General features: G+C 49.4%; 4 protein-coding genes and 1 long non-coding RNA gene across 11 annotated transcripts in view; 3 read left to right on the forward strand and 2 right to left on the reverse strand.

The window, feature by feature from the left end:
* The first annotated feature begins 7,888 nt into the window (after nt 1-7,888).
* Nucleotides 7,889-30,450, forward strand: SIRT3 (sirtuin 3). 2 transcript variants are annotated; one of them, XM_032949193.2, is made up of 8 exons: nt 7,889-8,159; nt 15,867-16,143; nt 18,966-19,151; nt 22,139-22,371; nt 23,159-23,259; nt 24,496-24,657; nt 25,495-25,707; nt 27,693-30,450. In XM_032949193.2, the coding sequence occupies exons 1-8, from the start codon at nt 8,114-8,116 to the stop codon at nt 27,996-27,998; spliced, it is 1,524 nt and encodes a 507-aa protein (XP_032805084.2). In that variant the 5' UTR covers nt 7,889-8,113; the 3' UTR covers nt 27,999-30,450. The 2 variants fall into 2 exon arrangements, with proteins under 2 accessions (XP_032805084.2, XP_032805085.2); XM_032949194.2 differs by having other exon boundaries at nt 7,890-8,159; nt 18,969-19,151.
* LOC142924029 (uncharacterized) lies at nt 9,680-12,258 on the reverse strand. Of its 2 annotated transcripts, none has more exons than XR_012941173.1 (2): nt 11,997-12,258; nt 9,680-10,679 (listed from the first exon to the last, which is right to left on the reverse strand). It is a non-coding gene; the product is annotated as an uncharacterized LOC142924029 (long non-coding RNA). The 2 variants fall into 2 exon arrangements; XR_012941172.1 differs by having other exon boundaries at nt 11,939-12,258.
* Nucleotides 30,451-39,160: 8,710 nt separating the features above from the next.
* Nucleotides 39,161-54,805, forward strand: LOC116940005 (zona pellucida sperm-binding protein 4-like). 3 transcript variants are annotated; one of them, XM_032949195.2, is made up of 14 exons: nt 39,161-39,382; nt 40,333-40,397; nt 41,237-41,326; nt 43,151-43,275; nt 44,144-44,252; nt 46,983-47,129; nt 48,096-48,271; nt 49,616-49,719; nt 50,306-50,433; nt 50,814-50,997; nt 52,149-52,296; nt 52,879-52,960; nt 53,633-53,758; nt 54,510-54,805. In XM_032949195.2, the coding sequence occupies exons 1-14, from the start codon at nt 39,330-39,332 to the stop codon at nt 54,692-54,694; spliced, it is 1,722 nt and encodes a 573-aa protein (XP_032805086.2). In that variant the 5' UTR covers nt 39,161-39,329; the 3' UTR covers nt 54,695-54,805. The 3 variants fall into 3 exon arrangements, with proteins under 3 accessions (XP_032805086.2, XP_075921527.1, XP_075921526.1); XM_076065412.1 differs by having other exon boundaries at nt 39,337-39,402; XM_076065411.1 differs by lacking the exon at nt 39,161-39,382 and adding an exon at nt 39,882-39,922.
* Nucleotides 54,806-58,219: 3,414 nt separating this feature from the next.
* On the forward strand, nt 58,220-65,128 carry BET1L (Bet1 golgi vesicular membrane trafficking protein like). The gene is made up of 4 exons (XM_032949200.2): nt 58,220-58,327; nt 60,306-60,394; nt 61,559-61,615; nt 62,869-65,128. The coding sequence occupies exons 1-4, from the start codon at nt 58,309-58,311 to the stop codon at nt 63,034-63,036; spliced, it is 333 nt and encodes a 110-aa protein (XP_032805091.1). The 5' UTR covers nt 58,220-58,308; the 3' UTR covers nt 63,037-65,128.
* Nucleotides 65,129-66,841: 1,713 nt separating this feature from the next.
* Nucleotides 66,842-70,629, reverse strand: part of RFX4 (regulatory factor X4) — an 86,539-nt gene continuing 82,751 nt past the window's right edge. For all 3 annotated transcript variants that reach the window (XM_076065414.1, XM_032949201.2, XM_076065413.1), the window contains one exon: nt 66,842-67,578. In XM_076065414.1, the coding sequence (XP_075921529.1) occupies nt 67,141-67,578 (438 nt within the window). In that variant the 3' untranslated portion in view covers nt 66,842-67,140. The remainder of the gene's footprint in view (nt 67,579-70,629) is intronic.

Below are 70,629 nucleotides of genomic sequence, written 5' to 3' on the forward strand. Positions count from 1 at the left end.
AGAGGTAGTGATTGGGGTAGTGATAGGGGCTGGGGTAGCGATAGAGGTAGTGATAGGGGTAGTGATAGGGGTTGGGGTAGGCCTGGTCATACCTGGGGGGGCAGGGAGTAGCAGTAGAGGTAATGACAGGGGTTGGGGTAGGCCTGGTCATACCTGGGTGGGCAGAGAGTAGCAGTAGAGGTAATGGTAGGGGTTGGGGTAGGCCTGGTCATACCTGGGGGGGCAGGGAGTAGCAGTAGAGGTAATGTTAGGGGTTGGGGTATGGGTAGTGACTGGAATAGGGGCGGTGGTGGAAATGGGCCGGAATGCCGTGGTGGGAGTGAACATTTTAAAGGAATTAAGGATTCGTCTTTTTAAAATGTATATGGGGGAGCATGGGCTGAGTCAACCCACCAACCAGGATTTGAACTCACAACCTTTCCGCTTGCGAGCCGCTGAGGAATTTCATTCCGCAATAGCGGTGGCTATTAAAGCCACTGGTTGCGGAGGAGTGACGGAGTCTCGTGCCGGCGATGTGACACTTGTAAACAAAACAAAATAAATCTCTGATGGGAGGCACCATTCATTTCGAATAACTCGGGTTCACAAGGTGTTATCGGCGCCGCAATGAAAACACACGTGCTGTAGGAAATACTCGTGTCGTGTTTGACTTGGGTAAGGGCTAACTTTCGACTATGGGTAAGTAGGTGTCACAGTGGTGAGATGTTAACTACCTCGCCTGGTATGCAGGAGGTTGTGGGTTCGATCCTGACCCTGACGCCTGCTGTATATTTGGAGTTTGCGTGTCTCTTTCCCCATGGTCGCGTGGATTTTTCTCCGGGTCATCCGGGTTTTTACTCCACATTTAGAAAAGCGCGTTTAGAGTATTTGGCTGCTATACATTTCCACGAGATGGGCCAATTCGTTGAGCTATCGTTTGTGGCCAGGTCGCTTCTGAAAAAAAGCTACGTAGCGCAGCGGGCCTTACCTGGTAAAAATTAAAAAAGTATGAAAATAAAAATAGAATTGAAAGAATAGAAGATCATGCCCAGTGGTTAATTTCAACTGGAACAGTCAGGAATGTTGGCACGCCACGTCAATATCGTCCTATTGTTGTTCCTCGTGATACTACAGTGGGTATGCAGGAATTTATGGGACAATAATATAGGATGATTATAATGAATAGGCGTACCTTGTGCTCCAGTGGTAGTGCCTTATGCGAATAATATCTATTCCAAGCCAAGCCCGGCACTATTCTGGGAGACATCAAGTGCAAAATGTATCTCTCGTTGGGCCAAAGCCAAATAGTTTTCTAAATTTACCAATGACTCAATTATAACTTTTATGTATTTTGCTATTCACTGATTTGCATTATTCCGTAGTGAGATGTTGAGAGCATGGGCTTCTGGTATTACGGTATTTACTCCGAGTTTGACAACACTGTCGGTCTAGTAGAGGGTTCGGCAACCATAATAATAACAATAAAAGAGCTTCTTCTTTGGTTCTTTCGGTAAAGTCACGTAGAATGAGAATAAAATAATAAATTGATAAAATAAAATAACAATAATATTCTCACGACGTTTCGGCCACAACACAAGCGGCCTTCATCAGGTGAAGGGAGCGAGACTGTCTGGTAGGACAGCGCTGGAGTGAGAGAGCCACGTTCAGATCACGGCTTTTAAGCTGTGTGAGAGGAACAAAGAGCCCTCCTCTCACACAAAGAGCCCTCCTCTCACACAGCTTAAAAGCCGTGATCTGAACGTGGCTCTCTCACTCCAGCGCTGTCCTACCAGACAGTCTCGCTCCCTTCACCTGATGAAGGCCGCTTGTGTTGTGGCCGAAACGTCGTGAGAATATTATTGTTATTTTATTTTATCAATTTATTATTTTATTCTCATTCTACGTGACTTTACCGAAAGAACCAAAGAAGAAGAATCATTCCAGTCACGAAAGCTTTAAATCGAAATAAAAGAGCTGTTTTTAAAAAAATACGTCGGTAAAAAAACCTCAATATTTAAAGATCCGCAATGCATGTGGTGAATACGAAACGACGGGTCCTTCATAAATAACCTCACGAAGCAATCCTTCTTAAAGAGGCGCACGTTGCCTTTCGGAGCCCCAGGGGGTCGCCGGGGTCATTGGTGGCTTTGACCTCTTTTGCCTTAAATTCTTGGTTCTTTCGGTAAAGTCACATCGAAGGGAAACACGGGCGCGTGTGGGGTTATGTCACTCACGCGTGTACACACGAGCACGTGGACCCGTTTTGAGTTTGCCGAACTTCATATGCGCTGTCTTGATTTGAAGCTTTCGTGACTGCAGGAATCCATACTCTCTGGTTCTTTTGGGTAAAGTCACGTAGATAGAAAAAAAATAACGAAAGAAAACACGACGTTTCGGTCGCAACACAAGCGTCCTTCTTCAGATGAGAAAATTATCTGCTGTTGTGGCTTTATATAGACAGATCATTTTCTCACCTGAAGACGGACGCTTGTGTTGCGACCGAAACGTGTTTTCTCTTGTTATTTTTTTCTGTTTACATGCGCTGTACGTGCCAGTTGCAGGCAGATGTTAACGAACACAAGGGGCAGGATCGTGTCGCCCCAGGTCTTTTACACGTGCCGCCCTTTTTGTGAATCCGCACTGTGCGGGTTCGTCGGGGGTCATTTGACCTTACTTCGTCATGAGGGTCAGTGTGGCTTTGGCGAAGGCAGGCACAGAGCCGCATCATCCTAGGAGTAAAAGTAGCTACAAATGCTACGGGCCCCGCACATTCAAGGGCCCCGCGCTAAACGCTTTCAAGCTATCAATTCCGGTTCAGTGATTCTGCACTTGCTCTATTACTATAGCACTATACTGCCTCCAACGTTTATGAACGACTGGGTGTTTAAGGTTAGCGATTTGTCGTATTATCTGACTGTATAGCAAATGAAAAAATTCAATCACTTTACTTTGCAAGTTAATAATATGTGTTTTAATGTATTTTTTTTAATTTAGGGCCCCTTTTTAAGATATGCTACAGGCCCCGCGCTAGCTTCATCCGGCACTGGGCAGGCAGCATAAGTGAACGTGGAAGTATGGGATCAGGGTGCGATGTAACAGCGGATGAATGATCGGAACTGCTCTCTGCTCTCAGCTAACCACGTGTACTCCCTGCAGCCTTTAACAAACTGCGATGCGGGGTGGACACCCGCGCAAGTGCTCTTCGGGTTCAAAATCCTGTGTCTGCTCTCTAACATCTCACGAGATCGGGCGCATTTCAGGGCGGTTTTGTCACAGGCGATGACTGACATACCTAAGGCATAAAGGTAGATGATGTGTTTTCGTTATGCGCAGCCACTGGGCATTCGTTTCACGAGGGGTATTCATTCTTATTTAACAAAAAAATCTCAAGTTGACAGCAGAACAATAAAAAAAGCATCGTACTTGTTTTTCCAGAGTTAAAAATACATTTCAGCTTGATACCATCTGACAAACACCCTCCTTTTTTTGTTTTCCCCGCCGCCAAGGCTTTCACATCCACTCCACCACCCCCACAACGGTTGCGCAAGAGAGATGACATATAGGTGAGTCTCTGCCGTGTCACAAACAAGCATGACTGATCCAGCCGGGGGTCATTTGATTCCACACGCCGCCTTTATATACATATACATTTCAGGCTTATATCGCCGACAACCCTTTCCTGCAGGTGGCAATGTGGTTGTGTACATTTTTATATAGACATTGCCAGGTGGAAGTCCTTCACGAAAGCCTACGGATGTGATATTGGCGGCCAGTGAACAACACGTGGTTTAACCTACTTCATTAATTACAGCCCTTGGTTCAGCCACTGCTGGATGAAGGCCACCCCCCACCTCCATCCCCACGCCGTATGGGTGCTGTTTGACCAAACTTCACGAAGCTGGTCAGCGTGGGTTGGTGAAGGGCAGAGGGCAGGCCCGGTTTGGATATCACTCGCAAACTTGATCGGAGCCTTCGCCATGGTCAGGAATTGGCATGGCCGGGATTCGAGCTCGAGTGACCTCTGGGGGGGGGGGGGGGGGGGGGCACAGCGCAGCGCTCCATCACCACCAGCATCGCCGCTGAGAGTGACATCTCCAGCACGAAGTGACACCTGGTGGCGAGAATTCTTAATTCTCAAACAACATCGCGGTTTAAAAAGATTGATTCTATGCAGCGCCGAAATGTAATTGCCTCTCGGGACACTGCGTTCGGTCATGATTTGGTGAAATGTGTTATAATCCGAGGCATTATTGACAACTCCTCGATCCACAATCTCGGTGGCAGGTATCATCGGTGTACAAGGGAATCACAATTGCTGTACCGTTTCTCGTGTTAATATACTGTTTATGATACCGTATTCGTTAAAACATTCCTCAAGTGCGCGTAAGGACATGTTTGGCATATGTCAAGTGGTACACGCGACCCGTATTGAGACTAACCAGTACGTTCCAGCCGTTTTCAAGCCCCGATTGTGACAAAACCTCCATGCTGATATCTACCGCAGGTTTTAAGCGGACTGGTTGGCATTGCAGTCGTCTGGTGTGATCTGTCGCTGTTATGGCCTTCGCCGCACACACACACACACACACGCGCACACCTGCAAACTCGCTCTAAGACAGCACCTGTGTAACTTTCTCCACATCTCCGTGGTTATCGTGGAGACTGATGAGTCTAAAACGACTCTTGAGGTTGTAAGATCATCATCATTGGCCGTCGTCTTGTCAGCACCACCCCTCAATGCAGCTCGTAGAGCGATCGTATCGCTCGATCTCCGTGGTGGTCGTGTTCTTGGGTGCGTTCCGTCCTTTGGCTGCCGTTCTGTCTCAAGTCTCGTCCATTGGCCCTCATCCCTTCTAGCCCTGGCGTCTCCTCCCCAAGCACGTCCCTGATTTGTCTTCGCACACTGATCCACGTGTGTCTTTTTCATCTCTGCTTAAGTATTTTCGGATAGCATTTTTTTTAAATGTCTTTCAATACTGTATTAAACATGGTCCGTATTGTACAAGGCTTTATCGGTTTGGTGTTTTTGGCCATTGTTCATTTAGTTCATCCAGCCAGAATCAACACAGACCTATCATCATTGCTCTCATCATCAATTAATCTCAGCATCATCCACTCTGGGATCAGTAAGCTAATTAAAAACTACAAACTTTTAATTTTACCAGGTAAGACCCACTGAGCTATACAGCTCTTTTTCAGAAGCGACGTGGCCACAAATGATAGCTCAACGAAGGTGCTCATCATGTGGACATTTAAAGCAGCCAAACATTCTGAACGCATGTTTCTAAATTTGGACGGAAAAACCGGAGGACCCAGAGAAAAATCCACACGACCACGGGGGGAGAACATGCAAACTCAAATATAAAGACGTCGGGGTGGGCATCGAACCCATGCCTTCTTGTATACCAAGCGAGGTATTAACATCTCGCCGCCCAAACCCATCAACACCTCGCAAGACCGCAACACTTGGTGGAAATTCATCGGAAAATGTTTACGATAAAATCAGTCTGCACCAAATCTTGTTGGATCACGGCGGGTAAGCTGGGTTGAGCCTGGTTCGTTCTCGGTTTGGGATACTGCCTCGGAATACCCAGCGTTGTAAGGCTTAAGATTGCAAGGAGATGATGAATGTGTCAGCACAGCCATGGATTCTTGTTTCCATCTGTGCAGAGCTGTGTTACCCACTGATGTGTTTGTGCGTGTTGTCTCTGAGTAAAAGAGTTTTACTACCATACGAAGCCAAGCGCTTATTCATGGATTTCAGCAAACGTCCTATGACAACAGAACCTTCCTGAAATCTTTTGTTTATAATTATTTTGGAAAACTCACCTGGTTAAATAGACTGTTGGTATTATGCTGACATTAAAAAAAACACACACACACAGACTGGTCTCCACCATGGCAATGTGCAATTTTTGTTTAAGGAATAGGAGCACAAACTCTTTTGATCACCGGGTGAAGTGTGACCCCGAGACGTTGGCTTATCTTGAAGGGCATTGTGGAATGTGAAAGTGCTCTGATACACCCTTCACAACAAGAACCGCCACTTCCCACTAAGCGGCGGTGACGTCCCCACGGCGCTTGTGCCAGGCTAGTTGCATGTTGACGTGCCTTTACAACAGGAGCACACACACACATACACACGCGTGCACGCGTTACGTGTGTGTGTGTGCACGGTCCATATGGATGGGAGCGGTGGCGCAGTGCTTAGCGCGCCGCACTCCGAACTTGGCGACGATTATCTTAACCGGTCCTGGGCTTTCTCCTAAGTCGACTCAGCCTCAAATGAATACGAGGGGCCGGGCGGGGTGCTGGCCACCCACGGTTCCCCGTCGTAGGTGCTACTCGCTCACAGCAATTTGCACCACAAATGTTGTTGAGGCTACACGGGAGGTGGGGGTGGTCTAAGTCTAGGTGAGTGGAGCCACCTCCTGGCGGAGCGAGCTCTGTTCAGTTCAGTTTACTTTGGTATAGCCCTGTGAGCCATCCGGCTCTTGAATCGGGTGCAACCACAACAAAAAAAACAAAAACACGAACAAGAAAAACATCTTAAAGTGAACGCGACACCGTCGCCAGCTTCGTCTTCCTCTCCAATCGTTTGCGGTCACGTTGAGAATCAGAATATTTATTCATACTGGAGGAATCCGATGAGCTGTGAAGCTCTACAATTTTTTTGCCGTAATGTTCAGCAGAGATCGTGCTGCTCGCTGCAGACAATCGCGGCTATCGCGATTTTCACCTGAAGACGGGCGCTAGTGTTGCGTTCGAAACGTCGTGATTTATGTTGTTTTATTTTCTTCCTACCTACGTGACTTTAACAAAAGAACCAAAGAGTATGGATTCCTGCAGTCACGAAAGCTTCGAATCAAGTTCAGAAAAAAAACATCTTCCGGAAGAAATCTTCCAGAAGTTATCTTCCGGAAGTTTTCGTCCAGAAGTTATCTTCCAGAAGTTATCTTCCAGAATTTATCTTCCAGAAGAAGACTTCCGCGAGTTATCTTCCAGAAGTTGTGTTTCCCAGAAGTTATCTTCCGGAAGTTATCTTCCAGAATTTATCTTCCAGAAGAAGACTTCCTCGAGTTATCTTCCAGAAGTTGTGTTTCCCAGAAGTTATCTTCCAGAAGTTGTGTTTCCCAGAAGATATCTTCCAGAAGTTATCTTCCAGAAGTTATCTTCCAGAAGTAGTCTTCAAGAATAAGTGTTCCAGAAGTTATCTTCCAGAAGAAGACTTCCGCGAGTTATCTTCCAGAATAAAAATTTTTCCAGAAGTTATCTTCCAGAAGAAATCTTCCAGAAGTTATCTTCCAGAAGTAGTCTTCCAGCATAAGTGTTCCAGAAGTTATCTTCCAGAAGAAGACTTCCGCGAGTTATCTTCCAGAATTAAGTTTTTCCAGAAGTTATCTTCCAGAAGTTATCTTCCAGAATATGTCATCCAGAAGTTATCTTCCAGAAGAAGACATACGCGCGTTATCTTCCAGAATTCGGTTTTCCAGAAGTTATATTCCAGAAGAAATCTTCCAGAAGTTATCTTCCAGAAGTTATCTTCCAGCATTATTCTTCCAGAAGAAGACTTCCGCGAGTTATCTTCCAGAATTAAGTTTTTCCAGAAGTTATCTTCCAGAAGTTATCTTCCAGAATATGTCATCCAGAAGTTATCTTCCAGAAGAAGACATACGCGCGTTATCTTCCAGAATTCGGTTTTCCAGAAGTTATCTTCCAGAAGAAATCTTCCAGAAGTTATCTTCCAGAAGTTATCTTCCAGCAATATTCTTCCAGAATATGTCATCCAGAAGTTTTCTTCCAGAAGTTATCTTCCAGAAGTAATCTTCCAGCAGTATCCTTCCAGTATATCTCATCCAGAAGTTATCTTCCAGAAGATCTCTTCCAGAAGATGTCTTCCTTGGCGTTCATAAACCCCCACCATCTTCCGGTGGCGGTGGAGCGGGGAGGTCCGCGCGGTGCATTGATGTTGTTAGGGTCAGGTGCTGCCACTCTTGCTGGTGGCGGGGGTCGACAGTGCACACAGCTCTGACTCCCGTAGCATTTAACAGTTTTAACTTAAACCTTTTAACGTCTTACCAAGTTTAATTAATACACCCGTCGCACCTTCCCCCCACCCCTCTCACAGCCGCCGATGAAGATCTTTGCAGTAGCACTCATGTCTTCGTTGCGTCAACACGGTACGCTGAGTCAACAACAACAATAACAACATCGTCATCATCGCAGTATATTTGTTGTTTCCTGTGTTATTATGAGTGGTCGTCGACGTCTGTCGCGGATAATTTGAATACGCATTTTAAGTCGTGGCAGCGAGCGCGCGGTTATGGCTGTTGTGTTTTACAGTACATCGGTCAATCGTTGTGAAACTCCACATTCCGATGGCGGGAGAGTCCTGTCACCTTGACTCCATCATCGTCATTGACGTCGTCGTGCCGTTACTTCATGCAGCGTCTGCGTCGCTTGTTCCACTGTGTGCTTCAATCACACGTTATTGAGTCGGCGTGCAGTGTGTTACATTGAACATATGAATGGAACGCGAGGTGACAGGTGGCGGCCGCCGTCTTGTAGTTAGACTGCGAGAAAGCAGCGCGTGCGTTGGATTTACACGCGCAGGCTAAGCATTACGTTTGGAGCGGACACTGTCGCCTCTCAAGGGCTTTTGATGGTCCATGGCCGGGACTAACAGCAGAGCGGGAGCCAAAGGAGGAGGAGGGAGGGAACGCGCCCAAGAGGACGTCGACCCGCGGAGATGGAGCAAACGAACGGGATGTTGATGGGCTTCGTGTGCGTTAGGAGCCAGATTTTAATTCGTTCCGTCCCGAGCCCCGTTGATCAAAGGAGCGGTGCAGCGCCGTCTCTCGAGCAGCAGTGAAATGTGCGAAGCGTGCCCAGGAGGTGGCGGTAGTAGTCCAGGAGGAGAAGGATGTCTATCGGGTGTGTGTGGAATTGCGTCTTAAAAGTTACCGGCGAGACGATAAACCCTCACTTTAAACAAATATATATAACCATACAACCACGGTATGTCCACCTACGACCGTACGAGCTATTCAACGAGGCGGTAAACCTACATCACCATCTTCATACCTGTCAACCCCTTATATCAGTGCTGCCTACATTTTTTTACAGACCAATTCAGACCTTGTTGGTTCACCCCGTGCCCCCTTTTAATTCACAACGTTCATCCTACGAAGTCCCATCACAAGGGAGAAACACAAACAAATAGACACAAACACATTTTGCCCGTATTGAAACGGCTGTACACCGTATGGACCTGAAAACTCAATTTCCCTGCACAAGAATACGGGGTTATACCGTATGGGTTGACACGGTACGCATTCTACTCGACTAACGCCACTTAAACCCAATGCAGGAGGGAGGCTCTCCCAAGCATCGGGTCGGTATCAGATGTAGATTTCGCACAGTGCCCCAATATGTTTAGGCCACCTTAAAAAAAACAATAGTATGCTGTATCGGATACGGGTTGTTGTTTGACCATACTTCACCACGCTGGTAAGTGCAGAATATTAAACTAGGGTCGCTGGGTTCATGAGGGCAATGAACCAGAATCAGAATCTATATCCTGGAGAAATCCGATGAGCTGTGAAGCTCTTTTGTTCACAGATGTCTAGGGAGGAGCGGGTCAGAAAGTTACAAAGACAAATAAAGTTCCAACAACGAACACAAACCTCAACCCCCTGTAGACCACAAACACAACGTTTATTAAACCTGCTTACAGAATGCTTATTAATGCTTAGTATACGTTACTATAATAATTAGATACACCAACTTATAAACCATGACAATTCAAAGAGATGATAACATTGTTTAATTAGGCCACGTTTCTACAGCAATGACGGGCGTAAAAGCGCGTTTATGAACCTGCTTGCCCGTGAACACAAATAAATCGCGCACTCTATATAAAACGCCATGTGTGAAACGTTGACTTAGGTTGCCATTCTAAATAGCAATCGGTAAAACAAGGAGAATCAATCGCTGGTGCTTTAGCCACGCGATTAAGGGCCACTATTAAACCATGCGATCCATGCAAAAAGACAATAAAACACAACTGTTCTTAACAACCCCGCGTATATATTCCAAAAGTATTATGGTTAGCGGTGGTAAAATTGTACCATATAAACCGACGTGCTTTTGAGGTTTGCCTCATCTGTGAAACTGCCCTGGCTCCGGGTGTGTCGTTGCGGGTGCCCGTATTGTGACCAGGGCCGCAAGTCATCACGTAACTTTGTCGCAAAAGAGTCAAATGAAGGTTGTGACAACCTGTATGATCTACCGGACGGGTGAGACCGTGTTTGTAAGGCTGCACTGTCAAATGCTGGTAGCGCATCTCAGAAACTGTACCACCTGGCTGCAACTTTTAAGAGGACACGCTAAGGTCGAGGTCATTCGTGAACTCTGCTTTCGGGTACCAGAAGCATTAACAGCATTTAAATTTTGACAAGATAGATCTTAGTGGCCGCAATTGCGCGCAACTAAAAATATTTTTCAGTGACATTTCAATCACAATCGTCATCATAAGCCGTGATCATTCCACTTGTGGATGCGGATGAAAGTCTTCCCAAGCTGTTGCCATCTCTCACGGTCTTTGCGATGCAACCAGCCATGCAGGGCCAGCACTTGAGTTGATTTCACTGCTCCATGTCCATGGGGGTTCGTCCTCTTGACAGTCTGTGTTCCCTAACCTTGAAAACACCGATAGTTCAAATCATATCCCCAACATTTTGGGTCAATAGAAGCGCGAATAAAATAGTGTCTCCCAGCGATTTTGATTACATTTTAGAAAAATAATTTGCTTAAAGAAAACAACATCACAAAAGCTGGAAAGTGCACAAAGAAGTGTGTGTGTGTGCAGAGATTCATGCTTTGAATTACATTACGGCGACGGAAACATTAACACACTGATTAGAGAACCTACTGAAGCATATGGCATCAAACAATTAAGAAAAGTCAGCGGGCAATGTGCCTTGCGCACAATAAACTACTTTGAATGAAATGAACGGAGGAGTGAATGCATACATTTACAAACAGCTATTAAAATCAAAACGCCTCCCAGCAACTTCGCCTTACATCGACACACAGCTTCATGACGACGAAGGCCTTAATGTCAATGACGATGATTATGACGGCGATGATGCAAACGATGTTGGTGTTGATTTTTGAAATTGTTCGGTTTGATGATGATGGTGGCGCGGATGGAAATGATGACGCAAATGAATTTGGTGATGATGGGTTGTGATGGATGTAAACTATTTTGATGGTGATGATGCAAACTCTGATAGTGTTGATTATGCAAATGATGCAGATGATGATAACGACAAGGATGAAGGCACAGGTGCATGGCAGTGCAAGGCAATGATGTAGGGTGGAGGAGGGAGACCGTCGTGGGGGGGGGGGGTCTGCACAGCTGTGAGTGGGGCGCAGTCTCTGGGGGACTGTTTTGATTCGGCATTAGCTCCGTGGGGGGTCTCAGGGGGGCTTTCGAATAAAGAGTTGAAAGCCTTCACATCCGGCCATTACCATAATCTGAGGTTATTGGGGGGGTGGGCGGTGGTGTTGGGGGGGGTGGTGGTTTCATCAGAAAACTAAAGGACTTTCGCCACCACGTTTTGGCGGTGTATCTGTCCCACGGATTGTAATTTTTATTTGTCCCTTTCGGCGAAAACCAAAATGCGAAAGTGTTTTGCAAAACGAGATTAAATATTGAGGCTGAATAAATTTAACACATCTTAAGCCAACTCCGTTGCGCATCAAGCCCAGTTTTGTCCTTCGGATTGTAAATCAGAAATTTAATATTTAATGATTCCAAACTTTGGAAGCTCGAAAGGGTTATTGGTGCCGTAAACTTTGGGTCCCATCCCTATGTGGGTGCGTGTGCGCGCACGAATTCGTGCCAGTGCGCGTGATTGTGTGTGTGTGCGCGCGCGCGCGTGCATGCATATACTTGTGTGTTTGTATGTGGAAGTGGCCGGTTGCCCGGCAACGTTGTTAGCTGGACAAACCAACTTGTTGAGCACGCTGCGAAAACTTGTTCCGAACGATTTGTCGATTATGCGCAACTCCATTCGCCGCTGCTTCCTCGCACCCGCCGCCATTGTCCGCCGCCACGCCTCGTGCGTCGCCATGGCAGCCGGCGGCCCAACGCTGCCGCCGTGGCAACCGCGCAGCCCGGGCAAGGGATTGTGGGGGTTGAACTCTGACCTTAGGACCTTGTGGTTTCATCCAGTGACGTTTCTGCCACCCCCCCCACACACACACCCTGCACACCTGGCAAGGCAGTGCAGTGCTATCAAATATGGTGGGGATCTCGATGAACTCCTTTAAATATAATTGAGAATTGCTACCGTGTCTTGCGAGAAATGTTGTTCAGCGGCTGCTGCAGCGGCAGCATATGCGTGCAATTGTTTACTGTCGAACTTTAGTGCACTTGGTTTTTCCGCAATTTTATTGTTACTAGGTCATATCTGGTGATTTGGCTAATTTGCAGTGGTGCCCAATTGCAAATATCAAACAAAACATATTTACGTATGTGGTGAGTGTTATTGTTATTTATTAGGTGTTTTCGTGTGTGAAAGTATTGCAAGCTACGTTGGCAAACTTTATCGCAACTTTGATGGTATAAGGTAACCTGTAAATTTGATGAAATATCAGCCGGAAAACATTTTATTTGGGCCTTCGATGAAATAATCGAAATTACAGTTTGGCACAATGTCCCTTTGATGGCAGATACGTCGACGCAATGTGCAAGTCTCTAAACTCACGATTAAATAAAGCAGTCACCCGTTAAATTTTGATTTAAAGCTTTCGTGACTGCAGGGATTCATATTCTTGGTTCTTTACCGAGAGAACCAAGAATGTCAGTCACCCTTTGTGAGACTTAACCTTAATAATCAGTGACTAAGTTTATTGCTTAATAACCATTAATCATCTGGGGCTACACTGCGCCGGTCTTGCCTTCTGTAGTCGCACCAGTTGTGGGAATCGCGCAATTAACTTTCCTCACATTGTCAACCGCGAGTTGACGTGCCATCACCGCTTTAGCCAACAAACCACAACTCGGGCCCAAGTTTTAAGCGCCGTCATTTAGCCCAGCTGAGACCCCATCATCGTCGTAGGTGCACGATAAGACGATTGCCGGGTTGGTTCGTTGGTCGGTTTGCTCGAGCTGACCAAGGTGCGACTCGTGAGAGTTCCACAACCGTGTAGCGACGGCCAGGTTGGGGGAAGGGCAGAGCAGGGCCCGGTCGCGTCCCCCATTACATGCCGGGCACATCCCCAGCTCCTGCCGCCGCCCGTTGTCCTCGAGTCCTTGATTGATGCTCCGAGTGTCAAACAGCAGCTCTGGGAATAAATAAAAAGAAAGCCGGGGTCGTGGAGACAATGAGCTGAGCGGCATTTGAACTTCAAACATTTACCCCCTCGCACGCCACCCCCCACAACATCTACACACCCACCCAGCCCGACCCATCGACCGACTGACCCACCCATCCACCCACCCACACACGCATCGACCGACTGACCCACCCACCCGCCCACCCCTTCCTCGTACCCATGGACAGCAAAAAGGGTTTGAAAGGCATTTGTCCAAAGAATTTGCCATCTTTGAAGAAGCACATCTGATTTTGCGATTGGTGGTGCGTATCCTCCTGACTTATTCTGAAAGCCGTTTGTGTGGGAATATTCATTCACTTTTAAATGTTGCGGCCGTGGTATTTTTCGTACATGCTTGTCGCGTTCTGTTATAAACATCGGCGCTATCTCAATATATGCGCGCAGCTGCCCTGGAGCTTTGTTGTTTGTGAGTAGCTTAACATAATGAGAATTGATGTTCCCATGTTTCCACGCTATTTTCAAATTACATTGTGGCAGGTGAATTCGGGTTTCTCACAAAGAGCAATTGAATGTATTCTGGCTTCGCTGCACTTTTTTTGTGGTACACCAACCTGAACTGCAGGTGGTGGGCCCAAAATTGTGTTTAAGTTTGGCTTTGAAATTCAATTCACGAAACGCTCTGCGCCGCAGCATCGACAGAAACACTCAAATTTTGATTTAAAGCTTTCGTGACTGCAGGGATTCATATTCTTGGTTCTTTCGGTAAAGTCACGTAGAAGGGAAACAATTCTAGATTTGAAGCTTTCGTGACTGCAAGGATCCATACTCTTTGGTTCTATTCGGTAAAGTCACGTAGGTAAAAAAAATAACAAAAATCGCGACTTTTGATTTAAAGCTTTCGTGACTGCAGTAATTCATATAAAAATCACGACGTTTCGGCCACAACACAAGTGGCCTTCATCACCTGATGATGTGGCCGAAACGTCGTGATTTTTGTTGTTTTATTTTTTTACCTACGTGACTTTACCGAAGAGAACCAAAGAGTAGGGAAACAATTGTTTTATTGTTTTATATTTTTATTATTTTATTGTTTCCCTTCTACGTGTCTTTACCGAAAGAGCCAAGAATATTAACACTCAAGTTAAACGTAAGCGCCATGTTGGCACTTGCGTACAAAAAAGATCCAGTACACCTCACCACAGCTGTCGTTAACATCTTTTTTATTGGAAGAAGTGTTGCACAACTTGTTAGCCTACTGTATGGTTTCTGTTATACAGCAGTGTTAATGTGGGCGTTGATGAGTTATTTTTGGTTTCATGAACCATGATAAATCCGCTGCTGAATCAAGGTCTCGCCAAGGAATTTCCTTCTCTCGTAGTCCTGTGATGCAACTTTTTTGGGGTGCCACGGTGGCGAGGCATTAACTACCTCGCCTGGTATGCAGGAGTTCGTGGGTTCGATCCCGACCCTGACGCCTGTATATTCGGAGTTTGCATGTCTCCCCGTGGTCGCGTGGATTTGTCTCAGGGTCCTCCGGTTTTTCCTCCACATTTAGAAACATGCATTTCGAGTATTTGGCTACAATATATTCCTACTTGATAAGCCATTTTGTTGAGTGATAATTAGTGGCCAGGTCACTTCTGAAAAAGAGCTATATAGCCGAGTGGGCCTTACCTGGTAAAATAAAAATAGTTTAGCTTCATAGTTGAGTTAATTTGTAAGTCTCATTATTTGCGCTTAACAAAGGGAAACTTTAGCAGACAAATTGAGAGTCCTATGGAGATTGACTCTTCCCAAAATAACATGAAGAAATTGGCACACTAGCTCCAGTTAAGTGTACACCTGGAGCCCTTCTCCAAAGGCACTGCTGGATGAGGGCCTCACCACACCGTGCAGATCATGGGGCTAATTTAACCTTACTTCACCACTCTGGTTAGTGTGGGCTGGGGAAGGTGGGGAGCATAAACATTGGAGCATAGAAGTGCATACAGCGAGCAATGGATTTGGCTACACTGCCCTCTGTTGACAACGTAACTAGTTACATACCAAGACCGCATTATTGCAATGGAGACCAATTGCAGTGCATTTGCAAGTTGCAATGTTACGTGGATTGCTCGTTATGTTATGAACACTTTAAAACATAAAGGGACCGAAAACACTGCACTGACACCACCGAAAATCGCAAGCCAATTCTTCAATGCACAATCCAGCATAAGTTGCCGTATAGTACAGTACTAAACTAGGACTGCCATTCGCGTAACGTTTCTGTGCAGCTTGGAGACACCGCTAACAACAAGTCCGCATTGCCATTACTTTGCACACTGATAATTTTTTTTAACTTTGGGAGTGCAGATTTTCTTTCCTTTTTCCCTTAAATTTTTAAGCCACCTAAAATAAATGTACCATCGTAAGCATTGCACAGGTGTCACCGGCTTTGACTGTGCGTGTGTATTTACGTCGAACTTCTTTCGCACCGTACGTAGCCAACCGTGCTAATCGGAGGTGCCGTGTGTGTGTGTGCGCACCACGTGTCCATGCAGGTGGTGTGGCGGTGCGTCAGGCCACGCGCAAGCTGTCTGCGCGGCCCACGCTTGGCAAGGCAGAGCAGCCGAGCCCCATGAAGAAGCCGCAGGCATTGCCCGAGAGGAACGCGGCGGTGGTGGCGGCGGCTGCGGCAGCGAAGGTATCGGCGCCGGCGAGGACAGAGGTCAGGGGCGGCCCCCGGCCCGCTGGTGGCACGGCTGGGACGCGCTCGGAGAGCTCGCTGAGCCGTGTGCTGGGCCGACTTGCCATCACCAAGACCACGCAGCCGACGCGGTATGATTCCCGGCCACGGCTAATGCCGGTGTCGAGCGGTATCTGAACCAGTCCAGGGCTCACCCCCCCATTCACCGACCCGCATTGGTCCCGTGCCTCCAATTACCACGGTTTGCTATGTGTGGTGCGAGAGAAGTTCAACGTGCATACACACATGACCAGTGTGGTGCAGTATAGTCAAACATCCCCCATGTCCGATGTACTCTTGTTTTTTGGGAGGTATAGCAGACACATGGGAGGTATAGCAGACACATGAGGGATCTCCATGTAAGTTCTGGTGGATGACTTTTGGCACGTAGTTCCCCGATTCAGATGTCGGTGAACGTTCACTTTTGGTAAAGATGTGCCCATGTCTCCATCACCAGCAAATGTGGCAATTCACCGCGGCGCGCTGTTTCGATTGTGAACTCGAGGTACGAATCCAACCCACATTCTCGTCATCTCCGTAACTCAACACAAGCTATTGGGCAGCGCTCACCTCTGTGTGCGATCCTCAGGTCGTAATGGGAAATTCCACATTCCCCATGGCACTGGGATGGCAATTTGTAGCCAAGTCGACTCACCACAAAATGGCACTTGTTTTGTTGATCCTGGATAGATTATGAGCGAGGCCACCCTCCCAACGGGGATTTGAACTCCTGACCTTTAGGTTTCGAGTATGTCGCTCAACCACAGCGCCGTCTGGCCAGCATGCACACGCCACGGACTATTTTAATACCTCTGACCGGCCAGTTTGGTAAACTTGAGTTTAAGTCACCTATTAGTGTGAGCAAGTAACGTAAGTGCCGTGTGTGCTGACCCGCCTAAACAAAAAAGCATGTAAAATCCTCCTGAAAGCGATTTAGTATTCCAGTGGTAGCTCTTTCAGATGCACTTTTTACAGTCGATTATTTCGGTGCCAGCTCTAAATCTTTTGCTCCGATTGCTGGGCGCTGTCCACTTCGTCCAGCGGTAGTCGTAGTTTAGTGTGCGACGCGCAGAGCGTTTACCGCAAATGCGCGCATGTGTGTGTGTGAGTGAGTGCGTGAGAGTGGGGAGTGGAAATGTGGTGGCGGTTAGCGTGCCGCACTTCGAACCCGGCGACCCGAGTTCCATTCCCGCTCACGGCCAACACCAGTGACGATTCTCAGAAACGGTCCTGGGCCTCCCCTAGGTCGGCTCAGCCTAAAATGAGTACCCGGTGCAGTGTGTAAACATCGCCACAGGGGAGACAAAGGCGGCCGGGCGTGGTGCTGGCAACCCACCCCGTCCTGTGGCCTGCTGGCCTAACAGCACTTGCCCCAACAGTCCGTTCAGACGATACGGAGGATCTTTGTCTTTCTGCGTGAGAGGGAGAGTGAGAGCAAGAGTGAGTGTGTGCGTGCGCGCGCAAAAAAAGGGGAGGTAAAATTCCTCATTTCCTAGTGTCTGGCCTCCCCGGTGGTCAGTTTAATAAACCGAGGCATTGTTGTGGCGCCTGATGAATGGATTACTTACAGAAGCCCTGTCAGCCTGCGACAGTGTAGGGATGAATGTGAAGATATATCGGGGAGGAGCCTGGGGGGGGGGGGTGTGTGAGCCGCACGGGGGGGGGGTGGGGGGGTGGTGGAGGAGCCAAGGCATTGTTAGGCCACTGTAGAAAATCTGTGCTGTGGGAGCTGTGGAGGTGGTGGGAGAGGTGGGGAGGGGGGGGGATGAAGAAGAGGGGGGTGGATGCTTGATGAACATCATGTCGAGATGCCAGCGGAAAGTCCTGCAACTGTGGCATCTTCATGCGCTCGTTGTTTTGTTGACGCGCGCCGACCGCGACTGAAGGTTTTCCCTTGCGGTGCAGAATAATGATTTTACTCTTTTTAACGGTGTCCTGCCCCCAGTGATCCGACGAATTTTTGACGATTCGGGAATCACGATTCGATAAAAAATGTACATCTTAGCAATATTGTTTTTGGTGAACCTGCTGCTGCATTTGGCAGTGGTGCACAAGCGCAAATAAAATAACTAAACACGAGTCAAATAAAACTGTCTTAAAAGTTTATTATTGCAGAGGTTTTGGGCAGTGAGCCCTTCTTCACAGCACTTAGGGAGGCCTCTCCCGTGCGATGCTTTGGCGTTGACTTGTTTTGTTCTGCCTCGTGTTGTGCAGTTTTGTTCTCAGTGTAACATTCGGTGGACTGTTTTGCATACAGTTTGCATGAATCACAAATGATAGGTTCTCAAACGACTCGTTTGCATAATCGATTCACACACACAGTTACGAACCGATGTAGGCGTCAGTGCATAAAAAGATTTTAATCGGTGCAATAATTTCGTCGTTCCATGCCTTGTACAACTTCCTAATATAAAATGGATGTTTAAAAGTATGAAACTAACATTTGATACAAAAAAAATAAACAAATTACTTTTACAACAACAGTAATAATTTAATTTTAAAAAAATAATGCACAATATACAACAAAGACGGTCACTGCATTGCTCGCTTTCAAAATGCGCTTCTGCGGCCGTCTGGAATGCTCTTTCTTCCGATATTAGGAAGCTGCTGGAGCTATGCACTTTAAAATCTAGATTCAAAACTAATTTCTTTAGAACTGCTTTTAATGTTTAGTTTGTTGTCCTTCCCCCGCACCTCCAATTAAGCACAGTTGGCTATGTACGCTGCGAAAGAAGTTCAGCATGCATGCAACAACGTTAAATTCAATCAAATTTACTGTGACATACATTTGCTCGGTCAAATAACTTTTTTTTTTTCACTTAATGCGCTATTTCACCTGACCCACTGACCGTGCCGTTCAGCGCCGTGACCCACCGCCCGATTGACTGTACCGTGATCGCCATGTGGCCGTCAGCAGCACCAGGCCCTTCTCCACGTCGTCGGATCGGCGCGACGGTGCCGCTGGGGGCGGGGTGGGTGGCGGCGGGAAGATCGAGACGCTGGAGGACGTGGCGCGCCTCATCCGAGACGGGCACTGCAAGAACATTGTGCTCATGGCCGGCGCCGGCATGAGTACGGCCAGCGGAATCCCCGACTTCCGGTGAGCGGGGAAGGCTCGTCGTATTGCCGTGTCGCGGTTTTCTTTCATGGATCGTGACGGTTCTGGATGGGGGAAATTATTTTTGAGTATCGATTCGTCTGTGCGATTTGTTTGATCGTATACTTACTTCGCGGTTGATTTTTATTTTGCATTGTTTGTACACATTTTTTTAAAAATTCCGTTAGCTTTAACGTACGATTAGCGTATGAGTTACATTCTGAATAAGCAATTCTCAAAAACACCATGTATCCTTGAGTGTAAAAAAACTATTTTATTTCGTTTAAATTTTTTTTTTAGTTCTTATATTCAATGCTACTTCATTGAAAGAATAGCTTTACATGCATAACTTTGTGTTAATCGTGTGTTTTGGCCAAACACAATTGGTCGTGTTATTCGCCGCGCGCTTACTCTCCACTAAATCCCACATGTACAGTGCCCGGACAGAGGCTATTCACCTCGCCACGCCACGCGCAACACTGGCTTTACACTTCTTCTGGCTAAGTCGCAATCACCGGCCATGACGGGGAAAGTTTTTCATTTTATTATTTAGCCTTCCACCGTTTCTCCCTTTAACCACCACCCCTGCCCCCAACCACCGCACACACATCACTCCTTCTCGTCCCTTCATATGCAGATGCAGCTCGCCCACCGTTCTGAATGCAAAATGCGCCAGGGCAAGCCGTTTAACGGATTATTTAATTAGGCCCCAAACGCAGGGGATTTTTGGGCCGGTGTCTAAATAGCCGGGCGTTGCACAAAGGCCCGGCGGGGGCAGGCAGCGAGGGTGTTTATTACCGGAGTGTTTGCGCTGGTGCCGTTTGTCATTGGGCTGCTGCAAAAGGGGTTCGCCGGGGGCCATCGTGTTGGGGGGGGGGGGTAGAGCGAGGATCGGGGTTGGAGCCGGGGCACCCCCTTTCACTTTTCCCTTGCACACACCGCACCCCCCCCCCCCACTCCTCCCGTGTGCCGCCTTTTCTTTGGGCCGCTTTTTTTTTGCTCGCTCGCTCCGGCTCTAAGGGAGAGTACGCGGCCCGTCGCGGCTTGGGCAAATAGCAACAGCTTCGCGACAGAGTATCCGACGAGCGATGGAGCCGGCCGTGTGTGTGCGTGGGGGTCCTGTTAAGTGAGCAGTAATTTTCGTTTGTGCGTGCGTGCGCGCTTTTGCGGGGTCGTGTGAATCTCGAGACGGATACATTTGCGGCGGCTTAAAATATTTAAGCAACCCCTCCTCTGCCCTTCCCACCCCCCACTGCCCCCCCACCCCCCCGCTGCCCCCCCCCCACTCATGAACTCCCATCTCCTTGGACAGGTCCTCACCAACTTAAAGGCTCGCGAAGGGGCCAGATGATAAGTGGCCGTGTTACAATGTGCCGTGTGCCACTTTTGCAGCGACCCAGCCGCAGTCACTTAATTTTTACATCATTTGAGTTTCCAATTAATAGGTGCTACATCACGGTATAGTTAAATAAAATTATACAATCCAAGAAACGCTCTCATAAGTCTCAGTAGTTTTTTTCAGGATATCCCTATGTTGAGATGTACGGCCTTGTTGGTTAATGAAGTAGTATGTACCTGGGCAAAACCCACACTTAATAATAATGCCCAATCCAGGAAAGCCTTGAGGTTTTTTTTACTTACAGGAGGATCCTGCAGTGGAATATTTGGCCAATGGGATATGTTTGGCATGTGGAAGGAAGCTGGAGAATGCAGAATAAAAGCCCATGTGTATGCGAGGAAAACGCTCGCACAGATAAGTTTAATCCACAGATGGAACCAGCACATTGAATTATCTGTGGACTCAACTTCATTGCTGTACTGCCATCTCTTGGCCACCTCACAACCCACGTCTCATACAAAGTGGCAATTCGCCGATTGTCTATGCCCTACACAAACACAGACAACTTACAATGTAATTGGTCCATAATAGAGGTTTTTTTTTTTTTTGGGTTAGATTGCATAAATATAAATGTGTAGCTAAACCCGTCAACACCCGACACAGCCAATTATTAAGGTTACGCATATAGAATAAGTCAATTTGTTACTTAGTACAGCACATCGGTGTGTTGGAGAGTAAACCCACCACATTTACAATTCGAGAACGACGTTTCGCCAGTAATTACAACGAGCATCACCAGGCGACAGTCCGATTTATATTAACGTGATCTAACCCAAAAAAAACCCCTTCCATTATGGATAATATTGATCGCGAAAGCCTACGTGTTAAACAAATGTAACTGGTACTCTTTGGTTTTATTCGGTATAGTCACGTAGATAAAATAAAACAAAATAAAATAATTAAATCACGACGTTTCGGAAGCTTGTGTTGCCTCCGAAACGTCGTGATTTAATTATTTTCTTTTATTTTGTTTTATCTACGTGACTTTACCGAATAAAACCAAAGAGTATGAATCCTTGCAGTCACGAAAGCTTCAAATCTAGAAAAAATGTAACTGGTATTGCCACAATATCCCAATGCTGGAAAAGTACCTGCACAGCACTCAGTTGGGATCACACATAACAGCAACATCACCCCTTCCTCCCCCCACTACAGCAACTTGGCAGGGGGGGACCCCCTTCTGAAAATGTTTCTCGAGACTCGGTGAAGCTTTTCCTGGTAAACAAATTAATGGAAGGAATAATAGAAAACAATGTTATCCCCCTCCCCCTCTCTCCCCACGTCTATTAAAACTTTTTATTTTGGCAGGTAAGGCCCACTCACCTATGTAACTCTTTTTCAGAAGCAACCTGGCCACAAATGATAGCTCAATGAAGTGGCTTATCAAGAGGGAATTTATTGCAGCTAAATACTCGAAAACACACGTTTCTAAATGTGGCGGGAAAAACCGGAGGACACGGAGAAAAATCCACGTGACTACGGGGAGAACATGCAAAACTCCAAATAAGCAGGCGTCAGGGTCGGGATCGAACCCACGACCTCCTGCACACCAGGCGAGGTAATTAACATCCCGCCGCCCGTTTGTGCGTAGGACGCCAGGCACGGGGCTGTACGACAATCTGCAGCGCTACCACCTGCCCTTCCCCGAGGCCGTGTTTGACCTCGACTTCTTTGCGGTCGACCCGAAGCCCTTCTTCACTCTGGCGCAGGAGCTGTACCCCGGCAACTGCCGCCCCAACGACGCGCACTACTTTGCGCGCCTGTTGCACGAGCGCCGGCTGCTCCTGCGCCTCTACACGCAGAACATCGACGGCCTGGAGAGTTGTGAGGGAGCCGCGGTTTAATTGGGGGGGTGCTCGATGGGCATGCAACGATGCGTCGATCCGTCGATTTTTAGGTCTGATCGCCCCGATATCCCGATTGTGCCAGCGGTTGTCATGTCCTGTCATCTTGGCCACTGTTAAGAAAACCCAGTAGGCTTGGGTAGAACAATTTGCAAGAAGGCACGTTGGCCGAAGGTTGATACTGGTGATAGCGGCATCTAAAATGAGGGAATGCGCCTGCCAGCACGTCAACTGTGGAGATTGAGCGATGAATTCAGCTCGTGTGCACTGCTAGATCGATCGCTGCATCGCGAGACAGTGAGGGACGGCAGCGATTTGTGGCAAGGCCTTCATGCCGCAGTGGATAAGACCATGGCCGACGATAATGACGGCATCTCTCTGTATTTCCACACAAACTCCTTTCATCCTCACAGCAGCTTTTGGCTAGGCCATCAAATAAAGACAGTCACCGCATCGCGTGCTTTCAGATGCGCTTCTGCGGTCGTCTGGGAGACTCTACCTTCCGATATTAGGAAGCCACTGGAGCTGTGTACTTTTAAATCTAGATTGAAAACTAATTTCTTTAGAACTGCTTTTAGTGTTTTGTTTGTCGTCCTTCCCCCGCACCTCCGATTAGCACGGTTGGCTACGTACGTACGTATGTTGAACGTCTTTCACACCGTACATAGCCAACCCTGCTAATCGGAGGTGAGAAAGAAGTTTAACATACATGCGTAAGGTTCGAAAGAAGTTCAACAAACATACATACGTGTGCTGTGGTGCGATAGTGGCGGGACTGCCACCGGACATGCTGGTGGAGGCGCACGGGACATTCGCCAGCGCCACCTGCACGCAGTGCCGCAAGCCACAGCCGGGAGACCAAGTGCGGGTAGGAACTCTGTCGCGCGGTTGTCGCTCGCAACAACCGCTCTCATCGCCTCCGACGTGTGTCCGTTTACATATAAGGGAAATAGGCACCTTATTTCTGTTTGATGTTTCCGTAACTTAATTGTAATTGCACAACAAGCGGTCTAAAAATAATCTTCCAGAGTCGATGCGTTCTACGGGATAATCCTACAAATTACTGCCATTGATTCATGTACATGGATGATCAAATTGTGCATATGAGAATCGATTAATTTTTAATATATGCAAATAATAAGCAAACCGCACCTGCGATTACCATGGTTGGCTATGTATGGTGCGAAAGAAATTCAGCATACAGACAGACATACAAATCGTATGCCTAACTGTACTTCATAAAACAAGGCAACAACAAATACATGGGAAACGACACAAAAGACACGGCAAGAAATGAATTGAATTGTGACCCCGAACAAGCGGTATTAATCGATATCGCCGAGAGAGTTACTCGTAACATGCCGAGTAGCAAGCAAATCTACGATCGCAAGAATGTGCTCTAATTCACTGCTCAATAGATGGCATTCTTATTATCATCTTGAACAAATAGAGCGCCGTGAAGCTGGTGCAAGACAGGAGCAGGTGGAGAGGTCTCATTCAGAGCGGTGAGGCATTGGGGAGCGCACTGCGCTTGTGGACTCCGCAAACCATCTTTGATTCTTGGCCATGGCTAAAAACAGTGGCAAGCGATACCTGAACCGGTCCTGGGGAATCACCTTCACCAGCGTGGTGAAGTATGGACAAAACAATCCCACGACCCACACGGCATGGGGAGGCTTTCATCCACCAGCAGATTGACGACGGCTGTATATATATAAAAAATTGCCCAGATCTTAACTCGCTCGCTTGGTGTACAGGAGGTCGTGGGTTCAATCTCGACCCTGACGCCTGTATATTTGGAGTTTGCATGCCTCCCCGTGGTCCCGTGGATTTGTCTCCGGGTCCTCCGTTTTTCCAACACGTTTAGAAACATGCTTTTAGAGTGTTTGGCTTCTATAAATGTCCACGTGATAGGCCACTTTGCTGAGCTATCATTTATGGCTATGTCGCTTCTGAAAAGAGCTACATATCTCAGTGGTCCCTATTTGATAAAATAAAGACGTAGTTTAGTTTATACATTTCTCTTTGATGTGCACTGCTTATATTTGACCGTGCATCCACGCGATATTATTTGACTTAAATATTGTTTCTCTTTCCCTCCCAGCGCACCGTCATGAGCGGCAAGATCCCCCACTGCGGCGCGTGTTCCGCCGTCGTTAAGCCCGACATCGTGTTTTTTGGCGAGGACCTTCCCAGGCGCTTCTACGCCTACGACCAGGACTTCTCCATGGCCGACCTGCTCATCGTCATCGGCACCTCGCTGGAGGTGAGGTCTTGGGCGGTCGCGGTCGTTGACCCGCTTCACACCGATCCCGCCGAGTCGTCGTGTCGCTCGCGAACGACTTCACGCTTGCACGGCACAGTTCGTCGGCGCAGCGTTACCAAAGTGAGCCATTTGTCACGCAGCAAACTTGGAGAGAGGAGAGGGCCCTGTGACGTGCGTAGCCAACCGTGCACATCGGATGTGGGCTGTAAGATTTGGGAGGGCCATTGCTCACTTTGCACACTTGTCATTGTGCTAATGAGCAAGGCGAGGGTGCGTGCTAAGAATTCCACCAAGAGGTAGGAAGAAGAACACATGGATGAGAGAGGGACCTCTGGTTAAAGAGCTTCGTTTGAGGGCCTTTACGCGGAGGGGTCGTTGAGTTTGGCTGTCGAGACTTGGGAATGGGAAAGGATTTTGCTTTAGGGTGCTGCCAGGAGGCACCCTTTAGGAAGCGAGCTCACATGGGGGCATGGGGGCCAGGAGAAGACCCCTAGGCGTTGGCAGCAAAGGGGTGCAACGCTGCCATGTGCCATCTTGGTGTGTGCTGCTCCTCGCCTGACTTCCTGTTGGTGGTAGTGGTCGTGTAAGCATTTCGCTCATTGCGCTACGAACCTGGCAACCCGAGTTCGATTCCTGCTCATGGCCAATACCAGTGAGTGAATATTTGAGCAGTCCAGGGCTTCCCCTAGGTCGACTCAACCTAAATTGAGTACCCAGTGCGATGGCGTAAAAACATTGCCATTCCGGCCTTCATAGGCACCCGCTAACAGCACTGGCTTCAACCGTCCGTTTAGGCTATACGGGGGGATCTTTGCCTTTTGGTGGCGGCGTGCGCAGGTGATGCCGTTCGCGGGTCTGGTCAGCGCGGTGCGGCCCGGTGTGCCGCGGCTGCTGCTGAACCGCGAGGCGGTGGGCCTCTTCCGCCGCGCCGCCTCTTCCCCGACGGACGTGGCGCACTTGGACGACGTGGTGGCTGGCGTGCGGCGACTCACAAACCTCGTGGGCTGGGACGCCGAGCTGGATCGTCTCATCGCCACCGAGAACAAGCGCGTGAGTTTGCAACGACGGCAACAGCAATGATGATGTCGTGGTCGAAGGTGAAGGCGCAGCCCCGCAATTTGTTGCTCATGGCCACTGCCAGCAGAAAAGTCTCCACGACAGGGAGATCTCTGGAGGGCCCCTTGATAAGGTTAGTTAAGCCTACTCTTTTAAGATAGCCACACATTCCCAGACTCGCTTTCAGGAACGTCCGAAACAATTATAGTTTTTTTGGCCAGTTGACTTTGAATGAGTGTTTTGCTTTGTTCAGAATAAAACCTTAGAACCCAGATAAGCCAACAGAGCATACGTGGGCATAACACTCAAAGGTCCACATAGACACGTTCATGAACCCACTTGCTGTACTGCAATGGCCACCTCGCGTGAAACCTAGCAGAATTTTGAAGTATCGCAAATCTGTGATCCACCAACCCTTGCCTCCAAAGTCATGGTTCATAGTTGTATGCCACCATGGCCAGCTAACATGCTAGAGATTGGTCGTCGATGCCATTGTGTTCGAATGGGTCTTTCGGGATTTAACAGTAGCCACGAGGTTTATACTCCAAGACCCATGGGCCGTCTCTGACCTATTTCATTTTGTATTTGGCCCAAAATCCGTTAAAAAAAAAAGTTAGAAAAGTTACCGTTGCCTTCCCGCAGGTTACGCACGGACAAAGCGAGAGCACAAACGCCCCTCCGATTAGCACGGTTGGCAACGTACGGTGGTGAAAGAAGTTAAACGTGCATGCATACAAACGTCTTTCCGTACGGATGGAATTCCCCAAAAAAAACCCCTTTCGCAGTCGGTGCCCCCGCAAAAATCATCCATCCTCCGAGCCTTTCATTCAGCTCCCTTTATGTTTCTGCAGTGGAGCAACGTCCGAATACAGCGTCTTTCCGCCGGCTGTCCACTGACACCGAAACGCGTGGGGTTTTTTGTGCGCAAGCACGGCGAGGCTTATCAACGATGCTTAAAATATATTTCACGTGCAAGTGTGTGTGTCTTTGAAATGGTGGGGGGTGGCGGTGTAGTGGTCAGTGCGCTGCGCTATGAACCCGGCGACTCGAGTTCGATCGCCGCTCACGGCCAACACCGGTTATGACTATCTGAACCTGGTTATGGGGCCTCCCCTAGGTCGACTCAGCCTCAAATGAGTACCTGGTGTGGTGTGTAAATATCACCACTAGGGAGACGAAGGCGGCCAGGCGTGGTGTTGGCCACCCACCCCCTCATGTGCCGTGCCGGTCTTCATAGGTGTTCGCCAACAGCACTTGCCCCAACAATCTGGTCAGGCTATATGGGGGTCTTTGCTTCTTTGAAATGCAACGCCGTTTTTCATTAGTATCGTCAAGAATCTGACATATGATCGTTCGCTGTAAAACATAATAACAATGCTCGCCTTTATGAAAGCTAGACGTGGGACAATTCGTCGATTGTTTAACTTAAGGTACGCGCACTGAGTTGGCCATGTAAGCGCTGTGTTTTGAATTTATATTAATTGCATACCCCAATCCGATGACCAAATCGTCAGATCTCAAAAATTGAGCATGGGTTGAGCTTGGATGGGCAACCACCATGCATGCCAGGTTGTCAACACCATCTGCGAGATTTTGCTACAATGCGGGCAGCAGAGGGCAGTGCACCAAATGCATTGCTATATTTGCTTCTATACTGTTACCATCAATGGTACCATGCCTTCATCAACCCGCACCGACCAGCGTGGTGAAGAATGGTTAAATTTGAACCCCCATGACCCGCACAGCATGGGGGGGTGGGGGGGGGGGTGCTTTATCCAGCAATGGATTGACAAAGGGCTGTACGTGTACTTGAAGAAGTGATACGATCAGCTCCGCAGAATTGAAGGGGCGTGAGTTGACCCCAATAGGTATTAGAAACTCGCTGCTTTCGTGAGCCACGTGTTGCCAACCTCTGCGCCACGTGGGACAAAATGTTATGGATTCACGCCAAACCTCACGCTTGTGTTTTATCTCCCAAGTTGGACAAGGAGCTGGCCAAGGAGGACGACGGTCCAGCCGACAACGGGAAAGCGGGCACCAAGAACGGGCCCGGCAAGAGGCCCTCCGGCGACGGCGCGGCGGGCAGAAGGGGCCTCCACACGGCGAGCCGCGTGGCCCCCGCGACCACGGCGCCGGCGAAACCGTGGGCTGGCGTGATGGCGGCGCGCGCAAACGCACGCCGGCAGAACGCGCCGCCTCGCGCCATCGACGCGGCGTCTTCGGAGAGCGACAGCGATAGCAGCGGCGACGCCTCTTCCGATTCGTCGTCCGGAGCCAGCCTCTGAATGGTGGACGCGATCCGATTTAATTTTAAGTGGCATGGCGCTAAGCGGCATGTGACCCTCCCACCAACAACAAGTAACCATCGCTGAAGCACTACCGGGTACTCGCCAAAGAAAGGGTGTCAAAGATTGGGTGCCACTTGGTGTCTAGAAATCATCTTGCGTTTGCATTAGTGTTGCTCATGCTTGTTTTCCAGCCTTCGTGCACTTTTCTCTGTGATTAATTTCTAACCATTAGAACCGCTTTATTGTGGGACACTGATTTGTGAAACATCGCACTTATCTATTTAAAAGCACAGTTGTGCCATTATTAAAGTTGTTGCTGCTGCAGCAGCAATCTTATTCAATCATTGACGGTTTAAGCAAATGTAAAAATTATGAAAATTGCAAATTGGAATAATTAATGGGTTCTTTTGTTTTACTTTAACGTTGTTGTGAATTTAAATTCCGATAGCAGGGTTCTGCACTGTACAAATTCACTTATGCAAAATGTATAGCATGACATTTGTGGGTTACCACAGTGAATGGAGTTTTAGGACGAGTCTTGAAAAACAACTTGAAGATTTATTTTTATTATGACAGTAAAAATCTTTACCGAGCAGATGCCCATCGGAATCACACGACCGTATCTTCATTTCGATTCTGCTTGGCTTGCGTAACAGGGCTGCCATGATGGTGAGATGTTAACTACCTCGCCTGATATACAGGAGGTCGATGGGTTTGATCCCGACCCTGATGCCTGTATATTTGGAGCTTGCATGTTCTCCCCGTAGTCACGTGGATTTTTCTCGCGGACCTCTGGTTTTTCCCTCCACATTTAGAAACATGCATTCAGAGCAGGGGCAGAGCCAGAGGGGGGGGCTGGGAGGGGGGGCTTAGTCCCCCCTGAAATTTTGGGAAAGTCGGTAATCGGGATAACCGGATATCCGGCTGCTGCAAAATGCTGCTGGCTGCCACCTTGTGCTGCCCTGCAGGCTGCCACCTTGTGCTGCCCTGCAGGCTGCCACCTTGTGCTGCCCTGCGGGCTGCCACCTTGTGCTGCCCTGCAGGCTGCCACCTTGTGCTGCCCTTCAGGCTGCCACCTTGTGTGCTGCCCTGCAGGCTGCCACCTCGTGCTGCCCTGCAGGCTGCCACCTTGTACTGCCCTGCAGGCTGCTTGAGCAGCAGCCTTTCGAACTTATTAGCCACATCAGCGGCTCCGACCTATTAATAAAATCCGCGTTCAAATCCAATAAAATTTGTTTTATACATTTGTGGCGCCCATTGGAAAACATTACACTGGATATTTCAGAATATTGAAGTCAGCCCCCCCAAAGTCAAAATCCTGGCTCTGCCCCTGGTTCAGAGTATTTGGGCAGCTAGAAATATCCAAACGATAAGCCACTTGATTGAGTTATCATTTGTGGCCAGGTCACTTCTGACAAAAAGCTGTATAGCTCAGCAGGCCTTACCTGGTAAATTAAAAACTGGTTTAGTTTATACCTGATGACGGCTGCTTGTGTTGCAATCGAAACGTCGTACTCTATTATTTAATTTATTTCATTTTTACGTGACTTTACTGAAAGAACCAAAGAGTAATTCCTGCAGTCACGAAAGCTTCAAATCAAGTTTGAACTAGTTTATAGTTTAACTTTAGTTATTTTTCGAATACCATCACACGATGTTCACGCGACGGTTTACCTTATCAGCATGACGGGTGTGTGCACGGCGGCCCTGCCTGTTCTCCGCAGGTCTCTTGTGCGTGAGCGCTTCATTGAATCGCGAGCACTCCTTGGCAGATTTGAATTCACACATGGCAGTGCTTCAGCTGCTGCTGCTGTTGATTCTGGCAAGACGCCCTGATCACGTTCGTTCTAGGATACGAGCATCGCACAAAGGATATCGTTGCGCACTTCACAAGCCACGGAGTGAACTCAGGGCGAGTTTGTCAAGGCAAAAAAACTGGCAACTGGTGTTATCCACTGGTCAGGCTATATCGACATTTAAAAAAGAAAAATTGTTTCAGGGCGAGGATGTTCGACTTGTTTACCTTGTGGGCTATGCCACTTTCTATAAAGCCACGAACTGACGTCGGAACTCTTCGTTGAACGGCAGCAGGCACATTTGCCAGCTGGTGCAGTTGGGGTCGACTCTTTTGCCCTGAGCTGTTGAAGTCATTGCGGTTTCATCGTTGGGTGTATAAAATGTAAAAAAAAGAACAAAAATATTTTTAGAACAGTATTACAGCAAACATTGCGGTGTATTTTTTGTTATTAATCACATAAATGATGGGTTTTATCATATTGGTTTATTACGCGTTATATTATGCTCTCCGTATACATGGCAGTATTCAAAACATACAACCTGGGATTCATTTTGAAAGTGATAATCACTATAAAACTTATTTTATTCCGGTAACATGATTGTAAATCCATTGTGCTGCGTCGTGCAAATAAAGCAATATATTTTTTCCAAATGGCCGCGTACACAATACTGTTCTAAATCCAATTATAGCGAGTTTTTTTTTTATTAAATTACCTTTGCCTGTAACAAAGAGAAGCTCTTCATTGTGTTAAGCAGCGACGGCGAGGCTCCGGCACCCCCCCCCCCCCCCCCCCCGCTTTAACCCCGGGCGGTGCGCTGGCTTTGTGCTGCTCCGTTAGAATATAATTGATTCCTTCCCCTTTTCAGGAGCCGTTAGCGTTGACGTGTTTTGACTCTCGCGACGGGCTCCGGGACCGCCCGAGGCTCAATGGGGAGAGCGGCAAACACTCATTAAAAGGGATTTTCGGGCTGTCCCTTAAACCGGTCATCCGCCGTTTAAGTGTCTTCACCCCCCCCTCCCCTCCATCTCGCATGTCCCCTTCACAGCTCAAGAGGCCGATGCCCCGGGTTGGGACGGCTCATATGGCAGGGGATGGGGTGGAGGCGGCGCGTGCACTCGCCATCGTCGTCGCTATTGCCCCAAGTTTTCGGTGCGCCCCCCCCAACCCACCCACCCACGCACCACCACCACCCAACCCCAACATAAAAAAGCCATCAAAACAAACCGGGTGTAGTTGAATTGCCGGCGAGTGGGTGGCTTGCCCCTAATTCTGAAATGACAAAGCGAAGTGCGTCGTGAAAGGTTGAGCCGGGCGGTGGCGTCGCAACCCGGCAATCCACCACGTTGGCGGCACTCGTTGGTGGATCACGTAGATTAGTGACATTGGATTGTTTTGTTGTTTTATGAGGTGGGGTTATGTAGGGGTGACGTCTGGTGGTGTTGGTGGCGGTGCAAGTGCTCCCACTGGGCTGTGATGAGGGTCAGGAGATGGCAGGACATTGAGTGGAGTCATGAGCTCGTCTGTACGGCGAACCTTGCATTATATTTCGTCTTGAATGTGTGGTCGGTTTTAATCTGGGTGTTTTTATTCACACACACACAAAGCAGAACAGCGCCTTCAAATTTAAAAGGCAATTCCCCAAACATTCCCATCAAGGTGTAGGATCCTCCTGATAAAGCTTGAGCTTTGGTGACGCTGCCTGGGATAAATACATAAGATCACAACCATCATCATATGCGGTGCAAAAGAAGTCCAACATACATACACCATGCATGTTATAAATCAATACCCACAATCTGTAACAGTTGCCGAAAAACATCAGAACTAATCAACCGTAAAAGACGGACCTTTATTATTAGCATCTATAATGTTGGTTTTGTTTGTGGTCAATTCAGAAGCGCGCATTTGCTTGCTTGCCTCCACGCACATTCCAATCAAGCGTGGGCGCCGCCGATGATCGGATTCGTCATTGACGCTTGTAAATATTTATACCCTCGCTCGAGATGCACCGACAAACCCATTCACCCGTCCAACCACTTGCCGGCCAGCCAGCCAGCCAGCCCGCCCCAACCGGCCACAACCTACCCCAGCCCTTTCCTACCACCATAGAAAAGAAACCGCGATTCTTCCTTATATACTTTACAACGCGACCCGCTCGCCGCCTCTGCGGATAGCCATGACAACGGAGCGCGCACAAGGCGGAATATGCTAGAATAACGAGACGCGGGCCCCTCGGCTAAACAGCCCAAAACCTAATTGCCTCTTTTCTTTGTGATCCGTGGCCAAATAAAGCGAGACCCGCGCTCCAATTAAGCCGTCAGCGGCGCGCATTCCCCATCGGGCCGCCCGCGTCTCCCGGCCGCTGCTATGGCTACAGGTGCCTAGCCGTGCTTGGTGGCTATGGTGGGACGGGTGGTGGTGGTGGTTGATGGTGGTTTTGCACTTGATGGTAGTGGTGCTGCTTGCTCTTGCCGCTAATGGTTGGTGGCTGTGGTGGGAGTGGTGCTGTTGGTGATGCCTGTGGTGGGAATGGTGCTGTTGGTGATGCCTGTGGTGGGGACGGTGCTGTTGGTGATGCCTGTGGTGGGGATGGTGCTGTTGGTGCTGTTGGTGATGCCTGTGGTGGGGATGGTGCTGTTGGTGCTGTTGGTGATGCCTGTGGTGGGGATGGTGCTGTTGGTGCTGTTGGTGATGCCTGTGGTGGGGATGGTGCTGTTGGTGCTGTTGGTGATGCCTGTGGTGGGGATGGTGCTGTTGGTGATGCCTGTGGTGGGGATGGTGCTGTTGGTGATGCCTGCGGTGGGGATGGTGCTGTTGGTGCTGTTGGTGATGCCTGTGGTGGGGATGGTGCTGTTGGTGATGCCTGTGGTGGGGATGGTGCTGTTGGGGATGCCTGTGGTGGGGACGGTGCTGTTGGTGATGCCTGTGGTAGGAATGGTGCTGTTGGTGCTGTTGGTGATGCCTGTGGTGGGGATGGTGCTGTTGGTGATGTTGGTGATGCCTGCGGTGAGGATGGTGCTGTTGGTGATGCCTGTGGTGGGGATGGTGCTGTTGGTGCTGTTGGTGATGCCTGCGATGGGGATGGTGCTATTGGGGATGCCAGTATTGGGAATGGTGCTGTTGGTGATGGCCGTGAGCGGGGGGGGGGGCAACGCCCCTCCCGAACTGGACACCTTTATTAATTTATTATCAGTAGTTTGCAATAAAGAATATAAATACATGAATTACATGCACCCGCGATGCCAAATGTGAGGGACAAAGCATACCCCCCCACCCCCCAGATATAGAAGTCAAACTCCGCCTATGGTGATGCCTGTGGTGGCGGGGAGCGGTGGCGCAGCGGTTGGCGCTACGCTGCGCTACGAACCCGGCGACCCGGGTTCGATTCCCGCTCACGGCCAACACCGGTGACGATTATCTGAACCGATCCTGGGCCTCCCCTAGGTCGACTCAGCCTCAAATGAGTACCTGGTGGGGTGTGTAGACATCGCCACTAGGGAGACAAAGGCGGTCAGGCGTGGTACTGGCCTTCATAGGTGCTCGCTAACAGCACTTGCACGTACAGTCTGTTAAGGCTATACGGAGGATATTTGTCTTTGGTGCAGTTGATGGTGATGGTAGTGTTGTACTTGATGGTGATGTTTGGTGGGGAGTGATGTTGTTACTCCTCTCGCTGCTTATGGTAGTGCCTGCGGTGGTGGTGCAGTTGTTGGTGGTGTATTTGACGGTGGTGTTTACTGGTGGCGATATTGTCCGTGGAGGTGATGCTGCGCAATTGTCCGTGGGCTACGCTGCGCCCAGTAAACAGAGCTTCATTCCCAGCCTCGGATAACACCATTGGGAAGTGGTATCAGGACTTGTTCTGGGCCGCCCCTATGTCAACTCGGCCTCAAATGAGTACCTGGTGGGTGGAGTTGCGTGGCGTGTAAACTTCGGTGCTAGGGAGACAAGTGGGCTGAGCGTGGTGCAGACCGTACCTCCGCCCGCGTGCACAATGTTTGCCACGATAGGTGTTCGTTAACAGCTGTCTATCGGGGGAAAACAAAAAAACAGGCGCTTTGTTGGTGGTTGATGGCAGTCGTGATGGTACTGATTGTGCTTGTGATGATGAGATTATCTGTGGTGGTGGTGATTATTGTGTTGTTGGTTGTGGTGGCGGCATTCGTGAGTGGTGGTGATCGTGATGACGCTGACAGTGCTGCTGATTCTTTCATTATTACTGCGACGTGTAAATGGCCATAATAATACACTCCATCTGATTCATAGTGGACCTCAAATATCCTGTGATCTCATATTTAAGAGGACACTGTGTATCGGGGTCAGGGTCCAATTTGACCAAATTCGAAAATTACCCGCAAATTACTCCGTTTGGATTACACTTAACAGCAATCGTCACCCCTTCCTGACAGACCAATCAATGCCCCAGGTCGCTCTTACAAACGAGGCTGCTGTATGAGTTACGTGTTGAGTTCTCACCTCGGTAAACAAAACTAACTGAACTAACCTCCAGGGTTGGGTGGTTAATTCTCGTGGTTACCAGTGGTGGGTTCAACCCCGACGAAACTTGGAGAGCCGAATGGAGTTCAAAAGAACTCACAACCAAGCATATCGTGAAAGACCCAACGCAGAAGATCCCTGGGTTTGATCTTCCACGAAGTTCATGGTCCACCCTCAATCGCATCCGCACAAACCTTGGCAGATGCGGATACCCTGATGCACATATGGACAATTGAAATCTCTCCAGCAGTGGTGCGACTGTGATCATCCAGAACAGGCCGTACAACGTATAACGACGCAATGCACGATCCACAAATACGAAGGAGACATCACAGCGATACACTCCGCTACTGCTGACGCGGTTATCCGACTTGACCACCAGAATGTGACATTGTGTTTTTTTGCTCTGCATCTACATCAGCCAAGAAGTGGTGGTGATGATGGTGGCTAAGGTGGGTTGGTGGTGGTAGTGGAGGCTGATGGTGATTGTGGTTAATGTGCTAATGTTGTTTGTGCTGAACATTTAGTGGCACAGGATCAGGTGCAGGCGTTACGCTGGACTGGTTAACATTTCTCGCGAACTTAATTATAAAAATGCGTGTAATTACTCTAAATACGGCTGCCCTCAGTCATTACTGCCAAGGAGGAGATGTCCGGCTAATAACCGTTTAAAATCTAATCCTTTCTGCTCGCCGTACATGCATACAACCGTGCGTGTAAGAATTTATTTTAATCAATGCATGCTAACGTATGAAATTGCGATACTGTATGCTAATGTTAGCGTTCGTTTTTGACCGAACAGAACGTTACAAAGAGAGATGGCCAAACCACATGGGGCAATACTGGCGTGACGGTACAGACAATATAACAATAAAAATGTATAATGCGCATTCCATCCTAGGATCCCAATGTCCAATGCATGAAAAGCAGGAAATAAAAACAGAACCAGGGGGCCAAGCGACCAAACTAGAGAGGGAAGGCAACTTTAAAGAGATGGGGTTTTCAAAGCAGACTTAAATACATATACCGACTCTTGATTGCCCGAGTTCAAGCGATAAACCCCGAATCATGAAGATTACTCGAATCGTCTGGAGGAGGAGGGTGAATGGTGGTTACATTCTTGATTTGACTGCAGGAATCCATACTCTTTGGTTCTTTCGGTAAATTCACGTAGGTATAAAATAAAATAAATCACGTACGTTTCGGGCGCAACACAAGCGTCCGTAATCAGATGGGAAAGCATGGTCTGCTGCTGACTTTATTTTATACCTACGTGACTTTACCGAAAGAACCAAAGAGTATGGTTGGTAATATGTCTGGATGTTCGTGTGAATGGGTCTTGACGTGTGCTAAATGAAGCAGAGGATCGCGCCTGCGATGGATGCTGCCGGGGGGGGGGAGGGGGTAACGGTTAGCGCGCTGGACTTGCAATCCAAATGTCGCCCCGTTTGATTTCCCGGCGCGGCAGCTGAAACAATGGTGACAATTTCTTCAATACCCCCCCCCCCCCCCCCGTGTCCTCCACCGCTGTCCTTTCAGAAGTATAACTGGGCATACCACAGAGTTCACTGATCGGCAGGTCGTCGTGTGGGGTGGGGTGAAGTGTGGGTACTCCCACCCTCTTCCAACGCGTCTGGTCAGCGTGGAAGAGTAGGCCAAAATAAATAGCTCGCTCGAGGCCCTTTGCAATCAGCATCGGCGTGAGTGTGACATTGCAGGGCTGCGCCGTTACATTTGAGTGTACGGGGTGCAGAAACGCATCGATTCGTTGATTAGGAGTCTTCATCCTCACGATGCCCGCATAATTATAGCCTATTGCGTGAATACAGAGGTGTCTCTGCCTTGATATGTATACAATAATACTTTCAGAGACCTGTATCACTCCACTGCTGGATGAAGGTCCCTCCAACGCCGTGGACAAAGCGGGCGTTTGTCTAACTATACTACATCAGGCAGAGAAATATTAAGGAGGGCACCTCTTTAAAGTGTTATTGGAGGAGGTTGTGGGGTGGTTGGTGAGTTGGCTGGCGGTGGTGATAGCGATGAGGATAAATGCAGTTTGCCTGTGCACGTCAGGCATCACGCGAGGCCGCGGGGAGGGAGGGAGGTGGGCGGGGGAGGAGACGGGACTCGGTTGAGCGATCACAGGCGAGGCCTCTCTCACCCAGCCTCATTGCAATAATCATCTTAACGGATTAGGGGTCGCACTTAAACCGAGAAGAGGGAGGGGGGAGGTGAGGGAGTGGGGGGGGGGCTTTACAGCAAGGGGTGGGGATTCTACTTCCCGCGGACCGCACGAAATCCGCGATTTCATTTCTTACGAGTCGCGTCCACACGAGGCCGTCATTGTCTGTCGTCCGTTCACCAAGCGGTCTGCAAACGAGAACTCTCCATCGCTGCGAGCATCTTCGCAACACTAGTCAGGTCCTCGAGTGCACAAGTAATAATAGTAATAATGAGCTGGCAAGCACAGCGCTTTAAACCAAAAAAGTTTTGCACGTTCAGACATTTCTGTTCACTTAAACTTATGTTCATGTTTGCCATCAAACCGCATCCACCACCCACCGGATATTAAAGATTCGAACCCAAAGAATCTCAGGGGGTGGCGTAAGGTCTCTCTGGGAAAATTGGTATCGGGAATTCAAAACCGACCCTTAGGAATCATGGTCTGGGTTCTCCGAGCCTCGGGTACTAACCGTGTCTCCTGTGCGCCGTAAACTCATAACTGTTCGTGACAAAATATTACCCGGTGGTGGCGGGTTTAACGACACATTTATATTTACGCTATCTAACCCAAAAACCTCATTATGGACACATAATCCAACACCGTATAACGGCACCGCCCCATTCAATATCACAGACATCCCACCAAGCCTCCACCGAGACAACTGAAAATCGCTTAACAACCTCGATGTATACATACACACAAATAACGTTGCAAATTTCCCCTTGCCGTGCGACACAAGCAAACTCCTCCCGACCACCCGCGTGCCATTAACTTTGTGGCCACAGATTTGGTCATGAGAGATCTGACAAATAATCCGATGCCGCAGCCTTCGGATTTCAAGACACTGCGGATAATAAGACGCACTCCAGACTGGCGCCCCCGGTGTCAATGTGATACCATTCTGGCGAAAGACTAAGATATCCCCCCCCCCCCCGTTGTAGGCCACACGGGCAGTAGGGGCAAGTGATTGTAGCGAGCACTGCTTAAAAGCACACGAGAGGGGGTGACTGTGGCAAGCGTCACGCCTCGGTCACCACCGTGCCAGGCTACTCATTTAAGGCCGAGTTGACCCTAAGGGGGAGACACAGGACCGGTTCAGATATTCGTCACTGTTATTGGTCACGAGCGAGAATCGGAACACGGATCGCCGGGCTCGTCGCGCATTTGGTAAACAAATTTGGCCACACGCGCGCATTGGGATATTAATTAACAGCCCAGCGAGCGGATTGAATTTAAAGTGGTGGTTAACGTGCGTCGCATAATCCAGACAATTGAACCTATGAAACAAATCTTTTTGTTTAACCAGTTAAGGCCTACGGAGCTGTACAGCTCTTATTCAGAAGCGACCTGGCCACAAATGATAGCGAAGTGGCGTATCGCGTGGATATATATAGCAGCAACCAAATCCTCTAAACGCGTGGTGATGTTGATTCTAAGTGCGGAGATTATAACCGAAGGACCTGGTGATAAATCCACGCGACCACGGGGAGAGAGAGAGAGACACGCAAACTCCAAACATACAGCAGAAGGTGTCAGGGTCGGGATCGAACCCACGACCTCCTGTATACCAGGCGATGTAGTTAACATCTCGCCAGCGTGATGATGCTGAGAGAGAGAGAGAGACGCTAACTCCAAATATACAGCAGCAGGCAACAGGGTCGGGATCGAACCCAGACCTCCTGTATACCAAGCGAGGTAGTTAACATCCTAGCCACAGTGATGATGCCGAGAGACACGCAAACTCCAAATATACAGCAGGAGGAGTCAGGGTCGAGATCGGACCCACGACCTCCTGCATACCAGGCGAGGTAGTTAACATCTCGCCAGCGTGGTGATGCTGAGAGAGAGAGAGACACGCAAACTCCAAATATACAATAGCAGGTGTCAGGGTCGGGATCGAACCCACGACCTCCTGCATACCAGGCGAAGTAGTCGCCTGGTATGCGAAGACTCCACCAACGCATCGGACTTGGCAGCTTCGATGCCCTGCGCATCAAACAGGTGAGGAGGCGTTGCGTGCACGCACCAATCATCAATTCCCGCTCAGCCGGTGCCGCGATTACCTTCACCTGCAGCCGTGGACCAGGTGAACGCGCTCGTTCTAACGAGAACACGACTCACCTGCGCGCGCCAATATCGACTTCTCCTTCTCATCCTCCTCCTTCTTGCGACTGATGTTGATTGTAGAGTGGTGGTTCGTAACCATTTTTTAACTACTGCTACCCCCCCCCCTCCCTTGTTTAATTTTGTTTCAACCGAGTAGTTAAACCGTTGCATATTAATTTGTTTTTGTTTTCAATAAACTTTGCTTCAAACAAAAATGGCACATTCAGTTTTATAGAATTAAATTGGAGTGGGGGGGGGGGAGGTCACAATACATCTGGACCACGCTGTACTATTACAGGGTGAACAATTGCACATTAACGGAATTTCCCCAACAAGACGGAGACTCAGTTCACGGACCGAGCTGGTAGTGTTCATGCGATGCATAGATGAGCATCAACAAGTCTGTTCATGCTACACGGGGGGATCTTTGTGCGCGCGCACCAATGAATCAATAACCGCTAATTAGTGATGTGATTAGCTTCACAACAGGTGAGCGTGGCTCATTGCATTATATTAAAATAATCACTCACCTGTGCCCCCCCCCTCTCCACCCACCAACACACAACGCCGAGTCCAATACAGGCTAAACAAGAACCACCGTGTACGAATCGTATAAGCGGCACGGCAAAACAGTCTTCGGCTGCAACACGCGTGAACGGGGGCTACTCGCTACCTCCTTGCTCTCTGTTCGTGGGGGGGATGGAAGTGAAACGCGAGGTGACCGCGGGAAAGATGTTGCCGCGCGTATGCAGGTATAAGGCGCACCTCGCAGGTATAAGGACATGCCCCCCCCCCCCCCGGGAACGTTGGCTGGTATTGTGGCCTCTCTTTTTGTTTCGTTCTTTTTAAGACCGTGTTGGTGAAGAATTCGAGTTGAGTTCCGTGCTTCGTTTTACGTACGCGGTGGGAGATGTTTGTGCTGGGCGTGATGTTGGTGGCGGTGGCCGTGTTGCTCCACGGTATCGTTATCGGGGTGGTGATGGCAGGTGGATGGTCTATTGGCTGTGGAGCGTCGTCTGTGTTACGTTGACGCTTGCACTGGTCGCCGATTTGTGCCGATGCTGTAGTGGTGGTGATTGAATGTGAGAGTTTGTGGTGATGAACTGGTCTCCATGCGATTCTGATTTAGCCGGTGGTGGTGTCGGCGTTGTTTGTTGTTGTTGGTAGGCGCGCTGCGTTGGGATGCTCCGTTGCAGCGACACGCCTTGCCGACCTCCCCTATGAACAAATTCGAGTCGCCCAACTAGGTCTACTCGGTCGTTTTAAATGAACATCTCTGGTGCGGTGTGTGTGTAAGCATCAGCATGGAAGCACTCGAACGCGGTACTGGCCACACTCCACCCCCCTCTCGCGCCGTTCCGGCCTTCATAGGTGCTCGCTAACATGAAGGAACGGTGCGGTCTGTGTGGTTTGTGTGCGTGTTTGCAATATGAACGTATTGTCTCGCCTTTTGAAATGAATCATCGTTTCCATTGTGTGAACATCCGCACGAGAGTCACGACGGCTGTGCGTGTTTTCTGACCCCCCCCACCACCACCCCCCCCCCCCACGACTTCGGTGTGCGCCGTTCTACTCTTTAATAGGCGCTCGCTAACAAAATTTGCTCCGACAGTCTGATAAGGCTACATGGTGGTGGTGGGGGGGAACTGGTGAAGTCGTGTGTGTGTGTGACTTTTGTACACTTGTGACCTCCTTTTCTCAGTTTTCTCGTGGTGGCGCTAATCGTCAGCAGTGCACGTGGCCAACTGGACCCACCGCCTCTAGCAGGTAGAGAGACAAACACCACGGGGCCTAATTTCAGCCAGGTCTCTCTGGGTCCGCAACCCTTGCAATATTTCTGCACCCGGCACACCACACCAAGTATCTACAGTCGCTCAAGCCTGTGGCTAGTAGTCGCGGTTCCTACTCTCCAGTGCACTGTTTGGCGACGCCTGTGCAATTCCCCCCCCCCCCCATGTGACCCAGTGTCTAGGCCCCTACTGCAATTGCACCACCTGCACACTCGATAGCTCTGCCACTGCTTCTACCGTACTCTTCATCACATGTTGCCTCTTTACCCCGTAATATTCCAGCCGTGATTTTCTTACCCTTCTCCAAAGAATGTAATCCATCTATCGAAGCTCTTCTCGTCACAACCAATTGGTATAGAACTCGCAAACGTATTGTGAAAGACCCAATGCAGAAGAACCCCGAGTTTGATCTTCCACAAAACTCGTGCTCCACCCTAAATCTCATCCACCGCACAAACCACGGCAGATGCGGATACCTGATGCACAAATGGACAATAAAAAACAAACTCCAGTAGTAGTGCGACTGTGGTCATCCATGAACGGGACCGTACAACCTATAAGGACGCAATGCTCCCGATCCTCAAACATGAAGGAGACATCGCAGAGACGATCCACTCCGCCGCCGCTGCTGCTAACGCTGTTATCTGCGCTTTGGCCCCACCTGCATGTGAAATTGTGAGCTGTTGCTCTGCAACGACACCAGGAGCCACACGTAAGAAGGTGCAGGATTTTGCACTGCAATGTGAATCACGATTTTAGGTTTATTGTTATTGTCGCATCGCACTTTTTGGATGTTGTCACCCCCCCCCTCCCCAGAGTCCCTGGTGCGCTGTGGGGTCGACACAATCGGCTTCGTGATGCCCAGGGAAGCGCTGGGCTGGGGCCTTGTGTTGCTGAGCGCAAGAGGTGAGCGGTGGTGCCTTAGCCGTGCACCCCCCCCCCCCACCCCCTCCCTCGTCATCCCCTCCGATCGACTCCGTTTTAAAAGTCAAACTGTTCGCGAGGGTAAAGTTTTTTTTTTTTACTGCAGCGGTCGTTGCTTTAAATTGTCATTGGCTGTCGCTTCGGCACTTCTGATCTAAAGAAATGAATGAGTAACCTGGGATGATATTTAGTCGAATAACGGGCCCAGTTTCTTCACCGTGGAACTGAAGGGAGTAACTCTGGGATATCTGTTCGGGCAGACGTCACAAACCCAATGATTGACCCTCCTGAAAATGCTCCGAGTCGGTGAGCCCGTCCTGAGTAACGACGTTGACATCGTACGTAACACCTATTGTTACTTACACGGCGAATAGCGCTGCACTGCGTCACGAACCCACTGACGCGAGTTCGATTCCTGGCTATGGCTAACATCGGTTGTGAGCGATTTTGCTTAAACCATTCCTCAGCCACGCCTTCACCAACCCGCAGTGACCGGCGTGGTGCAGAGTGTTTTGAAATAACTCGGCACGACTGAGACGGCATTCGCGAGGAGGAGAGTGGGGGGGGGGGTCCTTCGTCCGGCAGTGATTTTTGCTGGCATGTATAGATCATTGTACACGGTGGCCAGTGACGTTAACTAGCGTGTGGGGCAGGCAGGGGGTGCATTGACCCCTCCTTCCAGGTGGACAAAGCCACGAGTTGGGGGCGGGAGAGGGCCTTTGACGAGCACCATGAGATGTGTTTTGTAACGGTATAAAATAACTTATTTATAACGCGATTTAAGTTAATTGATATGAAAATGCTTTCACGAACTCTTTAACACGTAGGCTTTGTAGGATGGTGGAGGGTTACGACACATTTATACTTGCACAATCTAAGACAAAAACCTTTATGAAAATAAAACGCTATTTCTGGGATATTTATTTTAATTAGATACACGTCTTGATTTAAAGCTTTCGTGACTGCAGGGATTCATATTCTTGGTTCTTTCGGTAAAGTCACGTAGAAGGGAAACAATAAAATAATAAAAATATAAAACAATAAAATTCTCACGACGTTTCGACTGCAACACAAGCAATCATCATCAGGTGTGAAAACCACAGCAAGAAAATTTGAAAAAAGTGGCGGTTTTATTATTTATTTTTATTTTAAAAAAACCCGCCACTTTCAAATTTTCTTGCTGTGGTTTACACACCTGATGATGATTGCTTGTGTTGCAGTCGAAACGTCGTGAGACTTTTATTGTTTTATATTTTTATTACTTCATTGTTTCCCTTCTACATAACTTTACCGAAAGAACCAAGAATATAGATACACGTCAATGATTATATTGCAAGCGATACTGCTGAGCCGTAGTGGCTGCATTTTGCTAAGACGGAGCACCCCTGTAGCGTTAAATGTTCGAGACCGTGAGCTTAATGATGTGATTGGGCAAGAGGAGACACGCGCGATGTAACAGCCGAGGTTCCACTGCGCGAGACGAATCGAATATCGGGGCACCCCACCTGGCCGGTTGCCGCAATCCCCTGAGCTGATAATGTAGTCGCGTCACTTGAGGGGGTGGCCCATTTGAAGTGGAAATGCAGTGAACAAACTAACATTTAGTAACGTTCTCGGCCGCCTACCTGAAGGCTACGTGACCCACCCGTCAAAACCGATGTTCCACACCTCCTTTTTGCTTTAAACTCATTAATCGGTAATCTTCACAAATGTGCAACCAACGACGAGGAGGAATTTTTGACACGCCAGAACCTCGTTGGCTTAATTTGTTTCCCGGTGTAGTTAAGCGTTGTTGATGGTGCCCAGATGCCGCGGGGATTCTGGTGAACGTGAACTCCGCTCCCAGCGGCTGCAAGTTCCGGCTGGAGAGGCCGGGCGACGGCAGCCTCGAGTTTTCGGCCCCCAATGACGGCTGTTACGCGACCGCATTGGTAAGCGGACCGCGGTGAGAGGATCAACCCTTTGCCATTGCTGGCGTCGTTGTCTTCATCTCGCGCCCATTGCCCCCCCCCGCCGCAACTAACGGGCAAGCACCGTCACCCACAATCGTCTCCCAGCAACTCTTCCACTTGTGTATATGCAGGGTGCTTCAAAGAAATGTTAACGCTTCTGAAAATTTGCAACAATACCGCAAGAAGTGTTGTGCCTCCCCCGGGGGCTCTGGAGGACCACCTGGAGAATATTCCGGGCACGCGTTGGCGATGATGGCGAACAAGTGGAGACTCTTTGAAGCCATTAACATACATTTGTTATCCTATTCTTAGCTCTTTCGGGAAAAGTCACGTTGAAGGGAAACAATAAAATAATAAAATATATATTGTTTTCATATATATTTTATTTTTCCCTTCAACGTGACTTTACCGAAAGCGCTAAGAATATGAATTACTGCAGTCACGAACGCTTTAAATCAAAATTTGTTATCCTGTTTCCATGTTGTTATCCGTTCTTTTGCTATTTAAAACCGGTAGTCCCATATAAGTGTGAACATTTTTTAAGCACCCTGCATATATATAAAAAATCCTATTAATGAAGATTGCTTGTGTTGCAATCGAAACGTCGTGATTTATTTTATTTTATTTCTAACTGTGACTTTACCAAAAGAACCAAAGAGTATCCTATTAATTATTTGCAACTTCCGGACCAACTGTTTGGGGAGGCGGTGGCGCGGTGATCTGAGCGATGCGCTACGAACCCATTGACACCGAGGTTTGATTTATGTTAATGGGGGGGGGGGGGGGCTCGTCCCCCGCCGCCGACTCTGCCGCAGGGCTTTGTCCCTCCTGACGATTTCCTTCACAGGGTTCGAGCAGGCGCATGGTGTTTGTGATGGAGACCACGGCGTACCGAGTGACGTCTCGCACAACCTTCTCAGTCTCCTGTACCCTGGGGCCTCGTTCGCTCGTAGTCGGTAAGCGAAGACGATGCACATCGTGACCCCCCCCTCCCCGCCCAATCCAGGGGTCGTCAACCAACATGACAATAGCCATTTTTTCCCCTTCCAATTCGGTAAATAAAAAAAACTTTCAAGAGCTGCAGTGCACGTGAATACGCGACGATCCTTACGCAGTTCTTAGAGCTGCATGCGGCTCTGGAGCTGCGCCTGGCCCTAACCTCTACACAATTACCTCGAACCTCAATGATTGACTCATCATTGTGACCTCTGCCCTTGTCATCCATTTGACCTCGGGCTTCATTGTGATCTCTACCGTATAATCTTAGCTCTTTCGGTAAAGTCACGTTGAAGGGAAACAATAAAATAATAAAAAATATATAAAACAATAAAAATTCTCACGACGCTTCGACCGTAACACAAACGGTCGTCATCAGGTGTGCCGGTTTGCATTTATTTATTTATTTTTAAAACGGTCTGGTTTATTTAATTATAAAAACTTCAGCGCCACGCGCAGCGATTTGGCAGTTTATTTAGAAGGACTAGTCCATCTATGTTTTGAAAAGAGGAGGGGGAGACGAAAAATTAATGTATGCTGTCTGAAAGCCACTGTAAGCGTGAGCAATCAACACCTGAAATGGTTAATCAAATCTTTCCAATGATTGCTAAGCCAGAATCCATCTTCTCGGTTGAAATTGTCTCTGTGCTTGTATATGTGGATAGCCTCATGAACGAATCTCTCATGGTAGCCAGATGGCTTACAAAGAACCTCTGTCTTGGGAAAAGTCAATGTCATGTGAGCCTACTGAATTATAACAATGATCTGCCACGGCCGAGGTGTTGGTCCTACCGTGTTTAAGGTCTGCTTTGTGGTCACGAATGCGGTCCGAGACATGGCATTTGGTTTCTCCAATGTAACTACTACCACAGAGGCAACTTAGTTTGTAGACACCAGGGTACTGTATGTCCGGAATCACATCTTTTACAGACGGAACCAGATCACGGATTTTATGTAATGTGTTGAAACGGACCTGGATCTTGTGTTTATTGAAGATTTTGGAGATCTTTTTTGTGATCCCCGCAATGTAGGGTAAAGTGATGCTCTAGACCAATTCTTCGACCACATCAATTCCATACACCCAGCCATGAGATTTACCATGGAAGTCGAAAAAGATGGCAAGCTACCTTTTTTGGATATCCTAATTAAAAAGAGACCTGATGGTTCAATGAGCCACTCTGTCTACAGGAAAGCTGCCCATACGGATGCTTATCTGAAACCTGATTCCCACCACCATCCATCACAGAAGAACTCTCTCATCAAGACTCTGTATCATAGAGCCCAATGCATATCCGACCAGGAACACATAGGCAGTGAACTCATGCACGTACACCAAGCTCTTAAGGCTAATGGTTACTCCGACTATACAATCCGCAAAGCTATCACTCAAACTATGAAGAAGGACCCTCTTGAGGAGCCTTTCAAAACCATCACTTTACCCTACATTGCGGGGATCACAAAAAAGATCTCCAAAATCTTGAATAAACACAAGATCCAGGTCCGTTTCAACACATTACATAAAATCCGTGATCTGGTTCCGTCTGTAAAAGATGTGATTCCGGACATACAGTACCCTGGTGTCTACAAACTAAGTTGCCTCTGTGGTAGTAGTTACATTGGAGAAACCAAACGCCATGTCTCGGACCGCATTCGTGAACACAAAGCAGACCTTAAACACTGTAGGACCAACACCTCGGCCGTGGCAGATCATTGTTATTATTCAGTAGGCTCACATGACATTGACTTTTCCAAGACAGAGGTTCTTTGTAAGCCATCTGGCTACCATGAGAGATTCGTTCATGAGGCTATCCACATATACAAGCACAGAGACAATTTCAATCGAGAAGATGGATTCTGGCTTAGCAATCACGCTTAGTGGCTTTCAGACAGCATACATTAATTTTTCGTCTCCCCCCTCCTCTTTTCAGAACATAGATGGACTAGTCCTTCAAAATAAACTACCAAATCGCTGCGCGTGGCGCTGACATTTTTATAAATAAATACACCGTTTAAAAATAAATTAATGCAAACCGACACACCTGATGACGACCGTTTGTATTATGGTCGAAACGTCGTGAATTTTTATTGTTTATATATATTTTATTATTTTATTGTTTCCCTTCAACGTGGCTTTACCGAAAGAGCTAAGAATATGAATTACTGCAGTCACGAAAGCTTTAAATCAAAACCTCTACCGTAGTCAAAATTTGATGTCTGCCCCCTAATAGTGTCTTGGAGTCTTCGTCAATGTCATGTGGTGGTGATGATAGTGATTGACGGGTTGACTGCTAGAGATTGTGGCGATGGCGGTGGAGGAGAGATCGAGATGGTTGTGATGGATCGAAGATGACGATGAGCCTCCCGGGACATAACGATGGATTATCGATAAAGGCTAAACCATTCTTCTCAACCATCTGGCAACTGGTGAACATCTCCCTGTGCCAGCTTGTTTCATGATGTCAGGATGCCAACTTCTGATCATCCTAATGGCCATGAGTAGCCGTGTGCAGGACTATGACTGGCCCTACACCTCCGTATGTAGCCAACCGATTGGTGCAGTTGGCTGTGTACGGTACACACAAACAACCTCTAATAATTTGAGTTGTGGCAGGCTTGACTGATGATTGACCAGTGATGTCCACCTTGCTGTCCCCCCCCCCCCCCCCAACTACACCACCCATGTGATCCAGGTGACTCGGACTGCCCCGTGTCCCTGTCCTCTCGGCCGCTTTGCGACTCTCCGTCTGCCGGCCAGGACGCGTGTCTTGCCCAGGGCTGCTGCTATGAAGATGGCGGTGGCGGTGGTGAACAGTCGACGTGCATCTATGGGAATTCTGGTAACTACATGAGCGTGGCACACGATTTGAGAGGGACGGGTGGCGCGGGGGCCCCTCTCTCATGGGTGGACGGCGTGATGCGCTATGAATCCAGTGACCCCCCCCCCCCCCAAAAGCTCCCTCTGAGACTGACCAGCATTGTCACGTGACTGGCCGGCCTGCACACGCTAATTGTATTATTCAGCCAGCCGGAACATCAAGATGCAGAGCTCTGCATGAATAAATCTCCTGATTCGTGGGAGTTCGGCCTTTGTTGGGATATACATTTCCCAATTTCGAACGTTACACCACAAATGACCCTCCTGGTTAAACAAAGAGAACCTTGAGACTTGGAGGGATGCCGCCATGCTTGCCTTATCCGCCGCCACCCAGCCTCCCGCCACCATGAACATCTTGTGCCCTCTGCCCACCGTCTCGCCTTGGACGATGAGCCAGATGGTAAATGGCAGCGCTCATGAGGACTGCCACCAATGATACCTTGTCCCCATCACCCTCGTTTCCACCACTGGACAATCCCATGCCTCGCACCAATGGTCTATGAATAACTCCACAGTCTCCAATCTTGGCTCGCAACATTAACCTCGCGCCACCACTAAAAACCAAAACTCGCGCTCTGCGAGACGAGCGCTTTGGTCCACCGATCCAAGCTATAACCCACGGCAGTGGTTCACGTATTTTCAGAGGGGGAGGGGGGGGGCGGACACTTTCGCCGGTAAGACATCAATGTGAAGTGTCGCCACGCATTTCAAACCATTGGGGTTTGAAATCACGGGGGCGGGCAGGGGGGAAGGGCACACTAAAGGCCACCAGGGACCGCCAGCGGCCCGCGGGCCTTGTAGCGACGAACATCGACCTGCGGGAGATTTAATGCCCACCCGACTACCACCACCACCCAGCCTCGTGCCACCACGAGGCCATCTCTTCGCCGGCGTTGCTCGCTCGCTCCCCTCCCTCTGCTGCCCGCAGTGTGCACGCGGGACGGCCACTTCGTCCTCGTGGTGCCCAGTGGCCCGGCCAGCGGCCTCAACCTGAGCTCGGTCAGGGTGCAGGGCTCCGAGTCGCGCTCCTGCGGCCTCGTCCACCTGGACGACGACTTTGCGGTGTTCCGCTTCGGCGTCGCGGAGTGCGGGGCCGTGTGGAAGGTACGGGACGCGGGGGGAGGGTGGGGGTGGGTGTACGTGGGGGTGGGTGTACGTGGGGGGGGGGGGTGGTGAACGGGAGTGCGGGGGCCACAGTTGATGCGTTCTGGGCATGCCGTCTCAAACGGTATTGTTTGATAAACTGTTTTTCTTTTACCAGGTAAGGCCTCACTGAGCTGTGTCACACTTTTTCAGAAGCGACCTGGCCACAAATGATGGCTGAAATGAAGTGCCTTTTTTCACTTGGAAATTGATAGCAGCCACATTATCTAAAACGCCTGTTTCCAAATCGTGGAAAACCAGACAACCCGGAGAAAGATCCATGCGGAATCCAAATATGTATCTTGACTTAAAGCTTTTGTGACTGCAGGAACTAATATTATTTGGGTCTTTTGGTAAAGTCACGTAGATTTGTTCAAAGAAAATAACAAAAAACGACGTTTCCACCACAACACACTCGATCGTCTTTTTTTCGTACTAATGACGATCGCTCGTGTTGCGATCGAAACGTTTTTTTGTAAAAAAAAAAATGTTTTATGTTCTTTGAACCTATCTACGTGACTTCACCGAAAGACCCAAAGATTATCCAAATATACAGGCGTCAGCGTCGGTATCGAACCACCAATCTCCTCTTTCTACCACGCGAGGTGGTTAACGTCTCGGCACCGTGGCGCCCGGGCAACGAGCGTGTTTGTCCTGGCGTGTCTGGGTCTACTCGGCCTCGATGAGTTGCTGGGTGCGTTGTGTAAACATCGCCACTCGGAAGGCAAAGGCGGCCGGGCGTGGTGCTGGCCACGCACCCCCTCGTTGTGCAACAGTGCCGGCCTTCATAGGTGCTGCTTTGTAACAGCTTTTGCCCAAACAGTCTGTTAAGGCTATACGGGGGAAGGTCTTTGTCTTCGCAGGCGTCTCCAGTTCCTGCAGCCCCCAGTGCACTGTAGAAACAAATCCCCCTCGGCTCTTCATGCAACATTAACTGGGTGTAGCGGTGCCATGGCCTGAAGCGTCGGGGGAAAGCAGTACAGCAAGTGGACTAATCGTCAGCTGTACGGGGATAGAGCGGTGCCCCCTGGCACGGTACCCGTGCTGCCGGACATCCGTTTAAAAAATAACGTTATAGCTCATCAGATTCCTCCAGTATAAATAATCTGTTTTTTCAGTTTTCTCTGGGTGCTCCGATTTCCTTCCACGTAATAATTCGCCCCCCCCCCCCCCCCCCGAGATTTGTATCAGCAGGACTGGAATCCTCCTCCTGGAGACGAGTCGATGGGGTGAGAGGGGAGACTCTGCCGTGACTGTCCGGGGTGACCGCAAACCTATTTTTGTTTGTCCCCCAACTCTGCCGAGGTGGAGGCCGGCGGTGGCGGCGTGGAGTACGAGGCGACGGTGGCGGCCGAGCGGGACGTGTGCGCGCAGGACGACGTCACGGTCACCAGGTCCGGCACGTACAGGTTCGAGGCCACGTCCGGCGGGCGCACCGCCACGGCGTCGCAATCGCTGCTCGACAACCACAGCGGGTGGTGGTGCGAAAGAAGTTCTGCATACGTGGTGGTGGTGACCGGTAGTGATGGGGCTTCTTTACTGTGGTAGTGTTAGGGGAGGGGGTGGTGGCTAAGCTGATATCGAACGGATTGAAAACGTTCCCCTTTGGGGACATTTGTAAATCGGTGGCACGACAATTTGTTTCGACGGACAAAGCTGGGAATGTACAATGGAGCATGATGCCTAGGAGCAATGCTTTGAAGGTACTCGAGGATCGACCTAATTAAATGGATGAATGGGAAAAGGATGCGAGTGTATTTTGGTTTGAAGTATGCATTTGATAAATGAAACAAAGGTTGCGCAGAACGTACACGGATGATTGAAAGTCATCGCATACAATTTAGTTCGGTGTCTGTATCGCGAGCATGAAAATCGATTTTATCGATAGATTTTTTTTAATTGTGTGACCAGCCTGTTCAGAGATGGGGGGGGGGGGGTGGCATTAGCAGTGGCTTGATCATTGCGATTCGTGTTGTTTCCTTTTGAATGCCGCAGCTTCACCCTGCGGTGCCGCTACGTGGGGGTGGTGGAGGGGACGATGCAGTTGGCCGTGCCCACGCCGACTCCACCGCTACCCGCCCAGGAGAGGGGGGACCTCGGCGTGGAGATGCGCCTCGCCACAGGTGGCGGGCGAGGGGAGGTGGGGGGGGGAATATTCGGGTTTGTGACACGAGTCGAATGAGCGAATTGATGAAACGAGATTTTCTTTTTAAGTGGGATGAATGATGGAAAGAAGATGAATGAGCTGTGGGGGGGGGGGGGGGTGAATAACTGATAGAATTGAGCAATTCAGTCGTGAATGAATAAACCGTATGAAATATGATTGACGGTAGAAATTAAGTGACTGGTGTTGTTTTCAGTTTTTTCACAACGATAAAAACATCTTAAGCGCATCTCCAACTATAGGCTATCGGAGATGGCGGCGGGGGGTGATCTTTGATCTTTGTCTCCGTTCTGCGTGTGCACGTCGGTGTCTGCGCGATCTCGCTGCTCCCCTCCCCAGACGAGTCGTACTCCGCCTACTATTCGGTCTTCCCCGTCATCAAGGTACTCCGCGACCCCATCTTCCTGGAGGTTCGACTCCTCGACCACGCCGACCCGCGCCTCGTCCTCCTCCTCCCCACGTGCTGGGCCACTCCGGGCCCCGACCGTGCCGGCCCCATCCTATGGCCAATACTGCAGGACGGGTCAGTGAGCGAGAGCGGGACTCGCGTTGGGATTAAGAATCACTCGTGCAGGGACTCCTTGACCATACGCGAAAGATGCGTTCCTGGGGGTAAAGCGCGCATCTCAATTGCTTGCGTCAAAAGCAAAGTTTTTTCCATAAGTAAAATAATGGTGAAGGGGGTTCGGGAATTTCACTTGCCCTCGCAGACATAATCGCTTATTATCCTAGCCTATATCAACACAATACATGTACACAAAATAATACTCGGTCCTTCAATTTTTAACCAACCTGTGTTCTCTTGCTACACAACCTTCTCATTCATTATCCCTTCACCTTTGTGCCCCTTCCCCGTCTGGATGTTAGGCATCTGGCTACCCGTGTCCTTAGTCATCTCTTCACACGAGATATCGTACCGAACTGGCTGCTGGCAATGCCGTTTGTGCCAGGCTAGGGGTGGAATACCTCGCGTTGCGGGTGACGTTATTCCGAAAATAACCTCGCGTATGTCAAACAAAGGTCTAAGTAAAAAAAGCGGGCGTTGTTCCAAAATGGTGTACCACAAAGTGTGTAAACCGAGGATTGCCTGTATCTGTCTAAAAATATCAGAGGTATAAATGTTTTTACCCTCGGGGTCCCGTGCACCCCCTAGAATCTCAACAGCACTGATTTTGATAAATCTTAACCATTAATTTTCTAATGGTGTTAATTTTAGTCCCTGCCATAGGAATGTGGGATTTCCATCTCCCGGCTCGGGAACTTCACCCAGAAGTGTTTGTTTTGAGCAGCAGGACGCAATGGCAAGTTTGGCCAAAGTGGGACAGCCTAGAAAGTGGCAGATGGCTGGACCGTTGCGTAAATTGCGGACGACTGTACAGATGCACTTTAACCAACTTGCACATGGAATTCCCATTTTACATGTTGGATAAAGTTATTTCGGCCAAAAGATCTGCAGGTGTGTTCATCGCCAGCAAAGATGGCAATTGTCTTTTTGTGGCTCTGACTTCTTCGGTGACGATCGGACACTTTGAGAACTCTGCAGTGTCGCGCGTTTTTTTTGTGACTGGCAGCTTTCTGGTGTCCGACCCCCCTCCCCCCACCCCCGCTGGTGGCTGGCGATATTATGGCCGTTTTGCGAATCGAGTCCAAACAACGCACTCTGCGTCCTTGCAGCTGCCCTTTCGACGGAGACAACTACAAGACGGTGGTTCTTGGCGTCGAGGAGACTCCGGAGGTTCCCCTGCCTGGACTCTACAAGCGGTTCGAGGTGAAGACGTTTGTGTTTGTTGTCGGCGCAAGCCCGAACGCCATCTACGACCGGGTGAGCTCCAGCCTCTTCCCCCTGCCCGTCTCCGTTACTTACACTCGCCGATGTGCGCACTGGGCACCGACCACCAACATGGGGGACGATTCGATACTATGAAAAAGTGACCAGCAGCATGGCAGATTCTATACTGAGAAGAGAACCACCAGCAATGGAGATTCGATACTGTAAAAAGTGACCACCGACCTGGCTGCTTCTATACAACACACGCGCCGACAATACTTTTAATGGTGGCCTTGGATGCCCTTGGCCATGGCATCGATTCCGTTAAGTGGTACAACTCGGCCTTGCCTGCGCACGGTGCGGAGCATTTTTATAAATTTTTCTCAACCACGGTGCCACCGCCTCCACCCCAATTCTCGCCGCTTCTGCCGAGCGATCGTTCGGTGCAATTTTTAAAACTGCCATGCCAATGACAAGTGAAGTACTGAACCCCTTAGTGATGGTACGCGTGTGGTGGTGGTAGTAGCAATTTGACGATCTCCCACGGTTGAAGCCTCAACGGCTGACGGTGGCTGCTAAGCATTTGTCGCTGATCTCTGCTCCTAACATCTCCACCCCCCCCACCCCCGCCGCTAGGTGTTCTTCCACTGCAGCGCTGTCGTTTGTCGGGACGGAGACGCCAACTGCATCCCTCCTACCTGCGTGGCGCGCCGCCAGAGTACGTGCGGGTGCGGCGTCTACTCGCCATACCTGTGGCCTCCTGCCCAAGCGGGTCCACTGGGGGTGGTCCCCAAGAGATGGCTGTGAAGGCCTCCTTTGTGGCAGAGATTTTGCGTGATGCTGGGGGAGTTTGCCCCCCCCCCCCCCACGTGTCCGCCTTGTGCTAGCAACTCGCTCCGTGACCTTATGTTGAACTTCGCATCGTACGTAGCTAACCGTGCTAATCGGAGGTGCGAGGGAAAAACGACGAACTAACACGCAAAAAGCAGTTTAAAATAAATTATGTTAAATGTAGACTTTTATTGTTGGATGGCGTCTCGTACGCTTTGCAGTGTATGGAGTTTGCATGAACGTCCGATTTTTAAGATGTGTAATGAATGTACAAGACGTTAGTTTTTTTAAAGTGAAAAGCAATGAGAACCCCAAGCAATATTTAATTTGAAAGCAATAAACACTTGCATTATATTTAAGGCAACTTAATTCAAATCAAGGAATGATCCTAATAAGAGCAGATAACCAGCTTGCATCGTACTGTAGATGGGTACTCTCTAACAGCACTCGCCCCAACATTCTGTTAAGGTTGTATAGTGGGGGGGGGGGGGAGAGAAGTCTTTGTTTTGTATCTTTACCATCCCACCATGCCCGTCTGTCACCCCTCCATCCGTTGCAGGGAGAGTGTCGGACCCGAGGCCCCGTGACTGGGACGCAGATTTACCCAGGGGCTTGGCGTCTGTGGGCCCCTTGCGTCTACTGGAGGTGCCGCGCGAGCTGCCGATGCAGTCGAGGGAGGCTCGCGGTGAGGACTGTGCTGCTGCCTCGGCATTGTCGCGTGTTCACCCACCAAAGTCGTCTCCCGGAGTCTCAAAGACAATTTTGTGGGGGTTTTTTGGGAGGGCCTCTTTCTGAGTTTGTTGCAGTTGGGGGGTGGGGGTGATATTGCCATGTGTGATCTCTAATTGAGTAATGTGCTGAGTCTGTTGTCATTGTGATGTTTTGGCCCCAATACTGGTTGCACTCGTGTGTGTGGTTTTGTTTTATGCTATGGGAGGAAACCGGGGAATCCAAAGGGGACGGGGGGGGGGGAGCGACCTTCAGAACTTCATAGAAAGGTGCCCGAGTCTGGGAATCTAATCCAGGGCCTAGACGGTCATCAAGCTTTGTGGGCACACGTTGTACCACTGCCAACCTACTGGTGTTTTTTTTTTAAATAGGTGCTCTAACAACACTTGCCCCAAAAGTCTGCGGACTATATAGGGTGGTGCTGATGTGTGTGTTAGAGGCAATCTCCCTCCATCCAAAGACGAAGCGCAGTGCCTCGCGACTAAATCGCAGAAAGCTGGTGCAGTAGGCCGCGCAGGGGGGCGGGGGGTGTGCATCTTCCAGTCAAAACTCTCTCGCTTTTGACACCTTCCCGTGATCTCAATGTTTTACACACCTCGCCTGGCACGGCAAAATACTGCGGCGACAACATTGTCGCTTGGTGGCGAATGTCGGCTGGGTTGTGGGTGCGCGTGTTTTTTGTTTGTTTGTGCGTTCGTGCGAGGTAGCGGCGTCGCTGTGGAGCGACTCGCTCCCTCCCCTCGTGCCGACGGTCCTCTCGGCGCTGGCGCTCGGCACGGCGCTGTTCTGCGGCATCGCCTTCTCGGTCTCCGCGTGTCGCCACCGACTCCGCCGCCCGGAGTCGCGGGGACGGAGATCGGATGGCTCGGCAGTTGATCATTTCACTCTGTAGGGAGGTTTTTGAAACCAGGCCACCGGCGTGTGGACCTCCATCCCCACCACCACCACCACACACACACACGCGCGCACAACTCGATTTCAATAAAACGCGCGCTGCCCTCTCTTTTAGTCCCGTGTGTCCAGTTGCTTGAACCTGAGCTGGAGAAGGAGCTGGGAAGGCTGTTGCGACAATCCGACCTATACATTGGCGGCGACGCCACATCCGTCCTCTTGCATTATTTTGCCCTGCGATTGTCGGAATGTGGTGTACTTTTGCACTCGAAGTAGTTGCCGTATGCCGATTTGAATCCCTACTGCCAAGCCAGCCGAACAGCGTTCTGGAAAACATCCCAGAAAAAAATGAAGCTCCGACTACATTTTTACGGCATTTTTGTCCTTTTTGCCTAATTTTATTCCAACGGTGGGGGGATGTCATAATTTACATATCCTATGCAGAATTCTCCTAAGAGACGTGCATCAAAACCATTGACGGAAACAGCCCCGTGGAATGAGATCGCAGAATTGAAATGAATCGAATCGTCACTTTAAGTGGCTGGGATCCCCCAGTGTGACGGACAGCGGAACGGTAATTGGATGCCTGAGGTCTCTGATCCACACTCGATGTCTTTGTAAGTCACCCCCAACTTCGATTAGCACGGTTTGCTACGTGCGGTACAAGTTCTACATTTGCATCTCGAACACGTCCCGCGAGAAAGTTCACACCATCTAACCGTGTAGGGCTGGAATAGCTGTTACCAACATCCGTGTGTGTTTTTAAAGGTTTATAACACGGTTACCACTTTATGGATGCTTTGGGGGCAAAAACAGTCACTGGCGATTGAGCAGTTTTGATGTTTCGAATTGCCCTGTGAGCTAAGAAGCTCTTGAATCGTGAATTTTCCGCCACGAATATTCAGACGGGGGGGGGGGGGGGGGCACTTTCGCCGATTAGATAAGAGCGCGAGGCCAGCCACACATTTAAAACCAATAGGAGTTTGACAGCACGACGATTGGGTTGGGGGGGGGTGTTTTCACATTTGCGTTTTGTCAGGGGCCGCCAGTGACTCGCGCGGGGCTTGCAAGGAACAAGAATGCTGTCCCTTGGCCGACTTTAGGAACGTGTCCGGGTTTGCTCTGTGGATAAACGGTGTGTGTGTGTGTGGGCGATGAGGCAGCAACATCCCCGATCCGGGTCGGTTTTGATTTGCGTTCGGAGCCGTCACAACAACAAGCGGCGACCCATCCACGTGGCACGTGTCCACGTGTGCGCGGCTGCCCCGACAGCTGATTTAAAGCGGTCACGGCGTCTACGTGTCGAACAAGACGCACTCCGTCGTCTTCGTCGGGACCAGCCGTGATCGATCCACTGCTGGATGAAGGCCTGCATGCTGAAAACAAGGGGGTCGCTGCACAATACTCCACCCACTGCAGTATTATTCTTGTTTCGCTTAAATTAGCCGTATCAAACAAATACACCCATGAACTCGCAACACTATCGATTATGACGGTACGATTCGATCGTGATCGGAAGCTATGTTTGTTCATGGGTTATGGTTACACGCGCTCTTCACTGGATACAGGGGCTTGAAACTCAAGGCCCTGTGTACCGGTAACGTCGCGTTAACCTTAACTATATAACTCTGCTCAATTTACAGGATCGTAACGAGCTCGCACGCCTGTCAACACATTAACAGTGCCTACCCTTCAGACCAATTCAGACATTATTAGTCGCCCCGTGTCCTTATAAAGCTCAACGTTCATCCTACAAAGTCCCATCACAAGGGAGAAACACAAAACATTACACATTATTTTTTTCACGAATCTAAAGGGCTGTACGCCGTGTGAACCTAAACCCGAATTTTTCTTTACAAGAATACGGGGTAAACCGTATGGGTTGACAGCTATGAGCTCAACATGGGACCTGTTTTGCCAGAATCAAACTATATATATAAAAAATGGTTTTGTTAAGATGTTAAAACGCCAAACAGAAACATTTTGCAAGGAATCATGTCTGCATTAAGCACATATACTTGTGGCGAACATGCGAACAGAAATAACATTCTCTGATAGTACATGATGCATTGTCGTTGAAAGTGATTGGTCCACACCAGAGACAGCTTTCTTTAGAGTTTAGAGGCTAGTCTCAAACAGTGTCAGACCAGAGGACGCCAAAAGGCGAACAGCACAAAGACAATGCCACTATCAGGACAAGTATATGTTGTTAATGCTGACACTATTCCTTGCAAAAGGTTTGTTTGATGTTTTAACATCTTAACACCTATTCTTGGTTCTTTCGGTAAAGTCACGTAGAAGGGAAACAATACAATTTTCTTGCTGTGGTTTGCACACCTGATGATGGTTGCTTGTGTTGCAGTCGAAACGTCGTGAGAATTGTATTTTTATTATTTGTTTCCCTTCTACTTGACTTTACCGAAAGAACCAAGAATATGAATCCCTGAAGGGACGAAAGCTTTAAATCAAAATTTTAACACCTATTCATATTCTTAGCTCTTTCGGTAAAGTCACGTTGAAGGGAAACAATAAAATAATAAAATATATATAAAACAATAAAAATTCTCACGACGTTTCGACCATAACACAAACGGTCGTCATCAGGTGTGTCGGTTTGCATTAATTTACTATTTTTAAGCTTTATTTATTTATAAAAACGTCGGCGACACGCGCAGCGATTTGGCAGTTTATTTAGAAGGACTAGTCCATCTATGTTCTGAAAAGAGGAGGGGGGAGACGAAAAATTAATGTATGCTGTCTGAAAGCCACTGTAAGCGTGAACAATCAATTAAGACCTGAAATGGTTTATCAAATCCTTCCAATGATTGCTAAACCAGAATTCATCTTCTCGGTTGAAATTGTCTCTCTGCTTGTATATGTGGATAGCCTCATGAACGAATCTCTCATGGTAGCCAGATGGCTTAACACCTGTTTTATTACCAGAAAGGGTAAAACCTTTTCTGACATTTTGATACTGGCAAGGGAGGGTCCCATGATGTAGCTTCTCACCCCGAGCTCTCAATAGCCTCTGGTCTAACACTGCTTGAGACTAGCCTCTAAAGAAAGCTGTCTCTGGTGTGGACCAACCAGTTTCATAGACAATGCATCATCATAAACTACCAGAGCATGTTTGTTTTGTTTGCATGTTCGCCACAAGTTTATGTGGTTAATGCAGACACGAGTCCTTGCAAAGGGATTCTGTTTGGTGTTTTAACATCTTGACACCCTCCTGTTTTCTTGCCAGAAAGGGTAAAACCTCGTCTTACATTTTGAGACTGGCAAGGCAGCTCACCCCGAGCTCTCCAATGTCCTGATAGTAGCATTGTTCTTGTGATGTGTACGCCTTTTGGCGTCCTCTGGTCTAACAACGTTTGAGACGAGGCTTTAAAGAAAGCTGTCTCTGGTTTCGACATCTTAACACCTGTTTTAATGCCAGAAAGGTGTAAAAAACAATAATAAATTTTTCAAGATAAAAAATAAAAGTTTGTGAATTTGTTGCAAGTGAGCAGCGTTGGACATCCGCTTGTGAGCGTCTCATCGCCCGCTATCCACGTTCCGGGGCTCCTCCCCCTCTTTCAGTGACCCCACCCCTTCCAACACACACAGCGACTCGACATGACGGAGCGGGGCAAAGGTTCGTGGCGTCTGGTGATCGCTCGATTATCTCGCGAACAGCACCGACAAACATTACATTTGTTCCTCGCTCGCGGTCGTCCGCGTGTGTCCACGGAGTCGCCCTGGGTGCGTTTCACGACCGTTGTCTCCGCGTTAATTTTTTTGTTTAAAATATCGAGCCCGGAGTTTAAGTAGGCCGCAGTCGGCGCCTAGCCCTCGGCCTGGATTTAGACCGGGCACGCCGCGCCTCGTCCCGGTTGCGCGTCGGTGGCAGCGAAGCCTCCTCCCCCCCCCCCAACCCGACTCCACCACCTTCGGTGTCTCATTTTCCAAAAACTCGCCTTTGGTTGGAGTTAAACGGCTTCTTGAAATATGTTGACGACTTTTGGTCATCTTTCGGTGTAGCTGTGACGGGTTAAGATGAAACGTTCTCGCGTTAATATGTTTTTTTTATAACGTTTAGATACAAGTGTGGTGTCAACATTGTTCTTATGCAGTTTTACGTGGTTCTGTGTAATAACAGTCCCTCATCATTATGAATAAGTTATTTCGTGAATGAGGGCAGGCGGCCAAAACTTAAACAACTCTCTTCGGTCACAGCACACAAGCCACGTTCATTATTTTATTAGTTGAAGAGGGGCCATTGCCTCGAAACGTCGCCTAGTAAAATATATTCTCAGGCAGTGTGTTGGATTTGTGTGTATGTACGAGTGTGCGAGTTCACAAACAAGACGGCTATGGGAGTTTGCTTGACAATTTGCTGTGCGACGTTTAACGTCGACAAGTTTAATAGCGCAGGCTGCGAATTTACTCCTCCTGCACCAGCCGCTCCACACTTGACCATCCACGCTTGACCATCCACACTTGGCCATCCACACTTGACCATCCACACTTGACCATCCACACTTGACCATGCACACTTGACCATGCACGCTTGACCATCCACGCTTGACCATCCACACTTGACCATCCACGCTTGACCATCCACGCTTGACCATCCACACTTGGCCATCCACACTTGACCATCCACACTTGACCATCCACACTTGACCATGCACGCTTGACCATCCACGCTTGACCATCCCCACTTGACCATCCACACTTGACCATCCACGCTTGGCCATCCACACTTGACCATGCACACTTGACCATGCACACTTGACCATGCACACTTGACCATGCACGCTTGATCATCCACACTTGACCATCCACACTTGACCATGCACACTTGACCATCCACACTTGACCATGCACGCTTGACCATGCACGCTTGACCATGCACGCTTGACCATCCACACTTGACCATCCACGCTTGACCATGCACACTTGACCATGCACACTTGACCATGCACACTTGACCATGCACGCTTGACCATGCACGCTTGACCATGCACGCTTGACCATCCACGCTTGACCATCCACACTTGACCATGCACGCTTGACCATGCACACTTGACCATCCACACTTGACCATCCACGCTTGACTATGCACACTTGACCATGCACACTTGACCATCCACGCTTGACCATGCACACTTGACCATCCACACTTGACCATCCACACTTGACCACACTGCCTGTGAATTATCACACACACACACATGCAGTGTACATAATACAGGTTTCTTTTGTTGGGTTATATTGAGTAAATATATAAATGTGTCGTTAAACCCGCCACCACCCGACACGGCCAATTTAGTAAGGTTTGTCACGTAAACAGAACGTGCCAATTCGTCACTAGTACAGCACTCACCGGTGTGTTGGAGAGCCAAGCCACAATATTTACAATCTGAGTACGACGTCTCGTCAGTAATCACAACTAGCTTAATCAGGCGACAGCCAGAAAAAAAACACGGTGTACTCCGATAATATGGGTAAGCTGAGATGTGTCCAAACACTCGCGCCGTTCACTGTGATGTCCGACGTTTCGCCCCACGTGCTTTGAGCTTCGACCGGAGGAGTAACGTTCCCATTGCGTGTGTGGCACTCTTTTTAAGGCGTCACGGGAGGCGTGGAGCAGATGCTGGACACGGAGAACCAGCGCGCTACAGAAGTCCTTTCCAGCAAAGTGTCTCGCCTCAAGTCGGTACGTGGTGCTGCCCCATCACAGCTGATTGAGTTCAGAATCAGAATATGTAGTGATACTGTGAGGAATCCGATGAGCTATAAAGCTCTTTTTCACCGATGTCCGGTAGGGGCACGGGGTCAGAACTGTATCACGACAAACAATGCAAAAAACACAATATGGTGCAAAGCATATGAAAGGTAAACAAATCATATTCTTTGATTTGTTTCATCATAGTCTTTGATTTGTTTGCCTGTGTGAGGTAAACAAATTACTTGAAAATATATACAAATTTTATCTTATCAGGTAAAGCCCACTGAACTATTAGGTTTTTTTAGGATTAGAACTGGGACGATTGGCGCATGAAGTTGATTCATTAACAAGAAAATATCATCGGCTGAATTTTTGGGGTAGATTTCACGGCCCCCTTGAAAAATGGTATCTGCTCCGGCTTTACTGCCTTCCGAAGGCAGGAAACCCCCTACAAGCCGATCTCGGCGTGACGTGGCAGATAATGCTGAAGACGTCACCAAGCTCCGCTGATCATCTTCCGGCCAGTGCCACGTAGGAAAAAAACTTACTGTTTTTCAACTGTTTTTGTGCTGTTGGATTACTTGAGCAATCGATTACTTAAATAATCATATATGCAGGGATTGTGACGACGTGGGGAGGAATTAGCCCAAATGTGGTCTGGTCATGGCTAATTATGTTGAGTGTGTACATACAATATAAGGTTGGTATTGTGAAAAGCATTAACATTTGGGTTCATATAAAAATGCTGCTTTCACTTGACCGCACAAATGACCGCTGGACGGTTCCATAATTTGGAGGTGCATTGCACACACTTTAAATGTGTGGCTAAGCTTCATCATGTGTCGACCAATTAGGACTGTCAATTAGAGAATGAATGCGCCGTTCACCTTTCATAATACTGTGGTGTATGGACATCCATGGATGAACTGAGTTTTTTTATTCCCACTTGGATGATGGTATGGATCATTCAGTTATTCTGTGTGTCAAATAATGTATCCCATAAATAACCCACAATTATAAAACGATTACCTTCAAGGTGACACCCCCGTATGCATTATTAGGATGCTTTGAACATTTTGACTGATGTTATCTTAATTCGTGGAACTGCTCTTGTGTGTGTGTTTGTCTTTGAACTGGTCCTGTGTTGTGCAGTTTGCTTTGGAAATTGACAAAGAAACAGAGGAGCACAATCAGTACCTGGATGGAATGGTGAGTTTAAATGAGTTCACTATTTTGATTTAAAGCTTTCGTGACTGCAGTGATTCATATTCTTGGTTCTTTCGGTAAAGTCACGTTGTTTTATGTATATTTTATTATTTTATTGTTTCCCTTCAACGTGACTTTACTGAAAGAACCAAGAATATGAGTTCACTATTGTCCATGGGATAGTAATTACCATCATTGCTTTCTCACCGTTAATGTAATCCAGGATTGTAAAATAGGAGATGGAGTGATGAGATCATCTCACGTACAAGTGCCACGTGAATTGTAGCTTCACAGTTCGGGCCATGAGCGATGGCTTTGAGAAGGCCTTCATCTAGCAGTTGATTAATCATGGCTGATGATGTCGATGATGAATGTTTTCAATGGAGGGAGAGAAAAAAAACCTCAACTCGGAGCAAACCTAAGCGTGCTGGCTTATTGCCTTTCGTAATAATTTCGCTGGCTTTATGAAAAGCCCCCTGCTGGAGAGGTATGTGGTGAGTAGGCGTGTGAGGCTAGGGGTCGGGCGGCAGGGTGAGTGAGTGCGAGGGTTGATGCGGAGTCGTGACCCCGTGAGCACGGGGTCACATTTCATCCACGACACGGAAGACGCCGGGGTGGGATCGCTGCGATTGGGATGGGGCCTTGTCGTGTGACAAACGTGCCAAGGTCGGTCTCCTGAAAGCTCTGCTTGTGTGTGTTTTTTTTTCAAGTCCAGCACGTTTGAGTGTTTTATGGACCTGTTTGTGATCCATCAATCCTTTCGTCCAAAGCGCAAGGTCACTGGCTTGTGCCCGTCACTCCTGACTCTCAATATAAGGACTTTTTATCAAGGTCTTATTGTTTGCTTCATTTTCTCATGGTCGAATGAGGGATGTACTGGAAAATGTGATAACCCACATATATGTTTTAAAATAAATCACGCGTATCTTAATTGGAATGCCTTAAAATCACTTTAGACATCCCATGACACATGACGTCATGTGGCCAACCGGCACGTATTAGTTTTATTATTTCCAACGGGCAACCTCTCAGTTGCAAGTCCAGTGTGCGAACTGTTGCACCACCGCAGCGTCCATGTTTTAACCAGTTAAATCTGGACATCTGTTAAAAAAAAAAAAATAGCTTCATAGCTCATCGGATTTCTCCAGGATAAATATCCTGATTCTGAAATGCCACTTTTGTGGAGTAAAAGCGCGATCCGGACTCGCCTGACTGTGCTCGATTGACGCCCACGGCGTGCCTCATGCTTGCCCCAGGACAGCGAGTTCATGAGCGTCACGGGGCTGCTGTCGGGCAGCGTGAAGCGCTTCTCGTCGATGGTGCGCTCCGGCCGCGACAACCGCCGCCTCACGTGCTACCTCGTCGCGGCGCTCGTGATCTCCTTCCTCGTCCTCTACTACCTGGTCTGGCGCGTCCGCACGTGATCTCGTTCATCGCCGCCGCCGCCGCCGCCCGTGGAGCGACCTCCTCCCTTTGGACGCACAGCTGCCCACTGAATGCACGGGTGGGAGGGGAGGGGGGGGGAACCTTTCCCTGACTCGAGGACCGAGTTGTACCCTCGGTGACCGTTGACGCGTCTCGCACGTATTTACGCTAACCCTCCTCGGCCACTTATGTCACTGCGGGAAGGCTTCTTTTTTTTTTCAAAATTGATTTGAGTGTGCTGAAATAAAAAAAAAGTGTTTTATGCTCAAATACGTCCCAGCAGCTAAGGTACTTGCAGTGATACGTGAACGGGCACACTCAAATTCGGAAACACAGTATCGCCAGGTCGCAAATGTTCCCCTCCAGTTCCCAGTTAGCGTGGCTACGATGCTTCCTTTGGCAGGAATGATTGATCTCGCTAAACTTAGGAACACAGTCATATCCAGTCGAAAATATTCACCTCCAGTGTACGATTAGTGTGGCGGCGGCGGCGGCGGCGGCCAGGTTGCCTGTAAGTGACTGATGTTCTTTGCGGGCCGTTTAAAAGTGGAGGAGGCGGCTTCCCCTTTGGCCGCGGGCCGCATGAAATGAAGTTGTGGGCCACATTCCGCCCGTGGGCTATAGGTTCTCCACCCCTTGCTGTGACACCTCTCGCAAGTCTTACCAAATGTTTGACCTGCAGGGTTATCGAGTAAAATGTCAAGTTTTTTTTGCGTGAATGATTTCTGTGGGTAAATGTATATTTGGGGGTTGGATGGTTGTTGCACTTTGTGACTTTCATGTGCCCAAATCTAATCACATGCACTTTACAGTCTTGGGGCGTGGTTTTCATTGTGTTGTATGTTTATCAAAACAACTGGGTGTATTTTTTTTCCTTTGCACTTGCGGTCCCTGGGTGATTAGTTCAAGTATCGGGAGTTTTGACCAAAATTATTTTAGCTGTCGCACATCTTTACCCAGGCGGAGTTTGTGACACACGGTCATTGGGCGAGTGTGTGTAGGGGTGGATGGGAATATGCGCGCTCGTATTCCCAGCCACGCTACACGCACCAACCTTTTAATTTAACAAGTGAGACGCTTTAGGTGGCCGGGTGGCTCGGAGGTCAAAGCACAAAGCCAGCCCCCCGCTGTGTGATCCTCGGTTCAAATCACGGTTTCAGCCGCCCGTGATGAAACCGGATACTTAAGTGCAATGAGTTGATGGTCTCGGCTCGATCACTAATGACTGCAGTCAAAAATAAACCCCCATCACATTAAATGTTTTGGTTTTCATTTAATTAATCAAATTTGTAGCTATATTCTTGGTTCTTTCGGTAAAGTCACGTTGAAGGGAAACAATAAAGTAATAAAATATATATTATATATATTTTATTCTTTTATATATTGCTATATATATTTTATTATTTTATTGTTTCCCTTCAACGTGACTTTACCGAAAGAACCAAGAACATGAATCACTGCAGTCACGAAAGCTTTAATTCATCACATTTGTAGCCGTTGAGAATAAAAAAAAGAATCAACTTGATTTTCCGCGCGCCAGGCTTTCCTGTGCAGCAGGGCTTGTGGGAAAGCGCTCCCCCTGGTGTGTAGATAAAAAAAATGACTTGAAATTATTTCAGAAGTGGACCTACAACGTCAACTTTGACGGGCTCTTATTTAACATTGGGCGGCGCGCCGGCATTCCCGAGAGTTTCCAGTGGACTCTACCTCTCCCGACGTGATGCCGTTGTCGCACATGGAATGAAACTGGGGAAGAGACGCACACAAAAAAAACGCGCGAGACGTTTTGACTGCAGTAAGGATTTCGTATTGGCGTATCATCGCGGTTCCCAATACTACAACAACGTAATGGGCGAGCTTGATTTTTTTTTCTCTGCACGAAATGTCTTGCCGATGAAACATAAGAGGCCGGTTTGCCGCGAGCTTCATTGTTAGTTGTGACGAGTTCTTATTAAGTCAATCTGTTGCACATCGAATGGATTTAGGTGATTGAAAAATTATGGTGGTGTGTTCTATACTGTTGCTGGTGGGGGGTTTTTTTTGTTGTCATTTCCTTATAACTGAAAGTGAAATAAATGCATTTGTATTGCAGCTATTGTTTAGAGATTGCCTTGTCGTCAAATATTGAATTTAAGTGACAAAGAACTGTTTCCATTAACCCAGCCTTTACAAAAGTCTTCCAGGCTTAAATGGCCCTCCACAAACATGTGAATGGTCGATGTGTGTAATGATTCACCTCTACCCCACCCCCACTCCCTGCCCCAGCAATGATTTGTCGCACATTGGGGTTACGATTCCATCTCTTTCATTCAGTTTTGTACGTTTTGACTGCACATGACAGTCCTTTGTGAATCCACTGCTGTATGAAGCCCTCATGCAATGTCAGTATTGGAGGTGATTTGACCATTCTTCACCACGCTGGTCAGTGCAGCTTTGCTGATCGGCCGTGTTACAATACCAGTTAAGGTAACCACCCCTCCACCGATGTGAGCCGTCGCTCGGAATCAAACTGAAGTTGCTGGGTTTATAGCGCAGTCGGACAACCACAGCGCCACTCCTCCACCCCTGTCGGCATCGCTGGTGGCGGTGATGGTGACGGCGCATACGGTAATTAAATTGCTGGCACCGCTTCCAACGTGGCACTTTTCTCAACATGCGCAAGTATTTTCTCCGTTTCGGCGCCGGTGTGTATCCGTCGCCGTCCCCGGCCGTTCGCACGTGGCCCGCGGGGCAGCAAGCCGCGGTTAAAGAGTTTGGGGGATTACGAATCCGGCACTGAACAAAGCGGCATGGAGCGGATGAAATGTGAAAGGACTACGACGTCGGGTACCGCGCGTGGGACTGGACATGTGCGGCTTAATGTGCATGGAAGGTAACAGTTGAGCTGGCCTCTCTCTCCTCGGTTTAAACGTGATGATGGTGGTGGTGGTGGTAGTGTGTTTTTTTTTGCGCACCCCTCCACCAAACAAAGCCACCGCCTCGTATAAAGAGCAAGTCAAAGGTTAGGCTTGCTTACATCAAAGGGGTATAAATAAGACGTGAGCTGGTGGGACAAGGAAATAAAGGCGGACGAAATGGAGATTATGAGTCTCAGTGCGTGGCCAGGCCCCGCATTCCAGACGACTTTAATTTATTCCCGAGGGCAATAAGGAAGGCGCGACGCGGGGCCCTTTGAGAGATGCTTTGAGAATTTTTTTTATTTCAAAATTCGTAACGTATGTACACAATACATTAATATTGCAGTTTAAATATACATCTTGGCTACGATAATATGCTTTTGCACAAAACACGGGCTTGGTTTTGTTATATATATCTTTTTTTTCTTTCTAATTGCAGTACTGGACGTTTTTTTTTTTTAAAGTGGTGTCTGTTGCGAAGATCTTTCGGTCACAGTTAAGTTGATCTCGCGAATGCGGGCTTCATGTAGTCAAGCATTGCTACAGATTAGGGCAAAAGGTGCAAGAGTCTTCATGGGGAGGAGGGGGGGAGGGTGTGAAGGGAAACAGTCTCTTCCACTTTTAAAAACTTCTGTTATTTTTTTCTTCACCAGAAAAGTAACAGCTTCCTCCGTACTTGGCTACTCGGCAGCGATGGACTTTACCTTGCGGCGTCCGCGCGTCGCTCCGAGATTTGCGCCGTGGGATTGGGGGGGCGAGCGCAGTGGCCGGAGAGCGTGCAGCCACTTGCCAGCGACGTCCCTCGGTGGCGCGCATGTCGCGCCCCACCAATCGTTGCGTTGAGAGACCCCCCTCCGCCATCGCCCCGCCACCGCCTACCCCCCTACACCCCCCCCCGCCCCCCCCCCCCCCACAAGATGTCTTGCGAGTGCAGCGTCTCTTGTAAGTTGCCTTGCATCTCAAACCTTGCTTCGGAGGCACGAAGCGCTCGTCTGTAAGTGCGCAGAGAGCGACCGTACGCTGAACCGTCCCCGCCGCTCGGACTCGCCAAAATTATTGTGGCCGTCGAACCGCGCTATTCCCGGCAAAGCCGTGCGTGCGTGCGGTCGGTCGGCCGCCGGTGGCTCCAGACCGAACGCATCCCTCGCCGTGCCCCATCTTCGTCGTCGGCGTCGGCGTCGTCGGCGTCGTCTTCACCCGCGATCGTCACTTGGACCAGGCACTCGCGGCGGCGGCCGCCTCGCCGCTGATGTAGGCGAATCCCGGGAAGTGCTGCCCGGGGTCGTAGTCGGAGGCGCGTCGAGCCATGCCGAGCGGCGCGAACATGTCCGACGTCGGCGGCGCGGGCAGCGGGGCCACCGCGCCGCCGGCGCTGTAACGCTGGACGTGCCCGTGGTGGTGGTGGTGGTGATGGTGTCCGTGGTTGTGGTGGTGGTGGTGCGCGGCTGCCGAGGACGACGAAGGGGAGACGGAGGAGGGAGACACGGACGAGGCGGGACTCCCGTAGCAGGCGCCGCCGACCAAGGCGTGGCCGCCGCTGCCGCCCCCCGTGCCGTCGCCCCAGCGCGGCGCCACGGAGCCAGTGCCGGCGGAGGAGCCCAGGAGGCACGGCTCGAGACGTCCGGACTGCCGGCTGAATGGGTACTGCGGTAGGAGAGAGGGGAGGAGCGCCGGTCCACCTCGGATTAGTACGGTTGGGTACGTACGGTGCGAAAGGAATTCGACGTACGTGAATACAACCAACGGGGTTTACGCATCGACCGAGATGAGGCTGATTCACGTCGAGACTTTCAGAAACGGATGCGCGTGGGGACACGCGCACATGTACAGAGACACCCAAGATCCTCCGAATAGCAGAGACACGAACGCATTCCATGGGCTATAGGAGAAAAACACAAAAAACCCCCACAGCCCTGGCCTCTTAATGGTGTTTTAGGCCTTGATCAGGGCAATAAAGCAGAGATGTAGGTCCTGTTGAGATTCCAAACGGATCTGCTGTAGCAGACGGACAGAGAATATCGAATCTGTGCAGAACTGCCCTGGCCTGAAACTACAATGAGCGTCTGCGAGTTTCTCAGTGTGCCTGGCATGATGATGATGATGAATAATCCTTGCCAGGACTTTTCCTGGCACGCTGATGAGGGAGATTTCCCCTCTTCAGCGTACACGGTTGGCAGCGTACACGGTTGGCTACGTACGGTGCGAAAGAAGTTCAACATACATATTTGTTACAATCAGTGCGCCCCCCATCCCCGGCCCCTTCAAGAGCTATAAAAGGGGGGATCAATAGGACACCTTTCCAATCCAGCAGAATCTCATGATACGTCTCGCGGCAGTTGATATGATGGTCACGCGGTGCGGGGGCCCGGCAGAGGTGTTGCTACGCTCGCGTCAGCGTTACGCTGGAAAGGAAAATCCCCACCTGGCACTTTACCTAGCCTCAGGCTTTGTATTGCTCTGCATTGCTCCATCCTCCTGCAGATGGCACATCGGCCAGCCAGCATCTCGCAGGAGGGTTGGCTACATTGTAGATGCGAGGAGGCTGTCTGCAGCAGCAGCAGCAGCAGCCCCAGCATGTTTGTTTGACCTGGAGGGTTCCTCCTCTCCCTACTTGCCTACCTCACATGCACAGAAAATCTGCGGAGCTGACCTTGGGTTGTCTGAGATTGGACCGCCGCGCTTCTCGCCCGCTTCTTCCGCTGCTGATGTGGACGCAGAGCTGCAACTGCGATGTCACATTCAGGTGCTCGAGCCCGGATAATCGCGTCAGGAGCAGCGAAGTGGATCGCAGTCGCTGCGATTTCTCATTCGTATTTGTGGATCGGGGCGTTGCGTCGTTACACGTTGTACGGTCTGTTCTGGATGAGCACAGTCGCACCACTACTGGAGAGTTTTACATTTGTGCATCAGGGCATCCGCATCTGCCATGGTTTGTGCAGTGGATGCGATTGAGGGTGGACCGTGAGCTTCGTGGAAGATCAAACCCAGGGATCTTCTGCGTCGGCTATTTGCTGCACGTTGCTTATTTTCGTGGCGTAAAGGAGCGACTTCCAGTCACGGGCCACTTGGCCAGTTTCCATCTCATTGGCGAGCACCACCCGTCCGCGCAGCACCGATAATCCTCGTGTGCGGGACAGTGTACACGGCGAGAACCGTGCTTGCCGCTCCATCTCAACCAGCTGGAGGAACCTCTTTGAGGTTCCTGCGGAGGTCTCAACTCGGCGCCCGGTGCAGCCGTTAGCAGCTGCACGAGACGCACGTCTGAACCGAAACGTTTCCCCCTCGCTGTCGGAATCAGGGGAGATGGATGCCATGTCCGGCTGCAAGCGACGACCACATTATTGCTTGCAACTTCCTTCAGCTAGCTCAGGCCTGGCTGGATATTGGGGGTTTGAATGTGGTCCTCGGTGAAGGATGCCGAGCACCCCTCTACCCACGCCCACAGTCAAAGAATGGCAAGGGCATCATACGCTTACGGATGATACACACGAAGAAAGATCCTCCGTGTAGCCTGTACCAGGCTATCCGGGAAAGTGCTGTTAGCGAGCACCTATTAAGGCCGGCACGGCACACGAGGGGGTGTGTGGTCTGCGCCACGCCCGGCCGCCTTTGTCTCCCCAGTGGCGATGTTTACACACCGCACCAGGTACTCATTTGAGGCTGAGTCGACATAGGGGAGCCCCAGGACCGGTTCAGATAATCGTCATTTACATTGGCCGTGAGCGAAAATCGAACTCGGGTCGCTAGGTTCGTAACCGAGCGGGCTAACCGCTGTGGCACCGCTCATCACACGCACACCCCCCCACACACACCTACACACACCCCCAGACACCCCCACACACCCCCACACACCCCCACACACCCCCACACACCCGCACACACACACCCCCACACACACACCCCCACACACACCCGCACACACACACCCCCACACACACACCCCCACACACACACACCCCCACACACACCCCCAGACACCCCCACACACCCCCACATCACCCGCACGCACACACCCCCACACACACACCCCCACACACCCCCACACACCCCCCCCCACACACACACCCCCCCCACACACACCCCCCCACACACACCCCCCCACACACACACACACACCCCCACACACCCCCCCCCACACACACCCCCCCACACACACCCCCACACACACACACACCCCCCCACACACACCCCCACACACACACACACACCCCCACACACCCCCCCCCACACACACCCCCCCACACACACCCCCACACACACACCCCCCCACACACACACACACACCCCCACACACCCCCCCCCACACACACCCCCCCACACACACCCCCACACACACCCCCACACACACACACACACACCCCCGCGTGCACGCACACCAGTGACAATTTTAAAAACCGGAGAACAATACTTGGCTTCTGCTTTAAAAAAATATCGTACGGTTCCCACAAATTCCTGCAGTGATCTCAGAAGTAACTAAAAAAAATCAAATTATATTTTCCGCGCCCGATGGTTACCCCAGCTCTGTACATACAGGTCACGCCGTGTCGTGCGAGAGTGGCGAGCGGAGGATGAGCTGGCAGTGAGTGAGTGAGTGGATGAGTGAGTGAGTGGATGAGTGAGTGAGTGGATGAGTGAGTGAGTGGATGAGTGAGTGAGTGGATGAGTGAGTGAGTGGATGAGTGAGTGAGTGGATGA

This window comes from Petromyzon marinus, chromosome 7 (assembly GCF_048934315.1).
Source record: "Petromyzon marinus isolate PM22_M1 ecotype Great Lakes invasive population chromosome 7, UKy_Petmar_22M1.pri1.0, whole genome shotgun sequence".
Classification (NCBI taxonomy): domain Eukaryota; kingdom Metazoa; phylum Chordata; class Hyperoartia; order Petromyzontiformes; family Petromyzontidae; genus Petromyzon; species Petromyzon marinus.

Coding starts and splice junctions, on each gene's coding strand:
- SIRT3 (XM_032949193.2), top strand. CDS start 8,114: ATGAAGATCTTTGCAGTAGCACTCATGTCTTCGTTGCGTCAACACG. Junction 24,658..25,494: donor TCATCGGCACCTCGCTGGAG/GTGAGGTCTTGG, acceptor CGGCGTGCGCAG/GTGATGCCGTTCGCGGGTCT. Junction 25,708..27,692: donor TCGCCACCGAGAACAAGCGC/GTGAGTTTGCAA, acceptor TTATCTCCCAAG/TTGGACAAGGAGCTGGCCAA.
- LOC116940005 (XM_032949195.2), top strand. CDS start 39,330: ATGGAAGTGAAACGCGAGGTGACCGCGGGAAAGATGTTGCCGCGCGTA. Junction 44,253..46,982: donor GCCTCGTTCGCTCGTAGTCG/GTAAGCGAAGAC, acceptor CATGTGATCCAG/GTGACTCGGACTGCCCCGTG. Junction 47,130..48,095: donor GTGCATCTATGGGAATTCTG/GTAACTACATGA, acceptor TGCTGCCCGCAG/TGTGCACGCGGGACGGCCAC.
- BET1L (XM_032949200.2), top strand. Junction 60,395..61,558: donor AAGTGTCTCGCCTCAAGTCG/GTACGTGGTGCT, acceptor TGTGTTGTGCAG/TTTGCTTTGGAAATTGACAA. Junction 61,616..62,868: donor ATCAGTACCTGGATGGAATG/GTGAGTTTAAAT, acceptor TGCTTGCCCCAG/GACAGCGAGTTCATGAGCGT.